General features: G+C 35.7%; 5 protein-coding genes and 1 non-coding gene across 6 annotated transcripts; 2 read left to right on the forward strand and 4 right to left on the reverse strand.

Annotated features, from left to right (window-relative positions):
- Positions 1 to 5,610: 5,610 nt before the first annotated feature.
- LOC133332375 (uncharacterized) lies at positions 5,611 to 12,477 on the forward strand. Its single transcript, XM_061540775.1, has 3 exons — positions 5,611 to 7,844; positions 11,797 to 12,015; positions 12,118 to 12,477. The coding sequence occupies exons 1-3, from the start codon at positions 5,619 to 5,621 to the stop codon at positions 12,475 to 12,477; spliced, it is 2,805 nt and encodes a 934-aa protein (XP_061396759.1). The 5' UTR covers positions 5,611 to 5,618.
- Positions 12,478 to 14,974: 2,497 nt separating this feature from the next.
- On the reverse strand, positions 14,975 to 18,910 carry LOC133332376 (elongation factor 1-alpha 1). Its single transcript, XM_061540776.1, has 2 exons — positions 18,752 to 18,910; positions 14,975 to 16,496 (listed from the first exon to the last, which is right to left on the reverse strand). The coding sequence occupies exon 2, from the start codon at positions 16,472 to 16,474 to the stop codon at positions 15,083 to 15,085; it is 1,392 nt and encodes a 463-aa protein (XP_061396760.1). The 5' UTR covers positions 16,475 to 16,496; positions 18,752 to 18,910; the 3' UTR covers positions 14,975 to 15,082.
- Positions 17,105 to 17,179, reverse strand: LOC133332377 (small nucleolar RNA snR61/Z1/Z11). Its single transcript, XR_009754422.1, has one exon. It is a non-coding gene; the product is annotated as a small nucleolar RNA snR61/Z1/Z11 (small nucleolar RNA).
- A 5,043-nt stretch (positions 18,911 to 23,953) lies between the features above and the next one.
- On the reverse strand, positions 23,954 to 24,543 carry LOC133332373 (cytochrome c oxidase subunit 6A, mitochondrial). Its single transcript, XM_061540774.1, has 2 exons — positions 24,402 to 24,543; positions 23,954 to 24,222 (listed from the first exon to the last, which is right to left on the reverse strand). The coding sequence occupies exons 1-2, from the start codon at positions 24,493 to 24,495 to the stop codon at positions 23,990 to 23,992; spliced, it is 327 nt and encodes a 108-aa protein (XP_061396758.1). The 5' UTR covers positions 24,496 to 24,543; the 3' UTR covers positions 23,954 to 23,989.
- Positions 24,544 to 26,970: 2,427 nt separating this feature from the next.
- LOC133332371 (translation initiation factor eIF-2B subunit delta) lies at positions 26,971 to 29,967 on the forward strand. The gene is made up of 5 exons (XM_061540772.1): positions 26,971 to 27,528; positions 27,639 to 28,061; positions 28,129 to 28,308; positions 28,380 to 28,507; positions 29,408 to 29,967. The coding sequence occupies exons 1-5, from the start codon at positions 26,971 to 26,973 to the stop codon at positions 29,964 to 29,966; spliced, it is 1,848 nt and encodes a 615-aa protein (XP_061396756.1). The 3' UTR covers position 29,967.
- Positions 29,968 to 52,251: 22,284 nt separating this feature from the next.
- Positions 52,252 to 58,261, reverse strand: LOC133332372 (myotubularin-related protein 8-like; the record flags this gene model as incomplete). The annotated part of the gene is made up of 8 exons (XM_061540773.1): positions 52,252 to 52,512; positions 52,620 to 52,745; positions 52,801 to 52,933; positions 52,999 to 53,111; positions 54,499 to 54,625; positions 54,704 to 55,080; positions 55,157 to 55,292; positions 58,032 to 58,261. Coding segments are annotated over 8 exons (1,380 nt in total), but the record flags the coding sequence as incomplete, so codon positions are not given.
- Between the last annotated feature and the right edge of the window lie 7,681 nt (positions 58,262 to 65,942).

Consider the following 65,942-nt stretch of genomic DNA (forward strand, 5'->3'; position numbering starts at 1 on the left):
AAGTTTAGTTTGTTGGTACGTTTTCTTTTTAATTATTTTTGTTTGGTTTGATGTTGACGTTGTTGTTGTTTTTTATTATTATTAATGGAACAGCAAACACCTTTCTCCAATTAGGGTTTCACTTGTTTTTTCTCTTTTGCTGCTGTTATATTTTATTCTTGTTTTGTTTAATATATGCTTTTATTACACTTGCATTTTGCTGCTTCTTCTTCTTCACACAAGAATTGTCATCAACAATGATGCTCGCACCGCAAAAAAAGACAACCGTCGTCAAAGGGCAATGAAGTTGATTATAAACTAAACTGACGACTAAACGTAGAGCGGCGGGGGGACGTCTTAAGAAGAGTGAACTCCTCACCACACAAAATTAAAAACAAAATGTCAGAATTATTGCCCACACACAGACGAACGAACGCACGAATAATTGCTTCTTCAGCCGCTCACTACTACTCAACTACGACTCCGCCGAACACAAGAAAAATAACGACTAATGACTTGGCTTGCCACTACTGCTGTCAGAATTCCATTTGTGCTTGGCCAGCTCTTTTATACATTTTTCCACAATTTGTATTTCTTGGTGTGTTGTGTGCGCTCTTTACTACTTCCTCCCCTCCAGCAGCACTCCGCACAAAAACAAACTCTAGTCCCTTGACGACTCCCTCTCATCCGTCCGTTCAGTCTTCTCTCTCATAGTAACTTCTTATCAACACAACGAACGACGAAAGACCTGTCACAATCGAAATGCTTTCTTTCTTTTTTTGTTTTTGTTTTTGTTGGGGGGTCTCCTCTAGTTTTCTCTCTCCCACTTGCTGATGTCGCTCTCTTGTCGTTCATATGTATGTATGTTGTTGGGGATGATGATGTGCTCCTCTCCTCATTTGTTGTGCAAAACAAATTCAGCTTCTTCTTCTTCTTCTTTTTCATCCGTAGTGTTGTATTTGACAAACGAAGTGGGGATTTAGGCGGTTATTTTTGAATGTTTACTTGTAGAAAATATTTATATCGTATTTGTTGTTGAGATGATAGGCTAGTTTATATCTTCAATATTGTTATTAAAATTTATTGTTATTTTGATAAAAAAAAATGTCTGTCGGTGTCATTGCGCGTTCTCTCATTATTACTTTTTGCAACGAAAAAAATATATCATTTTTTTTTTGGTTTCATAATCGTGGCGTTTTTCGTTTTGTTAATCTCTTTTTACATTTTCACGTTTTTACATTGCTTTGCTATTTGTCATAACCAATAAAAATTAAGACAGTAAAACATGGCTAAATTGAATCAAATGCTAATATACCATGGCCTAATAAGTATGAACCTAATATTATCGCCCATTTTGGAAGAAAATAGCCCAAACTGTCAAAATGTTTTTGTTTACGTTTTCACACGATTACAAAGTTACCTAAAACCCGACGGGGCGTACAAAAATATTCAACTTCCCCACTATGGCAAAATGTTGTGTACGGCCGTATTACCCAAATACGTCGAATCCATATCTTCAAGCAAATAATACAAACAGCAAAACAAAATTGAACATTTATTAAATTAATCCACATATTTTTAGTTTCCGTTCGAAATTTCAAATTTCCAAAATGTTTTGTTTTTGTTTTGAACAAAAGAAAAAAATTAAAAATACGTTCTGTCAAAGTTGAAATTGTTCAACTTGAAATTTTGTACGTTCGACGTATTTCGGTAACATTCATATAAATACATGTGTTCTACTTTTGTGGTGAAAAACGTCGAACGAGCTAGTTGAATTTTAGGTAATGCCATGTTCTGACGGGCAATCGAACAACGTAGTTCGCTCTCAGAACTACGTACATGAATTAACACGTTCATACGACACTATTCTTAATTCATGTTATCAGAGTTATTTATTTCAAACTTTTTGTTTCTAGTCTTACGCCAAAATTCTAAAATATTTACATGAATCACATATGGATCTAAATAGAAAAAAATATTTTCTTTCTCCTGACTATAGTATGAACCCATATCTATATACTTTTAATTCATGTTTTCCATTTTTTCTGAAAATATTGTTGTTTTCATACATTTTTATATTTTCTAAATTCAAATGTCACATATAAAAATTTGGAGAATTTTTTGTTTGAGTGTCCCCAAATTTGTTTCTTGTTTTGTACGCTAATTAGAACCATGGGGAAAGAAATTCACATTGCATTATGTAGATAACAAAATTTACATCCTGCTGCATATATAAAAACTAGACAATTTTTTACTTTTCATTCATCATTTTCAATATTACTAAAAATGTTTGAAAATTTTATAAATATTTTCAAGCTGTCAAAATTAATTTATTTTCGATAAATGCTCTCAGTTGTTAGGGATGGGACAAATTTCTTGGTGATTCAGAGAGTGATTCGAATTGAACAACGTACAAAAGTCGGTGTTCGCTCACACAATTTTGTATGGGGAACTAAGTAATTACTTCATAATTAAGGGTCGAACAACGAATGAGAGAGCGAACAACGCTCGTCTGTACATGGCATAAGGCTGTAAGACAAATTTGAAAGCATTTTGACAGCTCGGGTGAAATCATTTGGCCTTATCGGACGACCTTATTATTTAGCCATCCACGTAAATACTCCGATTATATTCGTGAAAACATTATGAGTCATCGTGTGATTTTTATTAGATATGCACATGGAAGCTGTGCTTGGTCCACCCTAAAAAAATATTAAAACAAAAAATAAGGAAGAACAAAAAAAAAAAATAAGAGGGGATCAAATTCGGCTGAGCCGATATGTTTGTAATCCTCCACTATAGAAAGAAATCAACTTTGGAAACGTGTGAAACATAGTGGAAGGATCAAAATTGGCTATAAAAGCTTCAAAACACCAACAAAATGATAATTGAAAATTTTACAGACTATTATATTAATTTACAGAAAATTGCCACTTTCGGTTATGAGCCTCTGAGAACTTGAAATATCAAATTTAAGGTTATTTCGCATTTAAGGTTATTAAAGCATATTGAAAATTTCAAAAGAAAGATAATAACTGAAAATAACCCGTTTTTTCGCTCTTCCCTTTAAAGTTATTTTCAACCAGAACTCGCGCCGATTTTTTTTCGAATTTTCACTTTTCCCTTATTTTGAATCAAGCTCGAAAGCGAATAAATATGCTTTGGACATCAATTCACTGTGATTTTTTTCGCTCTTCCCTTTAAAGTTATTCTGAAGCAGAAGTCACAGCGATTTTTTTTTTTTTTTTTTTTGCTTTTTAACTTTCCCCTTTCAAGTTCGAAAGTGAATAATTTTGCATTGCGGAAAAATTAGTTATTCTGGATTACAGTGAGTGGTAGAATGTGATGACATTTTGTGCGAATTTTTTCGCCAATAAAATTAAAGTCAGCTGTTGACTATACAAATATTAGAATTAAATATTGCCACGAAATGTATAAAGGCAATAAGAAATATTTAAACCAAGTTTCGGATTTTATATTAAATGATTCATCATAACACAATTCACCTGTTCTAAATACATAACAGCTTCTCTTAACTCCTCCACCATGTTAGATGATAATACTTTTCATATAGTTAATATTGTTTACTTGGTGTAGTTTTACGCGTTACTTAAATAAACAAATGCGAATCGCAATGTTAAAACAAAAATAACGATTATTTGAGCACGTAGTGTCTAAATAAACATGTCAAAACTGTGATGTGTATATCTCTATTGTGTTGTGAGCACTCGCGACAAGGTTAAGGATGGTGAACTGGTGTGAACTAGCATAACTTTTGGGGCAAGATCTAAGACGCGCGTCGGTGGGGGTTACTTCTTTTCATTTGACTTGTTGGGAAATGAAAAAAATATGTTCCATTGACGTCGGGAGAAATTTGAAGATTTTTTTATTTCTTAAAATGATCAGCTTAATCATGAATACCAAATTCGTATGGAATTTTTCTTTTTTCATTTTCCTTCTATCATGAACAAAAAATTTGCACGGAAAATCAATCCTCAAAGAAAAATTTAAGTATCACCTGTTTCTATATGAAGGAGTTGCCAGATCAAAACAAAATTTAACATGTGTTCATAACTGAGATGGAAGTTTCCAAAACACTTAACTTTTTCCCTGCTTATTCTGCGCTTTCTGTGCTATGCTAAGAACTTTTCGAACTGCCCTCGTACCTTTAATATTTCTTCGTTCCTTCTACACCGTGTGGTTGTGACAAGAAAAAAATCCCCTTCACTTCAATAAATGACCAGTATGTATGTTATATATTTACATATACCGTTAAATACATTACTGAAACACATAAATTTATTTTTATTTTTTTTATAATTCACACGTCATTTTTATTTATATTGATCAGTAATGTGGATAATTTTTCCTTTTCTTGAAAACTGAATTAATAAATCTTAATTAACATTGGACACTTTCACCTGTTGTAATTCCACGTTTTTACGGGAGAGAGGTGAAGTGTAGTAATTTTCATCTCTTAAATCTTAACTAAAATTACAGAATTGAAAAAATTATGTGGAATTGGAATCACAGCCACATGTTCCGAAGTGACAGTAATTTGGCATTTTGTGTTCTTGGTGTTTAAAAAACGTCATAGCAGAAAATATTTGTTTTTGTATTTTGGAATTTAGGTTTCTCAAAATGTAAAAAAAAAACTGGCAAAACTTTCTCAATGTAGGCCCATCACGAGAAACTCGACACATCACTTTGTTCGACAAATGAGGCCAGGAACTTCAAAATATCTAAAACAAAAGGGGAAAAAACATAAGGTGAATATGTTCCTATAATTTTCACCTTTCATTTTAGATGTTTTAAAGGTCCTAGCCTCACTTTTTCAAGAATTTGAAATGTTAAACAATATTCTGGACATCAATTCACAGTGAATTTTTCGCTTTTCTTTTTAAAGTTATTCTGTATCAGAATTCGAAGGGAATTTTCACTTTCCCTTATTCTGAATGAAGTTCGAAAGCGAAAACCATCCGTTTTGGGGAAAAATTAGTTATTCTGGATTACAGGGAGAATGTGATGAAATTTTTTGCGAATTTTTTCCCTAATAAAATATATGTATTAAATATTTGTATGAAAAATATTCTCCACATAAGTCATTCTATGACGATTTTTAATATTACAAATGGTTTTATGCTTATTTTTAACTCAGAAACAAGAAATAAATAGCTATTGATGTCAATTCCTCGTGAATTTACTCGCTTTTCCGCTTCGAATTATTCTGAACAACATTTCACAGTGAATTTTTCGGAAACAAGTTCGAAAGCGAAAAAATCCGCTTTGAGAAAAAATTAGTTATTCTGGATTACAGGGAATGGGGAATGTGATGACATTTTGTGCGGAATTTTTCGCTAATAAATTCAAAGAGCTGACTACAAAAATTTGAGTATTAAATATTTTTATGAAAAATATCTCCACAATAGTTATTGTATGACGATTTTAAATATTATAAATGATTGTATGCCAATTTTTTACTCCAATAATAACAAATAAAATGTCATTGGAAATCCTCAGCCTTATTCTGAGCAACATTTCACAGTGACATTTTTCGCATTCTCGCTTTCACCTTATTCTGATTAACTTTTAATTAATTTTTCTCTTTTTTATTTTTGCATTTTCAGCGCTACAAATGTATGCAACCTGATTCGGAAAGTACCATTAGCCGTAAAGTTGGTGGTAGTGCCCAAAGAGATTTAACTCCAACACAAAAGACTGCTACTGCTGGTGCTAATAAAAAGAATTCCACAATGATTGGTGGTACACCGACCGGTCGTTCCAGTGCTAAACAGAAGACTGATATAAGCCAATATTTTAAGAAATTAGATAATAGTGTAATGACCACTCCCATTACGAATATACTAACAAAGACGACGACACCTGGTGCCAGGACAGAATCACCAGCTACATTACTACTGAATCGCATTAATTCCAATAATTATACACCCTTGATGATGCAAGAGAAGAAAACAGGAAGAACTCAAACTCAAAAAATAACATCGATTACAGCTAGAAACGATATTGAATGCTACGATGAAGAAAGTCGAGATTCAACAACAAATGTCGTCGGCGGTGATATTTCCAAAACCCAAAAAGTTAAAAAAGCTTTGGATTTCTTTCAACATTCTCAAGAAGAAGAGGAGGACAATAGAAATGTTGCAACCACAACCAAAACAAGGCGTCGCAGTAGTATTTTTGCAGCAGCCACTATTATGGATAATGGTAATAATAAAGCACCCCCAATCTCAGAGGATAACGCATCGATGGCTACACCTTCTAAAATCACACGACGTCGTAGTATTTTAGCTGTTGAGGCCACTGAAACAACCACTTTAACGATGCAAACACCAAATAATAAGAATACACGTCGTCGCAGTTCCATACATACACCGAAAAATATGACCATGGAAACACCAAGTAAAAATATACAAATACAACCCATAACGGAAGAAGATGAAAGTAATCATCAGGGAGGAGAGATGTGTGGAAATCAAACAAACTCCTCATCTGCGGCCATAAAGGCCCGACGCACTCTACATGTTGCAAAAACAATGGAAATATCCGAAGCCACCAACACGACGACCTCCTCCAGTAATGCCATAAAAGAAAATCAACCCAAGTCTAGCCTCAGGCGTACCATTAACAGCTATGCCAACAAGAAGAATGCTTCGCCAACAAATGATTGTAGTGGCGGCAATTTGGATTTGAGTAATGTTGCAACCCGGCGACCCACATGCTACAGTGTTAAATCAATGGAAACAAGTAGTATTATAGCAAAAGACGGGGATACTAAACTAGAAAAAACAATTGAAATGACAAATCAATTTTTCAATGTCCTTATGAAAAAGAACGAACAACCTAACGAGCCTCCAAAGACAGTCGCCGCCACCACAAATCGTCGTCGTACCTTGTATACCCCGAAAAAGGTTAGCGATAGTACATTTTCAAAAACGAATGGTGGTAGCCAATCATCTGCTGAGGAGGGTTTGTGTATTACGCCCACAGCCAGCAATATGCATGGCAAAGTGGTGGCCTGTTCAACACTCTTGGAGGAGGAGGAGAGTAGGGAAAAACCTAAGCTTATGGAAACGCCACCAGCAAATGCCACAACTGGCAAGTTACTTGAAGAAACTGTGGAATGTGCAACGCCTTTGATTTTTAGTTCCACTCGTCAACCGGGCAACAAGAGGCGTACACTCTTCGATGTTTCAATGGATATTATAACACAGCGTTTGCAGTGTATCAATCAATCGGCTAGACGTTCGTTAGCCCCAACCACAACAACACTCATCGGCGGCGATGATGACAATGCCGATGTTAAATCGTGTAACACACCACCCTTACCTGAAACCCTTGTTGGAAATCGTCAAGCCTCATTCGATTTGGAAAACTCCAATAGTTCCGATCAACACAATGTTACAATTAGTCGTGGCGAATCAATTGAAAACAATGATAGCAATGGTTCGACACCTGCACTCCAGAAAAAACGTAAATTGTTCGCACCAAATGAGCTGTTGACCCCACCGCCCATAAATATACCCGCTGCTGCCGTTTCCGAACAAAAGAAACGTCGCCGAACATTACTGCCACTCTCACAAACCATACTATCAACATCCTCCACCATGTCGACAAACGATCTCCTCTCGGCTACTAACGAGTCCTCGCCTCAAGTGCTTAAACGGCGTAGCACATTGGATTTTGAACAAATTAAAAAATATCAAAATAAAATGTCACGGAAAACTCAACAAGGAGTAGAGGCCAATACTGGTGGTGGTGTTGGTGGTAAGCATCTAAAGGCCAAAAAGCCAACCGGCCTAGTCTACACGAATATGCATAGCGAACAAATCGATGTTATACGTGAGGTTGGTACACAACGTTAATGCATGATTTACTCCTCCCCCACTTGTACTTCTTCTCTTTCTAATATTTTCTTTTTTTGTTTGAAAGTTATTAAAAAGCAAAACTGTGTTTTGGCCTATCTCTCTGTAGCATTCAATCAGCAACCCTTACTCTAGCCAACTACCTCTATCTTTTTTATATTACACAAAAATCTCCTAATATTATATTCTTATCACAATTTCATTGAAATCTACACTGTATAAATATGCAACAACAACTATTTCTGTTATTGTATTTACTAGTTACATTATTATCATTTTCTTTGTTTTTATTATTATTCTTTTAATAGTTTTTATTTGATATTAAGTATAATTTTGTTTTCATTGAATTTCAATATAATTTGCAATAATATATAAAAAAGCATATTTAAAAAAATAACTAAACTAAACTTGTCTTTAGATCTCAAATTTTTTTTTCTCTCAACTGATTTTTTAATGAGGTTCCATGAGGAAGTTTTTTGAGTTTTTGTTTAATAATAATACTAATCGTTTTGTTTTCAATGAAGTTCAATATTATTTTGCAATAATATATATAAAAATTTATTTAAAAATAGCTAATATCTCGAATAGTGTTTTTCTCCGAAAAAAAAAGTTTAGCAAAAGTTGAAAATCTACAAAACTTGTTCAGATGTTATTCAAAACATTTCAATTGAAATTCGAGAATTTCAATTCAATTTGCAATTCATGGCATTTCATTTGCAATTTTAAACTTTTCATATGAAATTCAAAAAATTCCATTTGAAATTTAAAGAATTTCATTTGTGATTCGTTTTTTTTTATTTTAATTTCGTAGAGTTTCATTTCACTTGTAATTCATAAAAATTGTAATTCATAAATTCTGAACAACATTTCACAGTGAATTTTTTTCGCATTCTCGCTTTTGCCTTATTCTGAATGAGGTTCGGGAGCGAAAAAATCCGCTTTGTGGGAAAAATAGTTATTCAGGATTACAGGGAGTGCGAGAATTTTTTCGCTAATTTTGAATTTGAATTTATTAGCGAAAAATTTCGCACAAAATTTCATCTCATTCCCCTACTCCCTGTAATGCAGCATACATAATTTTTCCCCAAAGCGGATTTTTTCGCTTTCGAACTTCATTCAGAATAACGCGAAAGCGAGAATGCTAAAAAAAAAATCACAGGAAAATGTTGTTCAGAATTAGTCGAAGGTGAAGAGCGGGTAAATTCACGTGGAATTGGCATCCAGAATAAGGCTGATTGTGTTTGATTTTTATTAGCTTCTAATTCAATCCCAGTTTCACAATGTTTGACAACATGATTGAGACTGTAAAATTGGTATTTTGATTCTACATCCAGATTGTTTTTAAAATTCCTTGCACCCATTTAAACAATTAAAACTATGAAAGTAAATATGTTATTATTTATACAAAAACTGTCATTATGTTCATTAATCTGTGAAAGATTTTTTTATTTATTTATATATGTATTCCAATAAATGAAACCATTACAAAATTTTCAAAATTCTTTTGTTGATAAAATTTATTTGTTTTCTTTATTTTTTGTATATAGTTGAATATCTAAAATTATTTATTTAATTTAATTTACAAATTTTGATTTCAAATACTATAGCAAATAAAAAAAATATATTTTGTTTTGCAATTAATTTAATAAGAATTCAGTTTGTTATACATTTTGTAGGTAAAAGGTGATGCACGACATTATCTACAGCGCCTAAAAGTAGACTTTGAATTTCTGACAATACGTAATTAGAAGCAAACTTAAATTACTTGCTTCCAAAGTGAACACAACTATGGAAATATTATTTATAATTCTGTTATATTAAAAATTAAGGCGTATGCATGAATTAAAGGGACTCCCACCCCATTTCAATTTATTTACGATTTTCAATCGGCTTTCAAATGGATGTGCATTACATTGAAGACTTGTAACTTTACAATATAGGGACTTGGCTTATGGCTTAAAGGATGATAAAATAAATTGACATAATTTTGTTGCTGTTGTTTTGTAATTCTTTTTTTTTCTTCTTTTGTTATTTCCGATCACTGGAACATCCGATTCCAAAATTGCAACAAGGCACTGTTACGAGAAAACACGTTTAAAGTTTGAGAAGCACTCCCCAACAAAAATAATTGATTTATAATAATAAATAATAAAAGCTTGGAATTGATTATTTAGTATAGTAAATAAATTAATAATCGTAAATTCTATATGGAGCAAATAAAATGTCCATCAAGCATTTTATATATCACTAATTTCACTAAATTAAGGTTCGATTTGAGAAAATGGGTCCACAACGTCTGCGAAAATGAATGAAAACATAATCAGCCTTATTCTGGACATCAATTCACCGTGAATTTTTTCGCTCCTCCCTTAAATGTCATTCTGAACCAGAACTCGCATCGAATTTTTCCCAATTTCGATTTTACCTTGTTCTGAATCAAGTTTGAAAGCGAAAAAATCTGCTTTGAGGAAATATTAGTTATTCTGGATTACAGGGAGTGGGAAATGTGATTACATTTTGTGCGAAATTTTTCGCTAATAAATTTAAAGTGAGCCCGACTACAAAAATATAAGTATTAAATATTTGTATGGAAAATATCTACACAATATTTATTCTATGACAATTTTGAATATTATAAATGGTTGTATGCATATTTTTAACTTAAAAACAGCAAATAAAATTACATTGGAAATCCAATTGATAACGATGCATGCTCGAACCAAATATTCCCACAGAAGGTATATAGTTAATAAGGAATAATTAAATTTAAGCCGAATTTGATGCAATTTGGAGGCATTAAAAGTCATTTTGTGAGAGGATCGGCCTCCCCAGAAAAAATTTTAAAAATTATGGCAAAACCACATTGCCAAATTTTTCTGATGAACCGCTTACCAGCGAAAAACTCACTGCATGATTTGAAGGACGAAATAAGGGAGGAGGGCGGAAAATATCATAAAATAATTTGTCACTTTAAGAATTTGGAAAGATAATTAAATAAAAATCGCAAAATCGCAGATTTCTTCCTATTATTCGTTGTGTCTTTGACATCGTTCAATGCAATTTTTGACATCTTAAAAAATGTTCTTTTATTTGTAATCTATTGTAGTTGTTGCTCCAAATTGCATCAAAACAATAAACAGCTGTTTCAAATGCCATATTGTATGTTGCCATATTTTCAAACTTTAATTTACTTTCTTTTCTAAAGGAGCTATGGGTCTATCTCGTTTCCTTTTGCCTGTTACAAACATAATATGGAAACAAGATAGACTCATAGTTCCTTTAGAGAATATGCATAGAATCAATACAAAAATGTGTATAAGTCATCTATTTTTTAATCGTTTTTTTGTTTTTTTTTTTCATTTTTGAAAGCTTATTTAATTTTCTTCCCCGTATAATATAATAAAACTTATACGGCTTGATATCATAATTTCATCGTACAGTCCGAAGAAAAAAAATTTTTATGAGTAGTTTTTCACATTTCAACTGCTGTAACTCAGCCAATCCTCAACCGATTTACCAAATATATATCTTGTTTGAAATTTGAATTTTCGTGTTCCAGGGACTCCAACTAAACAGAATTGGTACATTAAAACCCCTGAATAAATTTTGTTGTTGTTTTGTAGCATAGTGAAATGTTTGTAAAGGAAAAAAGGCGTTTGGCAATATATTTGCAATAATAAACATAAAATTGCATGACCAATAATTTATTAGACAAATAATACCAAATTAGTTTTTGTCTGCTTAGTTTTTTATTTATTATTATTATTTATATTTTGTTTGTAAATGTTCCACATTTATCATACAGGTTAGGCTGTCAAATTATTACTTATATATGTACTTACTTACCTTTTCCCTCCATAACTAGTTTATCGTTATTTGAACACAATTTATCATTTGCCAATTTTCTATATATATATTTTTTTTACTTTAATAGGTTGTCAATAAATTATCGGCATTCGACATTGAACAAACTGTTACCGATAATACCACACATTTGGTATCCTTGGAGCCAAGAAGAACAATGAATTTATTGCGTGCCATTTCAAGAGGATTATGGGTGGTCGATTATAATTGGATATTAGATTCGCAAAAGGCTGGAGAATGGTTGCCGGAAGAGCCATATGAATTGCGAAGTTTTTCACGAGCTGTAGAGGTGTGTAGGGTTAATTAAAAATCCTTTTTATATTTCAGAATATTGAAATAGTTTTAGTTATTACAAAATTTAAATTAATTTGAAAAAATCCTTCTTTTACAGATCTGTCGCTCGGAGCGTCAAGCATTTGGTGAACATTATAAATGCGAACTATTTCGTGATCTTGGAGCTTTTTACATTTCATTGCGCTGTTATCCGGTCACCAAGAACGATTTGTGCGAATTGATAACATTATGTGGCGGTCGTTTGGCACTTAGTCGCAATAAGGCAAAATACATTATTGGTGACACCAATCAATCGCTGGAGGATAAGATTTACGTCACACCCTATTGGATATTGGATAGTATATCTCAAATGCAAATAATGAAAATACAAAAATATTTATGTGTAAAACCGGGTGAAGAAATGCCCCTACCAACATCGCCGGTTGTAGTTAAGGCCACAGCACAAGTAGAAAACTAACTTTCTATTTGCTTGTTGCAATACACACAACGTTTTCAGTTGTATTTTAAAATGTTATAATACATTTAATTATGATGTATTTACATCGCGATATACAAATGTTACAACACATACATAATTAAATATATTTGTTACGATTAATATAGTTTAATGTAGTTGGCCAAACAAGTTATCTTCAAACTTTTTATAATTAAAATATAATTTGTTTTCTTTTTGGTAAAGAATTTTTGTATACAATATACACATGCATATCGTATATTATAAAATATACAATATATATATTTTTTTAAAATAAAGCATTATTTTAAGTTATATTTTTCTTCGATAAAAAAAAATAATAGTCTTTTGCAAAAGTCATTGTAACTTGTAAATGCAATAATAAAATATATTTTTTAAATTAAATTTTTTAACTGTTAATTCATTTATTTTAATTTAATTAAAAACGATCCTTATTCTGGATATTCGTTAGGGAGAGATCTCGCTTGTGCAAATTTTGTTTTTTTTTTCATAATTTTGAAAAAAAATTTCTTGATAGACAGAGAGAATGTTCCTCACCCAAAATGTTTGTATTTCGCCTCCAAAATGCACCAAACTCGACTTAAATATTCCTTTTATTGCCTTCATACATTCCTTGGCAATATTTGATTTAGCATGCATCGTTATAAATAGAATTTCCAATGGCATTTTATTTGTTGTTTTCCAGTTAAAAAATTGCATACAATCATTTATAATATTGTAAATCGCCATAGAATTAGTATTGTGTAAATTTTTTTCATAAAAATATATATTACTTATGTTTTTGTAGTCAGCTCCCTTTGAATTTTTTAGCGAAAAATTTCGCACAAAATTTCATCTCATTCACGTGGAATTGACATCCAGAATAAGGCTGTATATTTTTGGTTTTTTTAATAAATAAATGACCTATTAATTTCTGCAATTTACGGATATTTAACACACCAATATGGGCGTCAGATCATGAAACCCTTGAGGTCCAGGATCACAATTTGTTGTACTACGGATAAATTTCAAATGTAACCGTTTTAGATGTATGGTAAATATCAAGTTTCTTTGGAACATCATCATTACGACCGCAAAATACAAACCATTCAACAGGTGATGGACTTCCACCTGTTACCAATCCATAACATTTCTTACACACACGTATTTGTTGTATAGCACATATATATTTTATTTTAATTTTTTTGCATCTTTTATTCGACAGTCAGAAATAAGCAAATACATTTCTCGAGCTATTCTTTTGTAAATTCAATAAAAACAGTTTGTAAAATAATGTATCTCTGCTGTTCGGTTATGGCCAGTCATCGTGTTTTGCTGTGGATGATGATTACATATTTATAAAAACAAGATGATTACCATGTAATATTCATTCAGAAGGATTGTAGTTATTTGTTTTGTACTTCAGTTTTGTGGAACGATAGATATCTTCTCTAGTCATCTCGTGGGAGTCATTTGTACTTTCGTTGACAATGTAAAATATGTTAAGTTAATTTGTCTGCTTGCTATGGAAAAACTAAAGGAAGTCGATTGGTTGGCTCCATTCACTGCTGCTGGCTACATTTTGTATAGGGAAGGAGGATGGTGGTGGTGGCGATATTTAAATGCATATCTGGTGGTGTTGAAGCAACTAATTTGTGATTCCAACTAATGCAAAACTAAAGAAACCAAATAAAACCAAACAAAAATCAAACCAAACGAAAAAAAATCCAATGAAAAATACAACAAAGGAATTAAAACCATAATCAAATTGTTAAATTCCTTGCCTACTACTCTCTCCCTCTCACATCTCGCATCATCACTATTAAATCAATTCATTTGCAAAGTTCTTTTTTTTTGGAAAAGTATAAATAGTTGGTTATGTATTTATGCAATTACATTTCTATAGGCTAAAAACACATTTATATTGTGTTATAAAAGATCTTAAGGTGTGTGTTCATTTTATGACAATTTCATAAATTCTTTAGTAGTCACAGATGTTTTTTTTAAAGTTTTTAGTTTTCTTTTATTTACGAGTAGTAGAGATGGAATGAATTCCAACATAAGATAATTATAAAAAAAGAAAAATTATTACAAATAATAATTAAATTATATAGTAATTAAATACATATAAAAAAGACTTAAATGCTTAGAGCTGTTGCGCGCGCTTAGTAAAAGAATGAATGACAGTTTCTTTGTGGGCCACACACCTGGACCAATCACCACACCTACGCCATCATAGGTGACAAAAACGCACTGCGTTCGGGAACCCTGTTCTGGCATTGGGAATGATGAATGGTGGGCGGCGACTACATATTTGTTTGTTCTCACTTCTTTGTTAGAGGAGGAGTATATTATTTAGCAGGGGCGACAACAGCATTCGTTTCCTGCGAAACTCTTTGCGATGGAAGCAATTAAATTTTTCTTTGACCATTAAAATTAACTTATGCTGGAACATCTTTACGTTGTTGGTAGTTAATGCGGTACCTCTAGTTGTTGTGTGGTTGTTGTTGCTGCTACATGTTGCTGGTGGAGTTTGTAGAATAAGTTGGTTGGAAAAGATGCAATTTGCTGCAGTGTTTTGTTGTTGTTGATGTTCAGAGTAAAGCAGCTACTTCTTGCCCTTGGTGGCCTTTTCGGCGGCCTTGGTGACCTTGCCACCGGAGGCATCCTTGAAGTTGACGGCCTTGATGACACCGACGGCGACGGTTTGTCTCATGTCACGAACGGCGAAACGACCCAATGGGGGGAATTCTTGGAAGGATTCAACGCACAAGGGCTTGGATGGGACCAAGTTGACGATGGCAGCATCACCAGACTTGATGAATTTGGGGTTTTCTTCGGTGGTCTTACCGGAACGACGATCGACCTTCTCCTTGATTTCAGCGAACTTGCAGGCAATGTGAGCGGTGTGACAATCCAAAACTGGAGTGTAACCGTTGCAGATTTGACCAGGGTGGTTCAATACAATAACTTGAGCGGTGAAATCAGCAGCACCCTTGGGGGGAGCGGCCTTGGAATCACCAGCGACATAACCACGACGCAATTCCTTGACGGAGACGTTCTTAACGTTGAAACCAACGTTGTCACCGGGCACGGCTTCAGCCAAAGCTTCGTGATGCATTTCAACGGACTTGACTTCAGTGGTGATGTTGGCAGGGGCGAAGACAACAACGGTACCGGGCTTCAAGACACCAGTTTCGACACGACCGACGGGTACTGTGCCGATACCACCGATTTTGTAAACATCCTGCAAGGGCAAACGCAAAGGCTTGTCTGTGGGACGGGTGGGTGGCAAGATGGCGTCCAAGGCTTCGATGAGGGTCTTGCCTTCAGCGTTACCTTCCTTACGTTCGACCTTCCAGCCCTTGAACCAGTTCATGTTGGTGGAAGCTTCCAACATGTTATCACCGTGCCAGCCGGAGATGGGGACGAAAGCGACGGCAGCGGGATTGTAACCGATCTTCTTGATGTAAGAGGAGACTTCCTTCTTGATTTCTTCGTAACGAGCTTCGCTGTATGGTGGTTCAGAGGAATCCATCTTGTTGACACCAACGATCAATTGCTTGACACCCAAGGTGAAGGCCAACAAGGCGTGTTCACGGGTTTGACCGTTCTTGGAGATACCAGCTTCGAATTCACCAGTACCGGCAGCAACAATCAAGACAGCGCAATCAGCTTGAGAGGTACCAGTGATCATGTTCTTGATGAAATCTCTGTGACCAGGGGCATCAATAATGGTGACATAGTACTTGGATGTTTCGAATTTCCACAAGGCAATATCGATGGTGATACCACGCTCACGTTCGGCCTTCAATTTATCCAAAACCCAGGCGTACTTGAAGGAACCCTTACCCATTTCTTGGGCTTCCTTTTCGAATTTTTCAATGGTACGCTTGTCGATACCACCGCACTTGTAGATCAAGTGACCGGTGGTGGTAGATTTACCAGAATCGACGTGGCCAATGACGACAATGTTAATATGAGTCTTTTCCTTACCCATGGCTGTTTGATTGGCTTACGAGCTGGTGATGTGTTGTAAAGGGAGGAGTGTTGTGTGTGTTCATGATGGGGAATTTGGTTGGTTGGTTGATTCGGGATAAAACAAACAACGACAAGCAGGAGGTAATTGATTGGTTGATACATAAAAAAAAGGAAACGAAAAAATGGAAAGAAAAACATTTTTGTTAGCATATGTTGTTGTAGGAAAATAGGGTAATTCTGGCTTATTTAAGAAATACATTTTTGGGAATTCATTTATTTAATTGGGATTTTAATAAAATTAATTTAAAAGATTTTTATTTAATTTAATGCTAAATGGATGTTCTTTAACAAATAAAGTGTTGGGGTAGTATTGCAGGAGAGCAAACGAAGAACATAACCTCAAACAACAAAATGTGATAGAGAAAAAAACGTGTTTGCAAAAACCACGTTTTTCCGTTTTCCAACACTAGAGGGAAACGCAAATTACTTTTAAAGGTTATTTTATAGCACGGATACGATAAGAAAATGGAAACAAAAACCGGAAAAAGTGTAATGGGGTAAAAAAAAAAATACATGCAAAATGATATAAAGTAATTAAATAAATGAATATTTCCAAAAATATGGCAATTTTTCTGAGATTTAATTTTTTGCTTCAGTGGGTTTGGTATTTGGGTTTCCTCACAAAACTCAGTAGCAGAACTAGACAATTTAGTCATCATGCAAAAAAAATCTCAAGAAAATTGCAATTGAAGACAATTAAAAAAATTAAGCAATTCATATACAAGTGAAGCTTGAGGAAAAATATCAGCAGACTACAACGGACGATGACACGTTGTAATAAAAAAGTGGGTGGCTGGCTGGGGGAGAGCTGTGGTGAATGGCATCATGTATGCCGGCGGCTGGTGGGGAAAGGCACCGCACACACACACTATCCCCCCATGGCATGAGTAAGCGGCAAACAATGATGGAAAAAAATTTCCAGAAGTTGTGAAACTCAATCATCGTGTGTCTATATAAAATACTTATACATTTCTATCTACACCACCACACACACATTCACACGCATGCATGGGCATACTTGAATGGCTGGGGCTGGCTACTTGCTTTGCTTGTGGTGTGTATCTATACGACGAAAGAGAGAGAAATGGCGACGACCGCAAAAAACGAGGTCGTAAAACACACATTTCAAATATAAAAGAATTCTGTTGTAAATGCCGGTGGTGTGCTTTTCCATAATTGTCCACAGAAACCATCATGATGATGATGATGATGGCAGAATGTTGAACAAAAAAGAGGCCATATAAAAATGGCGAACATATTGCTTTTCTAATGCCCAGTTGTTTGAAAGTCATCCATCCAGCCAAGCCACACCAACAACAACAATGCCTCTCAGCCGATCGTGAAATTCTTTCAAGCACCTAGAAACACGATGCTTCTGCTGGATTATAAAAACGACGCCATTTTGAAAAGAAAAAAGAAAACGTGTTTTGGCATGGTTGGTGGTGACTGCTGGCTTGCCATAGGAATGTGTGGATGAAGATTAAAAAGTCATCATGGCTGGAAATTGCAATGTTGGATCGCTTGTTGCCATGTCACATTCAAAGAACTGGGAGAAATTTGAACTTTTCACCATCATTGCTTTCTTTTTTGTTTCAAGAAGTTTCTCAGCCGGCAAAAATTATCACTTGAACTAAGTATGACGCCATATTGGATACATAACCTCAACTTGATTGTTCATGATGATACCAATATGTTAGAACACATTTTATCACAATATCTTTTGTTAAATCTGCTGATATCTATATTTATACGATTTATAAGATTTTTTAACAAATATAAATGCAGGGAGCCATATGTTCACAAAAAAATTATAGATATATCACAAAGTGGGCGTGGTTTTCTCAAATTTCAGTGTAAATTAATTAACATTTGTTTTATTGCGAATATTTTTCGTTTTTTTTTTTTGCAAAATAATAAAAATGAAACATGAATTTGTTTGCCACGTGCTTTAGAGTAAAATCATCTGTATGACCGTTCTTTCACACATTGCTTTTAACCACATTTTTTCTTACGCACACATTTGTAACACGTCTCTTTTTCTTTTGTTAACATATTTCACCTGCATTTCTTATTTTTTCCAGAAAAGGTGGGAAATTGTTTATATTTTTTTCAATATTTGTTTACTTCACTTTTGCCATTAGGTTTTTATCAAATTTAGATTTGCTTAATTTTTTAAGAACTTTTATCTTTGTTACACTATTAAGACACATTTTTTTTTTTGTTGATGATGACTTACTTTCCAAATAAATTGAACCGAGAAATCACAAAGTCTATGCTTATCCGGCAAAAGACCTGAACAAAGTGAACGAGAATGATGTTGCAATGAAAGGACAAGCCTCGGCAAGAAGCACGCCACGTCAGTAATGTAAAAACGTACGATGAACTGCAGCCAACTTCACTGGCATGCCCACGTTTTTTGGCATATTTATGGGTTGGCAGCAATGCACAAATACAGCTCTATCACAACAAATAACGTTGGACGATTTATTGTACGATTTTCTTACTATATAATTATATTTATTAGTTTTTCTTTGTAAAAATTATGATTTTTAATGTATTTTCATTAACATAAGATAAATTTCAATACAAGTTGCTCTATTTATGAATCTAGAAGTATAGAATTTTTACTAATTTTTTAATAAAATAAGCGTAGATGCCTCAAAGAGACACGTTCAATTTGCCATCAAACCCGTATCAAAACCACATGTTACATGTGCTTTTTTATTAAAACTATTTTTCCATAAAATTAATTCCCAATATTATATCCAGAAATATGACGTACAGAACTGGAACAGACTCTTTCCGTAATGCAAGAATCTACATGTATTTACTACGATAGTAAAATATTATATATTATTAGTTAGCAGGAAAAGAATTTGAGTAGTCATGATGTAATGCAGATTTAAACTTGTTTAAAATATCTAACATATTATATTTATAAGAATTTGTTTTAGAGTAGCTATGATTTAAGATGAATTATTTGTTATAATATATAAATCTGCCATTAAATTGTAATTTTGCTTCAATTACAAAGTAAATACAGACGAATTGAAATGAATAGAACAATAAAAACTATTTATAAGCTTTACAAATTTTTGGAAACTATAGTAAAAAAATATTTGCTTTCCATGTTCTGGATCAAATTGATATCTCAGAAAACGTAATGCCTTGGCTAATTAGAAAATTCGTCCCATACAACAAAAAAGTTTAAAACTAATTGAGGAAAATAAGAATAATACAACTCTGTACAGGTATTATTTGATGTCACATTTCCCTACAACCATGGTACAATAACATCAATGGTGGGCAAAATTTCTCTTAAAAAATGTTTAATTGAAAATAAAAACAAGAATTATTCTGCGGAATTTATTTAATTTAATATTTTTAAAACATAAATAACATCTCAGGAAGTTCAAAAAATAAATTCATTAAAAAAATTGTGGAAAAATTTTCACAAAGGTTTATTTTTGTTTTAACATCAAAAATGTTAAGAGAACGCATCAACGCTGGTGTGCAAGTCTGCCCAAATATGAATAACATCCAAAAAACTCTGAGCGAAGTGACATTATCCGTCAAATATAAAATAAATATACGCTACAAGTTGTATTTATTTGGCATATTTTAACATATGAATAAAATATAATGATTATTGATTCCTAAAATTTTTGGTTATATATTGAAAAAAAAATGGCAAATATACACAATGATGTGTTGCGAACATTTATCTAACCATATTGATAATTCAATCAAAGACTCGACAAAATGCATTTTGACAAAATAGTTTTTGAAAACATATTTAGCATAACCGTGGCATGTTAACAATAAAAACGACAATAAACCAAAATGTGTGTCTAAAAATCAAAAATCTGGACTCAAAATATATGTTTTCATTTTAGCGCTTAAAACGTTTAACATTGTTCACTCTATTGTTATGATATCATAACAACAGAGGAAAAGCCTTTTATTGGAATTTGTCGACGTATCAATTGTCGTATATTTATACTTGTATATCTTTGATTTACATTAGAACTTTTTACCGGGTTAACCTACTTTATGAGGATTTATTTGACATATATGCAAAGGAAATGACAATTGAAACCCACTGGGTTAACGAAATCCGGTTAAATGTAAACGTACTACTGTTCAAAAATTGGTAAAACTTTTTAAATTTATAGAGAGAATATTTAAAACAACTTCGATCAATAAGAGATAACTGTTCATGAACATAATTAAAAATACTTTGACAAATATGCAATGGAATTAACAATTAAAATTCACTAAATCCCGTACAATGTAAATGTACTATTATTTTAATAAAACTAATGCCACATTTTGTTGTGTTATGGAGATACAGTCATGGAACATGGACAGCTTAAGTTGAATAACAGAAAATACAATTATCTTGGTAATGGCTTCTTCTGTCACATTAAAAAAGTGATTGTGTTTATTTGTATTTTTCAACACATAACAAAAAACGCAAAACAGAAAATGAAATCGTTCTATTCACGTGACATATATTTTGAATTTTTTCTAACAACGCGAAAAATGAATGGAATGACAGGTTTTTTTTCAAAATCAATTTGGCAATATGATTTAGATATTGATTCATCCTATCATACATTTCTTCTTACCAATGTTGTAAAATGAATTTTTCATGATAATATTTTCCTTCGAAATATACGCATGATATATACATATATATCATGTGTTCAGAGGCAAAAATGCTAAATCATTTATATTTATAAATATTTTGAAGTTCCCTGCCACTAAAACTTATAAATATAAGTTGTAACAACCATGGTTAAATCCATGGCGTAATTACACAGGGTAGTCTCATGCAGACATATGACTCCAATTTTTTCATAATTTCACTTTTGACAACATTCAGCTTTCAAAATTTAAATAACTACAAAATGTTAAATATTTTGAAGTTCCCTGCCTCTAGAATCTATAAACATAAGTTGTAACATCTATAGTTATATTTTAAGAACAATATAAATCAAAAAAAAATAGATATTTGTTTACAGAAAGTATACATTTTTAATTTTTTAAAAAATATGTCATTCGACATGCATAAAAATTTATGGAATTTATTTTTCAAACAATTTGATATTGATAGATGAGTTCCAAATTAAAAAGGGCTGCCATTAATAATTTCTCAAATGAGACTACCTTCTGTAATTATGCCATGGGTAAATCTTGAAACAATGTTTTGTTGAAAATATGCCAATCGACATATACAACATTTAATGGAATTTATTTTTTTTAATTCATATATGAAGGGGTTGCCATAATCAATTTATCAAATGAGACTACCATCCATAATTATGACATGATATTCTTCAAAACATCACCCACAGAGTCGCACATTTTTTATACGACTTTGACATAACAAGCCACAATATGAAAAAAATGTAATGTATAAGTTGCTAATGTATAATAATTATACCATGGTTTCATTCATAACAAAGTAATTCCATTGTACAATAACACAAAGAAGGACAACTTGACTTGAATAAATAAATATAAAATAAATGCACGCAACAACTTATTGTGTTTATTTGTCATTTTTCAACACATAAGTCCGCTTTTCCACAGGCAGATTTTTATTTGGCAATTTTTTTGTTTTCTCTTTTGAAATTTTCGCTTGCTTTTCCATTAGCAAATTTTTCTTTGCCAAATTTGCGAATCAAAATACAAAAGCAAGAAAAAAAACGTCAAAAGTGTTTGCATTTTAAAGATTTTTTTAATATTTTATTTATTTTTTATATATTTTATTATATAAATTGCAAAAATTAAATTTCACTTGCACAAATTAAAGCAACAGGTTTGTAAACAAAAGCCGGCTGTGTGTCAGTAAAGCGAATAGGTTCAAAAGGAAATGTCAACAAAATTGTTTTCTACACAGAATTTGCGTGTAAAATTCTGAGAAAAATTATTGAAAGTTAGTATTTGCCAAATAAAAATTTTTGATTTCTAAAAACGAGAAAAATTTATGAAAGTTCCCAAAATCCAGTAGGATACATAAATGTTTATGTATTTCATTCGTAACAAAATAATTACTTCTAAAGCACCGCGGTAAAAATCTTTTTCAATTTAATAAATTTTGAATTTATTTCAATTTAATTTGAATTTATTGGACGCCACTTTGAAAGTCATTTTGAGAAAAAAAGTTAATCAGATGGTAGCTATGATCTACCTTGTAATAATCATATTTGGAAATTAATTTTACAGAAAAAAAAAATCTGTCATAAGGAAAAAATAAAGGTTTATGTCAAGGTTTATTTATGTAAGGTGTAAGTGAAAATCATAGTTTACATTTAACCAAAACGTATCAGACAAAATAAGAGATGCATTTTAAATTTTGATTTTTTGATTAACCAAGTGGGTTTCAATTGTCAATTCCTTTCCATATATGTCAAATAAATCTCGTAAAAAGCTCTTATGAATATGCAGTTTTACCCCTTTTATACTACAGTTGAACCAATGCAAAATTTACATAAAATCGGAAAGAAATATATATCCTCATATTTAGCACTTGTCATTCTATGCTCAATTTGTTATCCTATATCTAAATCGGAGCAGATTTCTACAAAACTTTTTTTTAATTTTAAAGACAGTTGGTTTTTATTGGGCTAAGAAATAAAATTTTAGGCTCAATAGGGTTCGTCCTTTGGCCAAATAAATGATGTGTCAAATTTCATTTCATTCAGATCATTGATTACAATAATGCAGAAACAGAAGGACAGACATTATTAAAATTACTCAGAAAGTAATGCTATGCATTTTCCCAATAGTCGTTCTCGTTTCTTTTTGGATGCCAAAACTATTTGCACAGACATGATAGTGTAGAGTAGGGCGTAGAAATTTAAAGTAATTGTTTACAGAATTTAATTTCTAACAGATGTTATGTCTAACATATATTGCAATTTAATGTTAATTTGTTTTGGATTGCAAAAATTTGTTTGCCAAATTAGCATTGTTTTTAATTAGGCAATAACTGTAATCTAGATACCAAGCGATTTGTTCTCAGTTTAACATTTGTACATTTCAGTGCGTTAGTCGGTCTTGACCCATATCAATGTCCAAACTTATTTACAATGAAATAATAATTGTTTAAATTTTACTTGGACTTGACACATAGTTTACCTACCTTTACCAATTCATAACACATCAAATTTTCTGCTAGTTATAAGTACACGTAGATAAAGCATTAAAATGGATTCCTATAAATCAGCTTCCATTTTTCAAATAAATTTGCTAAGAATTCTATCAATTTGTCATTTCATCAAACTTCGATTCAAGTTAAATAACAATATCAAACGTTTTTGGATTTTCATTAAATTTCAATGTATTATGTTATATTCATATTATTTTTCACAATCCAAAAACTTCAAAACAATTATACTACAATACATCTTCCATCTTCTGCACCCTTTTATCCAAAATGGTTATACCACTCTATCGAATGTTCTTAAGCTTCATAACCATCGGGCAAGGCGTTGGCGTGTGGGTTGTGGAACAAGGATTTGTTGCCTTCACCCCAGGGGAAACGCTTGTCGCGCTTGGCCAAGTATTCGTATTTAACGAATTCTGGACGGGCATGGTGAGCGTGTTCTTGATGACCCAAGTAGGCGTTCAACATGCACAAACCGACAGCAGGGAATGCCACGAAGAAAGTCATACGCTTCCATAATTTGTAACCACCTGAAAATAGCGAAAGAATATTATTATCAATGAAATGTATTTGTAATAGTTTTCATAATCCTGGAGATTTTTACGAATTTTTCATTTACATTACATAACCTCCTTAACCTTATATTGAAAGTGAATGAAAAATCCAAATTTCTCTATTTTTATTGGATTTTGTTCTTTTCCATATTTACCAGAGTGTTCACCGGCGGTGGCAGCATGACCAGAGGATCTTTGGGCAGTTGTCGCAATTTGGCGACGAATAATTTGGGACAGGATGGCAGACATTTTTCCTTGGATAAAAATGTAAAACACACAGTGTTGAAGTTTTTCTTTCTATCTGACGGGCAGAATATTTTTTTGACAATGTCAAAATAGTGGAACGCGTTGCCAACCATTGTTCAACATTGTGGGGCATATCGGCCTAATAAAAACATTCGCGTATAGCGTAGGGCGTAAACTTATAATGTTTTTGAGTACAAATAACAATATAAAATAAGAAATTAAAATATAAAATGTACAATTTTAAAAACTCTATGAATCCATCAATTCAACTAAGTATAATAATTAAAGTAAAACTTTTAAAGTTTATTTAGGAAAAACAAAAGTTGTTTTGATTATTAGAAAATTCTTGTAGGTTTTGGAGCTCGTTTAGACTTATAAACTACTCATTAATCCTGTAATGTCACGTTAATCCTGTAATGTTTTGAAAAATACAAAAAAAAATCCAAAAACCATTTGTTTAAAGATGAAATATAAACATTGTTAAGATGTTAAAAATATGTCAAATTAAGAGAAAAAATATTTGCACCTTTTTTATTTATTTTGACATTATAGTCTAAAAGGTAGGGGTGTATTTTTTCCCGTTATTGACAAAAGATACCATACAGCATGGTACAATAATATAAAGTAGGGCAGCTTGATGTGAACAACAAAAAATCAACTATGCACGTGTGGCTTCTTCTGCCAAAAATAAAATAAATATACGCAACAAGTGTTTGTGTTTATTTGACATTTTTTCAACACAAAACTAAAAACGCGAAAAATGAATGAAAGGTTATGATTTCTTCCCAAAATCCAGTAGGGAATACCATAAAATGTTTGTTTCATCCATAACAAAGTAATTACTTCCAGACGAACGTGTTAAAAACATCATTTTCATTTCAATTAAACTTGAATATATTTCAATTTATTTTGAATTTATTTGACATAGTATTCAAAACAATACACATATATACACAAAATATGTATTTTGATTTGATAGAACATGCCACCTTGAGAAAAAATATACCATGTCATACAGTGTATATTTGTACCAAGATGTAATCTATTTTCCTCTCCAAAAGCTGGTCGCCTTACAATAGATATGTAGCATGGCACAATTATTCAAGGTAGGCCATGGCAACCTATAAATTATTATTTTATCATACTATGGCTTGTTATGCCAAGAAAACCTGCCATTCCATTCATTATCCGCAATTTTGGTAAAATGTTAAAAATATTTCAAATGTACAGAACTTGTTGCATATGTTTTCATTTATTCTGACATTATTGCCCATAAGGTTGAGGTGTATTTTCTCCTTTCTGACAAAAGCTTTTCATTCATGTTTTTAATATTTTATTTTAAGGATTCGAAAATATTTCATTTTCAAAATAAATATAATTTGTTTGAATGTTTACATTTTCCTGTCAAATAACGTTGACAATAGTATTACTTACAAAAACAAATTTCCATGTTGTTGTTGTATTGTTTGTTATGCAACAACACTTGCTGTTATCTTCTATTATTATACCATGTACTGGACCATGTAAAGGAGGAAACACATACGAGGATTCAGGCCTGGCCTGTTAATTTACTTACTTACTTAGCTGGCTTGTTACAGAACGGTTGCTTTTAAGCCGAGCTTAAAAAAGATTTCCAAGCGCGTCGGTCTTGTGCGCAAATCTACCAATTTGGAAGACCACGTTCCAAGATGTTGTTTTCTACTTGGTCTTTCCATCTAAAAAAAATTGCTCGTACCGACAATTTTCTGGCAATTCGTTTTGTGTATTTTGTTTGTTGTGTCATTTCAGAAAAAATAATTCAATTCAGAAAATATATGTTTGCAACCGACTTGCCTTGTATAGATGCATGAAGCAATTTCAAAAGAGAACGATAAGAATTGTCGCAAGTAAACTCGCCTAATCTAAATCAGAACTTTGTGTTTCTCCCTTTAAGTATTCTATAGCAACACACATAGATCCCTATACTATGTCATTTAAATGCCTGGTGATCCCTAATTTCGTAGGGTTTGACAGTTCACGTTTCCAAATTGAATTCTGCATAATTGCTTCGTGTGCAATTTCTCCAATATTTTGAAATAAAGCTCAAAAACTATATTAAAGGTAAGATTTACAATTAGAAAAATTATAGAAAAACATTTGAACTACCAACTACGAAATATAATTGTCCTCGGTATGATGAAATATTTATCATACACATGTAAAAAGGGACGGTACTCTATGTCATTAAGATTCCATTCAAATGTATGTGTACATGCAATATAACTATTAAAATTCTATTCTGTTATTGTTTTTAATGCTTACCTAAGGATTTTTATTATGAAGGTAAAATTAGTGCTTACTTAACACCCACCTGTTACCACAAGTTTGTGGTTGCCTCTTCCGTCAGCAGTAATAAATGTTTTTTTTGATCTCTATTTTTAGTCCAGCAACGTCAAGACCTCCAATAAGAAGCGAAAACGCCGCCAGCAAGTAAGAACTATGAATCCAGGGGAGATTACAACGACTGAAATTAATACCGAAATCAAATTAGAGGTAAAAGTGGAAACGGAATCCATTGTTAAGGTGGAAACAATCAAGAATCCGGCACCAAGTTCTGTTGCATGTTCGACACAAAGTCAGCCTCAGCCAGCTGCTATCACAAATAATAGTGAAAAATCTCGGGAAGAGATTAAAGCAGAACGTGAAGCTAAAAAATTAGCCAAACAGGCAAAAAAGGCAAAGAGCAATACAACTGGTGAATCGAGCAACATCGCCGCCACGGTTGCTGCAACTGTTGTCCCTGTGACTAATACTGGAAAAACTAACGAAAATACAAATAATATGGAAGGAGCTGCTGGTGGAGAAAAAACACGCGAACAAATAAAAGCAGAACGTGAAGCTAAAAAATTAGCTAAGCAAGCAGCCAAAGTTGCAAAAACCGGTGGCGCTGGTGCCACTGTTGAAAGTGTAGCTGGGCAAATGGCTCAGGTGAAAATAGCAGACAATACTACACAAAAGATTGCAACTCCATCCGGTCCTATTGCTGAGGGAGAAAAGGTAAATTATGTAGATGTTATTTATTATAAAACTTATTGTCAATCAAATAATTTACTTTGAAATGGGGCAAATAAATTTGTATTGACATTTTCTCCGTTATTTTATTGCAGAAGAAACCTGCCCTAACTAAGGCCGAACGTAGAGCTATACAAGAAGCACAGAGAGCAGCAAAGGCCCAAGCACAATCACAAAAATCTGCACCTGTAGCTGGAAATAAACAAGCAGTGAAAACTGCTGCTGCTGTAAAACCAGCAACCAAAACTCTTCCGGTGCCAGATAAGACGTCACCAACAAAATCTACCGCCAATAGTCCTAAACGAGCCACAAGTACTTCGCCGGTAAAAAGTGTTCGTTTTAACGATGGCAATGTTAAACTCTTCAGTCATCTCGAAAGACCAGCTACAAATGTGAATTTATTTGTAAATAATCCACAAATTCATCCCAGCATTGCTAGGTTGGGAGAGCAGTATGCCAAACGTGTAATTGTCGGATCAAATGCTAGATGCCTGGCATTTCTTAATGCAGTTAAAACGGTAAACTCTTATTCTCTATATAAATAAAATTCTATATTAATCATTGCCTTTTATTTTATTTTTCAAGGTTATACAAGATTTTGAGACACCACCCAAGAAGGAATTCTCTCGCAGTTTGGAAGCTCTTCTCAGCACCTCTGTTGAATATTTACAAAAATGTCGCACATTGGCCGTATCGGTTATTAATGCCCATAAGAATTTAAAACAAGTTTTAATGCAATTACCCAATGATCAACCCGAATCAGAGGTAATTTTTGTATTAAGGAATTTTTGTTTGCTTCCATTTGAAACTAATTTGTAATTTTTTTCTGATTACAGTTGAAAGAAAAACTTTTCATATTTATTGATACATATATTGAAAATCAAATTGGTAAAGCTGCCGAAGCTATTAATTCTATGATGCAAAAGAAAATCAATAATGGTGATGTTATTTTGACATTTGGATGGTAAGTTTTTGTTGTAATGAATTCAAAAAATTCTGCAAATACGATAGCTATGCCGATATAACAATGTCTGTCTATTTGAAATTTGATACAGAGATTTGTGTTGTATGTAGGATGTTCGGTACTGAATTTGCGACATTTGCCTGAAATATCCTACAATAGCCATTACTATGGTCGCACCTCTGCAATGCAATCATTGACGCCATGCATAACTTTTAGTCTACCTTAGAATTCTGGTCGCATAAAATCGACTAAGGTCGACTTTTAATCAGGAGAATTCTTATCACCTGAGACCGAACTATGTAATTTAATAGTTGAATATTTAAAGTAATGTTTTGAGCAGCCTGACTGCTTGAGAGAATATGCATAGAATCACTTTCTGAGTCGATTCCGCCTGTACATGTTAAATTTTAAAATTTATCTGCCTCAAGGACGGACCCTATTGAAATTGGTGAAAATTGGTTCTGATATAGATATAGCTCCCATATAAAATTTCGTTCGATTTAAGGTTAATGGTGCACCAAAGTCCCTACATATATTTCGATTTGCACGAAATTTAGATATAGCTCCCATATATATTTTCGTCCGATTTAATGTAAATGGGGCGCCAAAGTCACTAAATATCTTTCGATTTCCACGAAATTTGGCATAACATACTGAGGAAAATTCATTTGGCAGAAATTTTTCAACATAGATTTTTCCAGATATATGTGTTGGAAATATCCATTTTTTCTTTTTCCTCATGTCGACGTTTATACCTTTTCTTGTTTTCCTTTATCTTAAAATTATATAGAAATATGTTATCTGCTTTCGCATCGAATCTAATTATTCTTTTACATTTTTAACCTGCAACTGAAATTATTTTACTAACAAAAGTGCTCCAATTTGTTTTTTTCATTTCAGCTCTTCATTAATTTCCCTAATTTGTGAAGTGGCACAATCACGTAAGGTTGATTTCCGTGTTATTGTCGTCGATTCCCGACCCTTCTGTGAAGGTCAAGAACTGTTGCGCCGCCTAACAGCCAAAGAAATTCCCTGCACTTATGTTCTAATCAATGCCATCAGTTTTGTTATGCCCGAGGTGACAAAAGTGTTGTTGGGTGCCCATGCATTGTTGGCCAACGGTTATGTTATGGCACGCACGGGTACAGCACAAGTGGCGTTGGTGGCTCGATCCTTTAATGTGCCCGTCCTTGTATGCTGTGAAACACATAAATTTAGTGAACGTTTTCAAACTGATGCCATTGTCTATAATGAATTGGGTAATCCGGATGATATTGTTGTTGATGATAAATGTTGCCTTTCAAATTGGCAGGCTAAACATAAAATGTCTCCGTTAAATTTGAATTATGACATAACTCCACCAGAATTGGTAACAGCTGTGGTCACAGAAGTTTCCGTATTGCCATGTACAAGTGTTCCGGTTATATTGCGTATGAAACCTGATTGGTCTATTGTCTAAGCGGAACTAATGTTCGGCACATGGTTACTAATTTCAGTTTTTATTTTGGAATTAAGTTAAGATTAGCTTTTTTCCATTTTTGGTGGTTATTTAATAATATATTCATATACACAATGAGTTGTTATAAGCTAAGCTCCATTTTGTTACACTTTTTTGTCTCTTTTTTATATATATTAAAACACAACAACAATAAAACAATATTATTAAAATATATTTTAAATATCATCGACACTGCCACGATAACCATGATTAAACCAATAAATTCTGATGGTAAAAAAATAAATTAAATCACATAGAGTTAAAATGCTGACACCCAAGAATGCAGACATAACATTGTATAGGCTTACTGTAAGTAAATAAAACATACATATTTATTAAACAAAATAATAATAAAACAAATATTATTTCAGTAATTTACCAACATTGTCAAGAAATGTGTACATTACACTCCTTTCAAATGTCCCCCAGGGTGGATATTCAATGGACAAAATAATAATGCCAGATTCGTTTGATTCTAAGGGAAATGTTGAAACCTATAAACAATATATCATCAAGAAGAAAAAAATTAGTTATTTTATTTATTTACAAATATCTTCACCTCTGTCAGAATAACCTGGTCGATACAATTAGGATAACATTGACATTTTACGTTTGCTGGTAATGATTTTGAATTTGAGTAAATATTACGAATTCGCTTTGAATGCCTATAAATACAATTTAACCGCATTATATTGCATATAGGTTTGTCAACTTGAAACGATTCAGCTAGATTCCGTTTAAAATAGAAATGTGGTATACAATGACATTTTTCAAGTATATAATTTGTCCGGCATTCCATTAAACATAAATTTTGAGAATACATCTCCGGAAACATTAATAGATGAGATGGAGTTATACTATAGCAACCCCTTTCATGCAAATTGGTTTCGCTGTGAAAAATTTACAAAAATATTATAAAACAAATATTCTGCCATAAATAATCCATAAATCTACAATACCTCAATAGATTTTCCTGCATTGTTATCTCCTTGATTTTTGCTACTAATTTTGTTCCTGTTTGAACACCATCCTCATCAGCGCTTACAATGGCAGCAGGTTTTGTCCATGTTGTTGGTAGTTCGTAAGGTGAATGTACAAATATTCTCACCTTCCCCTTTATGTTATGTATGATTTTCGTTTCTATGGGAAAAGTGTTGCTAAAGTTGAAGGTGTCTGGTAATCCCTTCAAAGATTGGTTGATATGTCGGGGATGTGGATACGGATCATACCAATTTCTATGATTAACAAAGAAAATAATTTTTGGATTTATATACACACATATGCAATGCTTTTTACATTGTATTCATTTCATGGTGCAGCAAATTTCTTAGGGTATAACAAATTCCCACATCTGTCATTATTTTTACAGCAGAGACTCCTCCGTCATATTTCACATTGAAGGCATGGGATAGACTAAGGGTATCGCAATTTTTTTAAGTTGCAGATTAAATGAACTATATTGTATATATTTACTTGAAAACCAATTCCATATAATTCTTAGGTGGTATTCTTTTAAATTGCATCTTAAAGTTTTCGGCTCGTCCACTATTTACATTAGACAATTTTTGAAGAAATTCGAGAATATTTACCTTGTCTTCATTGCTGGTTTCATTGTTGTAGTTACTTTGAAATATAAAAATAATACTGAGAGATATAATTCTTCTTCTTCTATAAGACTTTAAGATAGTATTCCGCACTATAGAATTTTATTAAAGATTTTAGGGTCATCTATAATAATATAAGACATTTAGGTTATTTTATATAATTAACTAAAGGCTTCTATCTGAACAGGATAGGAATGGTCTTATATACGAAGAGCAAAAGACATACAGGGTATTCTCCATATAAGATCTCTTTATGATAGAGAATACATCTAAGGTCTTACATATAAATACAAGACTTCTCTAGTCTTGTAGGATTATAGCAGCAGGGGTACCAACCAACCAGATTGATCACCTACCTGTCAACCATCTCAACCTTCATGAAGGAAAGAATGTTGTATATATCGCCGTCAAAATCCACAGATACTCTATTACCTTCTGGACGCGTGAACAAAGGCAAGAACTTGATATAAGAGTCGATGATAGAAGAATCATGGGTGTTGTGTTCGATAACTTGCTCCATTTCACTAAACATGCAGCGTACATTAAAAGGAATATCCAGACAAAAAATAAGGTTCTGAAAGCGCTGACAGGAACCTCCTGGTGAAACGACAAGGAAACCATCTTTAGCTATGCTGCCACAGTCTGGACCTCCTTTTAAGCGACACTAGATAGCGTAACCTACAAGATGCACAGAATAGTGCCCTCAGGATTGCTACCGGCTGTGTTTTGATATCGAGCGTGGATCACCTTTATAAGGAGACGAGGATACTGTCTGTACGGCAACATAATTGGTCTGTTCCAGTACTTTTTTAATAGTGAAGCTAGTAAAAGGGAAACATTTCAAAATCGCCCTCAGAGTACAAAATAATTTGAAAAGTTCGGGAAGTAAATATGCTAGTAAATATGCCAAAATTATATGGCAATACTTCAAAATCAACATAACAGCCAATCAGAAGTAGGCATTCCTGTTTACCATTTTTACTCGTTCAAATTTGGCTCAAAGTTTTACTAGTTTTGTGGGTTGGGGAACGGTTTGCGAGTAAAAAGTAGATTCTTTTACGTTCTGGAACGGAACTAATGTGTTGCTTGCTAGACAGTTCCTCCTGGCCTACCATCTGCCTAGTCACTCAAACCATCACATTGTGATGCAGGATCCTCCTCCACGACATATCCGGAAGGACACCAGGCACTTCCGCCCGGACATCCAAGACGTAATACCAACTGACGTCAACAGATTGTCAATAGCGGCAGGCCTGAAGCATCTGCATAAAACACGGCTCAAGAAACCGTCAACTGTCATCCACCAGCAATTTCAGATAGCGAGAGACATATCGGACTCGGATAGTCCCTGACATCCAAGATCAATGTGCAAACTGTCAACAGTCCCCGCACAATACGGCACAACTCCGGTCTGGATGGAGCAACATTGTAAATTGTTATCGGGCTCGGACAGTCCATGACATCCAACATCAATGTCCAAACTCCGTACAATACGGCACACATATTCGTCTGTCCAGTGGACTATCTTTATGAGTAGACGAAGATCTTATCCGTCAATCGACACAATTATATGTTGTCGATGCATATCTTATGGCCGAACACCACCGCCCAGGCATGTCAGGAGAGATATTCATGACCTAGAGAGAGGGGTCCAAAGTTAAAAGCATGAATCTCTAGATCAATAAGCCTATCAAGCAGGTCTGAATGGTATTCACACAGACGGAATACTGTGTTAATACCATAACCGGAGACCCCCCTATACATCACAGCAGAGGAAAAGCAGATGCTCCTACAAACACGAGTAGTCTTAGTTCCACTAAGATCTTGATGGTGCAACCGCCTCAATTCGAAACCAAATATATGTCCTGACAGCCGACTCACCTATCGCCGAATTCACTATGGACCCAACCCATTCAAGTTGCAATATTTCTGAATTTGGAGATAGAGGCTACAACAACTAGCCGATAGAAGACCTCTAGATGATTTGTAAAGGAAGTACTAGACAATAGAAGACCTGAACCATCTTTTATATGAATATGATACCTTATGGTCTTCTATATATTAATAGAAGACTTTGAAATATTTATAAATAAAATACCTTTTTAATTCTTGTATACGTCCAAAAGACCTTAGACCTTTTCTATATGCATTGGAAGATCTCAAAAAGGTCTTACGAAGTCTTTTGTAAGAATATTCCAAAGCAGCAGAGGTTTCCAAGTTGACGGGCAATCATAGACTGGGTTAACTATATGGTAAGGAATAGATGGATTAGCTGTAACATACAGGACATAACAATCAGAGAACACCACAGGGAGGGATTTTATCACCGCTCCTGTATGTAACTACCATAAATGGACTCTTAACCGATGAAGAATTTGACCCAGTCTGTTATGCAGGTGACTTCATAATACTTCTTGGGGGACAGAATCCTAACATACTGTTACGAAAATAACTTTAGATTTAAGATTAATTTAGATGAATTCCGTTAATTTAAGAATTTGAATTGTAACGTAAATTTCTACTACGCAGTTTATTTGAATAACTTCACAACAACAACTACTGTATAGATTTTTCTACATCCTTCCATTTCCTCTTTCATTTTCTATTTTTGTTATTGTCGTACAATTCTTGTTAAACGTCATTCCTCTTTCTTTGTTATTCCCTCGCCTGTATATGTGTTGTTGTTATTCCTCTTTCTTTGTTATTCCCTCGCCTGTATATGTGTTGTTGTTATTGTTTACTCAATGTAAGTTTGTATGTGTGTTTGTTGCATTGGTAGATTGTTCGTGATCTAGGTGTTACCAGATCGTCTAGAAACTTCTGTAGCGACAAGCAAGGCTCATATAAATAGGGGAAATGGAAAGGCAGTGAGTCAGTTGTGAATCAGATCGCGAATTGAAACCGTCGTGTAAAGTAAAGTGCAAAGTAAAGTTGTGTGAATAAAATCATTGTAATAATCGTAATCAGAACGAACCCGCGTTTTATTTGGTACGAACTGTATCGGGAAATAAAACAACGTCTACACGGGAATAAGTGAAGTCCAAGAACGTAACAATTGGTGTCGGAAGTGAGATTACGATAATACTACGATGAAGTTTAAGGATCTACGAGTGGAAGACTTGAAGAAGGAGCTCAATAAATTGGAATTGTCCTCTACTGGCAACAAGGCTGAGCTACAAAAACGTCTGTTGGATGAGTTCGAGCGCCGTGGTATGAACATCGATACATATGAGTTTGACAGTAAGGATGAAGTGGATTTATCGGAAATGGGCGAATCCAACGGTGGGGAAGTCTCGTCAGTAGCTGCCAGGGGTGACGATTTCAGAGAAATGCTGGCTAAAATGTTTGAGGAAAATTCCAGAATGTTAGTAGAAAACACGAGACGAATGTTCGAACAGAATTCCAGGAAGTTAGATGAAAATTCGAGAATAATGAACGAGAAACTCGAGAACATTACAGAAGTTATTGGAAGGAGAGTGGAAACCGTGGAGGTCCAAATTAAAGAGTTGGATAAGAAAGTGCAGTCGGTTGACGAGAAGATTCTGTCTGTGGATGAGAAATTTCTGGCCCACGACCATAGGTTTACGAATCTGGAGAAGAAAATGTCGGAACTGGAAATTAAAGGTGGTCCGGTGCGAGTTCCTGATAACACACTAAAAATCAAACCTCCTGTATTCGACGGCTCTACGTCATTCAATGTTTTCAAGTTACAGTTCGAGACAGTGGCTTCTAGAAATTCGTGGAACGACAGCGACAAAGCGGTTGCACTACCTCTGGCATTGAAGGGCAGTGCTGCTGATGTTATACAGAGTATTCCTGTCGCTTCTAGAAACAACTATGGGGATGTTATTGCTGCACTGGAACGTAAGTACGGTGGCGATCATAAACAAAACATATACCTTATGGAACTAAGGGGAAAAGTACAGAGGGCAAACGAGACGTTACAAGACTTTGCAGCTGAGGTGGAACGTTTGGTGCTAATGGCGTATCCAGGAGAGAATCACCCATTGCTGGACCGTATGAAAATCGAAACCTTTGTGAATGGCATACGTGACCCTGAGATTAAATGTGCAATATATGCGTCACCAAAAGCGTCGTTTGCCGAAACTGTGTCGTTTGCCCTTGCCCAAGAGACGGCCAGAATAATTGTTAAGCCCCAGACCCACAAGATTCGCCAACTGGAGACCGAAGGTTGCGAACCCAAATCTCTCGTTAACTCGATCAAGGACGCCATGAGGCAGGTAATAGAAGAAACAAAGTTAGTAGGGATGACTAAGCCCAGGGTTAGATGCTACAACTGCGATAAAGCAGGTCATATTGCGCGCGAATGCAGAGCTAAGCGCAAACGATCCAGGTCATCGTCACCACCTCCAACGAAAGATGTTAGAAGAATTGCTCAACAGTCCACCAATGAGTCACCGTTAAACTAAATCGAGCCAGTCCAGCGGGGCATGAACTGGCTCCCATCGACGACGGCCCCACAATCTCCATAGCAATAGTACAACAGAAAAGTCACAACCTAACAGCAACTGGGTACATCAATGGTGACAAGCGAGTTCTGACGTTAGATACTGGCGCATCAAAGTCCATCATAAGATCAGATCTGGTAAAGGGAAAAATAACGCAACTTAATGGAGTCAGACTGCGCATAGCAACGGGGGAGCCCGCGGCAGTACACGGCAAGATTACCCTGAGACTGACTATTGCCAATAAATCGGTGAATTACGAGTTTATAGTTGCCGATATCGTAGACGAAGTGATAATAGGCGCAGATTTTATGATTGCCTTCGTTATCAATCTGGATATGAAAGAGCGTGTGATGACCTAGTCTAACGTCGAAATTCCGTTAAACGTGGGCTACGATGAAAGTACACCCATTAGACGTCTGACTACGGACCATCCAGAGATAATACCGCCCTGTGCCGAAGCAATAATATGGGTACCAATGAATGGAGATTGTGGAGCCGAGAAGTTGTGGGTGGTGGAACCAGCAGAAAACAGAAACAGTAACATCCTAATAGCGAATGCACTGGTGAAAAGCAACAAGGACGGATTAATTCCTGTTAGAGTTTTGAACCTGTCAAACAAGCAAGAGCAAATTTGCCAATTTTCCGATGTTGGACAATGCACACCAGCTGAAGCTGTAGTTAATTTGGAAACTAGCACCGAAAAGCCAGCAGCCATGGAGAAGAAGCACCTCGACGGCTACATAAAAGAGTGGACACACCAATTATCACCTTCCGAGAGGAACAAGGCTAAGCAGCTATTATGGAAATATGCCTCTACCTTTGCGTTGACAAAAGAGCACCAAGGAAGAACATCAGTGGTGAAGCATGAAATCAATACAGCAGACGCGAGACCCATTAAACAGCCTCCAAGAAGTGTTCCCCTGGCAAAAAGAGACGAGGTTCAGAAGCTGATAAGTGAAATGGAAAAGAGTGGTGTAATAGAACCATCGTCAAGTCCATGGTGCTCCCCAGTGGTCTTGGTCAAGAAGAAAGACGGAAGCACCCGATTTTGTGTGGACTACCGAAAGTTGAATGATGTCACCAAGAAAGACAGCTATCCGCTCCCAAGAATCGACGACACATTGGACACATTAGCCGGGACGTCATGGTTCTCCACCCTCGACCTGCAGAGTGGGTACTGGCAAGTAGAGATCGCCGAGAAAGATAAAGAGAAAACAGCGTTTGGCGTTAATGGGGGTCTCTGGCAGTTCAACGTCTTGCCATTCGGACTCTGCAACGCCCCGGCTACATTTGAAAGGCTGATGGAGCGTGTGTTAAAAGGGCTGCAGTGGAAGTCGTGACTAATATACCTGGATGACATCATAGTCATGGGACGCAACTTCGACGAACACATCAAGAACTTAAAGGATGTTCTACAGCAGCTTTCGTCTTCAGGCCTCAAGCTGAACCCAAAGAAGTGCAGTCTCTTCCAACGAGAGGTGAAGTTCCTGGGGCACCACGTGACGCCGGAGGGCATATCGACGGATAAGGAGAAAATTCAATCCGTCAGAGATTGGCCGCAGCCCCGAAATCTCCATGAGCTGCGAAGCTTTCTGGGTCTCTGCACATACTACCGTCGATTTGTCCAAAATTTTGCCAACATCGCCGCCTGTCTACACCGCTTGACCCAAAAAGGCCAGAGGTTTCAGTGGGGCAACGACCAGGAGGAGGCATTCAGAAAGCTCAAAGACATGCTATGCAGAGCCCCCATTTTGGCATACCCTATACCTGGCGGCAAGTTTGTTCTGGACACAGACGCAAGTGCGTGCAGCATCGGTGGCGTCCTTTCCCAGGAAATTGACGGACAGGAAAAAGTCATCGGGTACTACAGCCGGACATTGTCGAAACCTGAGAGGAATTACTGTGTGACGAGGAGAGAGCTGCTTGCTGTCCTTGAGTGCGTTAAACACTTCCACAAATACCTATATGGCCAGCATTTTCTGCTGAGGACCGACCACGCTGCTCTCCAATGGTTGCTGCAGTTTAAGAATCCGGAAGGTCAACTAGCCCGTTGGATCGAGAGGCTCCAGAGTTATGACTTCAGAATCGAGCACAGAAAAGGCGGAAAACACGGTAATGCTGATGCCCTGTCTCGTCGGCCATGCAAAGTAGAATGCAGGCACTGCTCAAAAGCTGAGAATAAAGAGAATATCGTTGATGTCCGACTATTGCAGTTTGAGTCGGGACAGTGGCTTCTAGAAATTCGTGGAACGACAGCGACAAAGCGGTTGCACTACTTCTGGCATTGAAGGGCAGTGCTGCTGATGTTATACAGAGTATTCCTGTCGCTTCTAGAAACAACTATGGGGATGTTATTGCTGCACTGGAACGTAAGTACGGTGGCGAACATAAACAAAACATAGAGTAACTTCGGGTAATGTGGACCACCATTTTCTTTTTTTGATATTGTGGGCGTAACAATGGTAAAAAATAAAAACAAATTGCTTTCACAACATGGTAGATTTGTTGGCTAATTATATTCCAGGTCAAAAATTATATATATTTGTCCATAAAAATGTTATTGCATTATATTTCAAAAAGCTCTAAACTGCGAATAAAAATAACTTGGCGGGTAATGTGGACCAGTATGTGTGGGTAATGAGGATCAGTAAGTTAAAGGTAGGTTGTGGATTGGTTGTGATAAATTTCAATTTATTGCACTCCTGGGTAACAATAAATGCAAAAATAAATGGGTTTATGTTTTGGAATAGCCCCCATTTGAGGGTACCACCCCATTTGCGGTATTTTGAAGGTCCTTGCTTCATTATCCAACCGAGGCACCTATAATTTCGGATATCGAGTTTTCAGAGGATAGAATACCTCCTCGCATATTAAATGCGCCCTTGTTTCGAACTCGTCCTCATGAAAATGTCCCACTTTTTTATAGTGGTCCACATTACCCGACATTGAATATTTTTATTTAAAAATAATTATCGGCTTCAAAAATGAATAAAAATGTAAAAATAACCGAAAGTAATTACAGATAAACGTGTATTTTTGTTAAAGAAAACAAGAAAACCACATAACCTCTTTATATTCGAGAAAAACAAAATGTTCGACTATTTTACAAAATCGCTCGACTATTGTGCTAAAAAATTTTCAAGTCACACTTTTAAGATCAGAGCTACATTTTCACCTACTAAATTTTCAACATTGCAATTATTTATTAAAAACCAAGTTTGATGTTTGTTTTCACTAATTAGGAAAACATTTATCAAGACGGCATTGGCATATTTCAAGCATTTTCTTAGATATGGGGGGTGGTCCACATTTGACGCATGGTCCACAATACCAGAAGTTACTCTATACCTTATGGAACTAAGGGGAAAAGTACAGAGGGCAAACGAGACGTTACAAGACTTTGCAGCTGAGGTGGAACGTTTGGTGCTAATGGCGTATCCAGGAGAGAATCACCCATTGCTGGACCGTATGAAAATCGAAACCTTTGTGAATGGCATACGTGACCCTGAGATTAAATGTGCAATATATGCGTCACCAAAAGCGTCGTTTGCCGAAACTGTGTCGTTTGCCCTTGCCCAAGAGACGGCCAGAATAATTGTTAAGCCCCAGACCCACAAGATTCGCCAACTGGAGACCGAAGGTTGCGAACCCAAATCTCTCGTTAACTCGATCAAGGACGCCATGAGGCATGTAATAGAAGAAACAAAGTTAGTAGGGATGACTAAGCCCAGGGTTAGATGCTACAACTGCGATAAAGCAGGTCATATTGCGCGCGAATGCAGAGCTAAGCGCAAGCGATCCAGGTCATCGTCACCACCTCCAACGAAAGATGTTAGAAGAATTGCTCAACAGTCCACCAATGAGTCACCGTTAAACTAAATCGAGCCAGTCCAGCGGGGCATGAACTGGCTCCCATCGACGACGGCCCCACAATCTCCATAGCAATAGTACAACAGAAAAGTCACAACCTAACAGCAACTGGGTACATCAATGGTGACAAGCGAGTTCTGACGTTAGATACTGGCGCATCAAAGTCCATCATAAGATCAGATCTGGTAAAGGGAAAAATAACGCAACTTAATGGAGTCAGACTGCGCACAGCAACGGGGGAGCCCGCGGCAGTACACGGCAAGATTACCCTGAGACTGACTATTGCCAATAAATCGGTGAATTACGAGTTTATAGTTGCCGATATCGTAGACGAAGTGATAATAGGCGCAGATTTTATGATTGCCTTCGGTATCAATCTGGATATGGAAGAGCGTGTGATGACCTGGTCTAACGTCGAAATTCCGTTAAACGTGGGCTACGATGAAAGTACACCCATTAGACGTCTGATTACGGACCATCCAGAGATAATACCGCCCTGTGCCGAAGCAATAATATGGGTACCAATGAATGGAGATTGTGGAGCCGAGAAGTTGTGGGTGGTGGAACCAGCAGAAAACAGAAACAGTAACATCCTAATAGCGAATGCACTGGTGAAAAGCAACAAGGACGGATTAATTCCTGTTAGAGTTTTGAACCTGTCAAACAAGCAAGAGCAAATTTGCCAATTTTCCGATGTTGGACAATGCACACCAGCTGAAGCTGTAGTTAATTTGGAAACTAGCACCGAAAAGCCAGCAGCCATGGAGAAGAAGCACCTCGACGGCTACATAAAAGAGTGGACACACCAATTATCACCTTCCGAGAGGAACAAGGCTAAGCAGCTATTATGGAAATATGCCTCTACCTTTGCGTTGACAAAAGAGCACCAAGGAAGAACATCAGTGGTGAAGCATGAAATCAATACAGCAGACGCGAGACCCATTAAACAGCCTCCAAGAAGTGTTCCCCTGGCAAAAAGAGACGAGGTTCAGAAGCTGATAAGTGAAATGGAAAAGAGTGGTGTAATAGAACCATCGTCAAGTCCATGGTGCTCCCCAGTGGTCTTGGTCAAGAAGAAAGACGGAAGAAAGACGGGTGAAGATTGGTCGTCGGAACAACGAGGGGATCCCATTCTGGGCAAAATAATTTCGGCCATAGAAACGGGCAAGCGACCTAGTCGCAAAGAAATTACCTCCGAAAGCCCTCTTTTAAAATCCTATTGGGCCCAGTGGGACAGTCTGCTTATAAAAGATGGTTGCCTATATCGCAAATGGGAAAGTGAGGACGGTAAATCTCACCGGAATTTGATCGTCGTCCCAGACTCCAAAATAAGAGATGTCTTGTCGGAGTTTCACGATGGGCCAAGTGGAGGACATCTTGGCATAGCAAAGACGGCTGAAAAGGTAAAGCAGAGATTCTACTGGGTCGGCTGTCAAAAATCCATTGCCGACTGGATCGCCAATTGTGAAAGGTGCATAAGAGCTAAAGGTCCAACACGGAAGAGTCGAGGCTACATGCAGCAGTATAATTCAGGAGCCCCTTTTGAAAGAATCGCAATGGATGTAGCTGGACCGTTCCCCACAAGCGACTCTGGGAACCGGTATGTCTTAGTGGTCATGGATTACTTCAGTAAATGGCCAGAGGTTTATGCTATCCCAAATCAAGAAGCCAGGACAATTGTGGATGTGTTCAGCAAAAATTGGATTTGTCGCTATGGTGTTCCATCGGAGGTTCATTCCGATCAAGGTAGGAACTTTGAATCAGCGATCTTCAAGGAAATGTGTGACTCCTACGGAATCAAGAAAACCAGAACAACGCCTTTACATCCACAATCAGATGGCATGGTGGAAAGATTCAATCGTACCCTGGAAGAACATCTACGGAAAGTGGTGGACAGTGGCCAACGAGACTGGGATGAGCATATTCCAAAGTTTTTACTGGCTTATAGATCGGCCATTCATGATTCCACATCCCGGACCCCAGCCAAAGTTCTGTTCGGAAATGAATTAAAGCTACCTGGCGATTTGATATTCGGTGCTACCCCAAACGACGATGTGAACCAAGAAGAAGACAGTCAGAACTCTTTTAGTAAAATCCACGATGCAGTTCGCCATCGAATAAAAATGGTTAGCAACCGCATGAAGGCAAGGTACGATCGAGCGGCAAATACCGATGGGTTCCAAGAAGGGCAACTGGTACTATTGTTCAACCCATAACGAAAAAAAGGACTATGCCCCAAATTGCAAACGCACTGGGAAGGACCCTACAAGATTGTCACGAAAATAAATGACGTCGTTTATCGCATCCAGAGGAGCGACAGTCCCAGGTCGAAGATGAAAGTTGTACATTTGGAGCGGCTGGCCTCCTACGGAACGGGAACTGTGCCTATTCGGGACGAACAGGCTTAAGCGGGGGGCAATGTTACGAAAATAACTTTAGATTTAAGATTAATTTAGATGAATTCCGTTAATTTAAGAATTTGAATTGTAACGTAAATTTCTACTACGCAGTTTATTTGAATAACTTCACAACAACAACTACTGTATAGATTTTTCTACATCCTTCCATTTCCTCTTTCATTTTCTATTTTTGTTATTGTCGTACAATTCTTGTTAAACGTCATTCCTCTTTCTTTGTTATTCCCTCGCCTGTATATGTGTTGTTGTTATTCCTCTTTCTTTGTTATTCCCTCGCCTGTATATGTGTTGTTGTTATTGTTTACTCAATGTAAGTTTGTATGTGTGTTTGTTGCATTGGTAGATTGTTCGTGATCTAGGTGTTACCAGATCGTCTAAAAACTTCTGTAGCGACAAGCAAGGCTCATATAAATAGGGGAAATGGAAAGGCAGTGAGTCAGTTGTGAATCAGATCGCGAATTGAAACCGTCGTGTAAAGTAAAGTGCAAAGTAAAGTTGTGTGAATAAAATCATTGTAATAATCGTAATCAGAACGAACCCGCGTTTTATTTGGTACGAACTGTATCGGGAAATAAAACAACGTCTACACGGGAATAAGTGAAGTCCAAGAACGTAACAATACTATGCGGGAAAGCCGAAGCGGCGCTAAACATCGCCTACGATTGGGCTAAACCGAGGGTCTTAAACGTAAATCCGGACAAAACGGAAATATGTCTTTTGACTAGAAAGACAAAAATAGGTCAATATGAAGAGCCAATCTTCCAAAACAATACGATAGCCATATCAAACCAAGTATCTGGGAGTAATTCTAGACAAGAAACTTAAATGAAAAGACCACATACAGCAAAGGGCTGACAAGTATTATAGATGCTGGTCCTTTTTGTAGAAGAGCCGTAGGCTCTAAATGGGGTTTCAAGCCTAAGATGATACACTGGATCTATAAGAGCGGTATTAGATCAATTCTAACATACGCGTCTTTTGTCTGATGGACAGCAAAGGATAAAAAAATGTAACGTAAAAGCGTTGCAGAAAATTCAGAGAACGTGTTGTCTAGGTATATGTGGGGCAATGCGATTAACACCAACCAGGGAGTTGGTAACACGATACGAAACTATAATACCAGATAGAGAACAATGGAATAGTGGAACACTAGTTCAGATGCCGGCTGGTAACTGTTGCTACACAGATGGCTCTCGACTAGGAGGAAAAACTGGACTGGGACATTTTTATCGAAGAACCGGGTACCGAAATTTCTCTTCGTCTTACAGATCACAGCGCGATCCTACAGGAGGAGGTTCAAGTTAAGTTCAGACCAAGGACGAAATACAATAAATATTATTACGGATAGCAAACAAGCTATAAAGGCAAAATCTTCCAAAACTGTACTGGAATGTATAAATACCATTAATGATTTCTCACAACAAAGACCTGTACGAGTCACACTAACGCTAAACAAAAAAAAAAAAAAGAACTAAGCCGACTGACGGGTATTCTAACTGGACACCTTAGCCCGACGGCACATCTATTCAATATTGGATGCGAAGGTAGCAGCATGTGCAGAGCGTATGGAGAAGACAGTGAAACGCTGGAACATTTCCTGTGCCATTGCCCAGCATTTATATGCTTTCGGAAACAATTCTTGGGAAATTACACTTTTTACGGATTAACCGATCTCGGGGCTGTGAATGGAGAAGACTGAAGGAGTTCTCAAAAAACACGGAATTCCTATATTCATAGGGGGATCAAACCCATTTTTTTAATCTAAAATTTAATTTAACTAACGCACAACAGGCCTCAATTGACTTATGCGTATGTCCTTCCCATGTTGGACATGTGGTGGTATTATCCACCCCTCTTTTCAACCTAACCTATATTTTTGAAGTCATCTCCCTTTAAAACGAAAAATTTCCCACAAAATGTTATCACATTCTTCCACTTCTGTTGTAATCCAGAATAACTAATGTTTCCCCAAAGTCGATTTTATCGCTTTCGAATTTGATTCAGAATAAGGGGAAAGTGAAAATGCGAAAAATATTCGCTGCGAGTCTGGTTAAGAATAACTTTACAGGGAAGAGCGAACAAATTCACAGTGAATTGATGTCCAGAATAAGGCTGATATTCTATTTCAATATTTTTTTACTTACCTTAAAAAATTATTCACTTTATTCTTATCCAATATGTCTTGTGGACAAAGGGTCATTGAAGGGTTTATTGTATTTAATTTCATATAATCCACATTGTAAGTTATGGCCGAATTGCGGGACTCATAAATTCGTAATATGTCCAGGCCACATACAAAACCAGATATAAGCATAAATAATATGGCCAATAGCCAATAAATCCTAAATTATTAATAAAAAGAAAATTGTTATATATTTTCCAAAATTATTTCAAATTAATTTTTTTATGTGAAAATCTGAAAAAATAGATTGATCACATCCTATTGTATCCACTTACAATTCACACCAATGTATATTTCTTCTGGCCAAATAAGCCATACCATGCATTGGATTTCGGCTGGCAAAATCCACCAAATAACGTAAAACGATTTGAGTTTTTCCATTGTGCAGAAATTTTATCATTGTTCTATACACACAAATTACTCAACCAACGTTTCCCATCCAGTTGGAAATAAAACTACAAATAGTTCTAGTTTTTACTAAAGCATATGTATATATGGAGATATTTCTTTTTTTTTATTATTTCATAATATATTTGACTTTGTTTTGTTTTTTTTTTATAATTTTTATTCTTTTTTTTTTTTTTTTGGTTTTTATATTATGTAGTATATTATTATTTCTAACAGGTTTTGTCGAGTATATCAATCAAAATTGTAATATGATTGAAATTTGATTATACATTAAAGTTATTATATTTTTCGAGTTTTTTTTTTTGTCAAATAGATAAAATATTATATTGGTAATTTGTTGTTGTAGTTGTTTGTATAAATATATGTGTGTATGTTTGTGATGTAAATACGTAACTGCAATTAGCTGGTGAAATAATAAATTATTAAAAAGTTGAGTGTGAACCAATTAATGGGCGGTTGAGGTGTATTTCGATGATATATTGATTGGTGGTGAAACGATTCAGAGTATGTGGACCCGAACAAAAGCTGTTCTTAGATGCCAGCTTAAAATTAAAAATATGTAAATGTGTTTTTGCTGTTCAAGAGCTGTACTTTTTACGATTTAGAATAAATCGAGACGGAGTGCAACCGACTGATTGAAAAATCAGGACAATTTCTAAAGCACCGGAACCAACAACAGCTGCAATCATTTTTGGGTTTAATTACATTCTACGAACGATTTTTACGAAATAAGTCAAGTGTGTTCGAGCCGTTGTATAGTCTATTGAAGAATGATAGCAAGTTCAAGTGGGGACGAGAACAAGCAACGAGTTTTGTATATTTAAAAGAAAATTTTCAATTAGAAAATCTTTTAGTTTACTACTCCCCAGATTTGCATTGATTTCGAGTGGTGATGCTTCGCCGTACGGGGTCTTAGCTCACGTCATGGCAGGTGGGCGTGAGGCTCCAATTGCTTTTGGGCCCAGAACACTTCAACCAGCTGAAATGAAATATTCCCAGTTAGATAAATTGGCACCTGCATTTTTGGTATCAAGAAATTCAACCACTTTTTGAGCGGAAAAGAATTTACGATCTTAACAGATCACAAACCGCTTTTAGGATTATTAAATCCACAAAAACCCATATCGGATCATATATCACCTAGGATGCTGAGATGGTCATTGATGCAAAGGGTATACCAGTACAGCATAAAGTATAGAGAAGGAAAAAGAAACCAGAATACAGATGCATTGAGCAGACTACCATTGGAAGAGGAAGGTGGATTTATTCCGAATATTCCCGAAATATTATATTGTGGAGAAGGAGAAAACCAGTTCCTAATAACGTCAAAAGAAATAGCTAAGGCCACAAGGAAAGATTCAATCCTCTCAAAAGTGTTATGGTTGTTGTTGTTGTAGCAGTTTATATGAATTGCATGTTTTCTGTTATGTTTCCTCCAGTTCTGTCTCCAGATTCAGAAATGCAGCTACCTCCACTGGCTGTAACCACAGATCTTACGGAGTGAGGTGAGTAGGTTTGGCTGGGCAATTGAACAAGTGCAGTGTGGTATGAGGGCCTGTACCACATGCTGGGCAGACATCCTGCACCTGGTCATCAATCCGTGCCCAATACGAATTGAGCCGACTGCACCATCCAGAACGTAACTGAGCCAAAACTACTCTGGTTTGTCTAGGCAGCTGACGTTCTTCAGCTGCTATGGGTGGGGGGTGAGCTCCGAGGACGGCATTCACTTTGAAACCGTTCAGCGCTGCGGCTACTGCATCTGTATGAATGCCATTCAGACCTGCTCGATAGGCAACTTGATCTAGAGGCTCCCTTTTGTATCGTTGGACCTCTCTCTCTAGATCATGCAGATCCTTCCAGATACGCCTGGGTGGGGAAGTCCTATCCACCATATGATGGTTGGGATGATCGTCCCTGAAACACCCGAGCAGGTACTGCAAAGAAAGCATATTGCTATGCGGGAAGGATCTTCGTCTCCTCTTGAAGATGGTCCACTGGTGTCATGAGGAGGCACCCTGTCGCTGTCCTCAGGGCGGCATTCTGACAGGTCTGAATATTTCTCCATTGCGTATCACTAGAATTCGCAGACCACACTGGAACCGCATAGCTAGCCACAGACCGACCTTTCGCTTTGTAAGAGGTCAACAAGGTTTCCTTATCTGCGCCCCAAGTGCTGCCGGCAAGCGACTTGAGGACCTTGTTCCTACTTTTCAGCTTATCGCAGATAGCTGTGGTTTGCACGGACGATTTGAACATGCTGTCGAATGTGACCCCGAGTATTTTGGGGTAGTTGGTGGTCGGAATTGTATGCCCCTCGACCTGCACATTCAACCGCATTCTCATCTCCGCAGTCCATGTGGTGAATAGTGTGGCTGACGACTTCGAGGCGGATATTTTCATATTCCTCGCTTTGAAGAAGGCTGCCAAATCGATGAGATAGGCTTTCAACCTCACACATATGTCTTCAACAATGGGACCCGACGCCATAATCGTACAATCATCTGCATACGTAACGATTTCAATGCCGCCCGGAGGGCGTGAAATACCGGAAAGGTAGAGGTTAAACAGTTCCGGAGAAATCACTCCACCCTGGGGAACTCCCTGTTTAACTCTACGGGGTTTGGACTTCTTGTTCCGGAACTCCACGTACGACTGGCGTCCACACATATAGTTGATTATCCAACGTTTCAAACTCGGCCGGAGGAAAGTGTTCTCTATGTCCTCAAACAGCGTGGCATGGTTGACAGTATCAAAGGCTTTTGATAGGTCAAGCGCTACCAACACTGTTCTATCGCACGGCCGGTTCTGGTTAAGTCCTCTACTTATATGCGTGGAAATGGCGTGCAACGCTGCTGTTGTACTGTGTTGCTTACGGAATCCATGTTGATGATCCGCAACTGGATAGCTTTCTCTAATGCTGGGGAGGAGTAAAGCCTCAAGAGTCTTCGCTACTGGCGACAAAAGTGAAATCGGCCTGTACGATTCACCTTTGCTGGCATCCTTGCCCGGCTTCAGTAGCGGGACCACCCTGCCCATAGTCCAGGCTTCGGGGACGACGTGGGTGGCTATCGACAAGTTGAGGACGTTGGTCAAGTACTCGACTCCTGGCTCGTCCAGCTGCTTCAGCATACACATGGATATTCCATCTGGGTCCAACGCTTTTGATGACTTTGCGTTACGGATGACACATGCAACATCACCCATTGTAAACTGTGGTGGTACCTCCTCGGCTGGAAGAGATCTTATACGACGAAGTACTCTTCTCTTCGCCTTGTCGCTCTCGGGATGCTCGACGAACTGTCGGTTAAAATGACTTGCGCACCTCTTCGGATCAGTCACAGTTTCGTCGTTAAATGTGACTGAGGTCCTATCATCCTTCTTACCAGGGTTCGAGAGCGACTTAACCGTTGCCCACAGTTTACTTACTCCGGTACCAATGTTGCAACTCTTCAGGTGCTCCAACCATTTATTCCGCTTGTGTTCCGCGACTAATCTGCTGACCTCCAACGTAAGTTCCCTGACCCTGGGATCTGTTGGGTTAGATCGACGGAGCTCATCACGCTCATTTGCCAGAACAACTGCTTCTGCTGGGAAATTGGGTCTCATCTCGGGTATTCGACCAGCAGGTATAAATCTAGCAGCTGCAGCAGTGATGATGCCTCGGAATTTCCTTTCTGCTACCCGTACATCAGAAGGAATGAATCCTTGCCAGTTGGCTTTCCTATGGTTAAGGAAAGTGCGGCGTTCAGAGATGACGAAATCGGGCGGTCTGCTGATGGAGACGATTATGGGGAGATGGTCTGATCCAAGAGAAATGACGGGCTGCCAGCTGATGTCATTTATCAGACCCGGTGACACAATGGTTATATCTGGCGAACTGTGACACTCTCCCCTTATTCTGGTGGGGGCATCCTCATTCACCGTGCAGAACGTGGAGCTATCAATTTGCTCTGCCAGCACTGTTCCCCTCTGGTCATTACCTAGGACGGAATGCCACAACTCGTGGTGGGCATGGAAGTCCCCTAGCACCAGACGGTTATTGCCCTCCAATAGAAAACTAATGTTGGGCGAATAACGCGGTTCACAGCTATTAATCGGCGGTATATACACGTTAAGCACCTCTACCTCGGCAGTACCACATTTAACTGCTACCCCCATACATTCCATGTATGGGTCACTAGAGTCAAGCTCAAGCGAGATAGGCCTGTATTGAACAGAGTGGTGCATAAGGAATGCTAGGCCTCCACCTCCACTTCTGGTGCGATCCTTCCTCAGAACGTTGTAACCATCACAACGCTGTAGGCTACAATTTTCATTGAGCTTGGTTTCCTGCACCGCCGCGAACAAAATATTCTTCCGATTCATGAAATCCACTATCTCATCTATTTTTCCTCGAAGACCGTTGCAATTAAATTGCAGAAACGATCCCACCCCTGATAGGGAACAGCAACGTGCGGTGTTAAGTGCTGCATACTTGGTTGCTGTTCGGGAGACTGCGGTGGAGTTCCGTACTCCGACGAAGAATACGACGACGTAGAAGACTCACTGGAGATTGCGCTGTCGCAGCACGAGGCAACGTAATCCCTATCGCTGTAGTCTCGCAACCGGGCCAACCCGGAACAATTCCTGAAGTGCACCCACTCCCTGCACCCATTACATCTCACCGGCACTGACCTGTGGTGAATGATGTTCTGGCAAACCGAACAGAACCACGGTCCGGGGGTTTGTTCGATCCCGGCACGGACCAAAAGAATCCGGAGCAAGCATTCCGGGATATGTTGCTCCCAAAACAGAAAAACAATACAAACATATATAACTGGGTTGGCAGCCGCTGGCCGAAATAAATCGGGTCAATCCGGTGTCGTAGAACCCGCTGCCGTGGGATTGAAAAGTGTTATGGTACATTCAACAGACAGATGCCGATCTATGAAAAAGTCGGACCAGTTCAAGCCATATTATACCTGGGTAAATGAGTTGAGTGTGAATGCCCAATGTTTACTCTAGGGTATAACAGTTATAATAACTGAAAATTTCCGAACCAAAACCATGACCTGCAACATCTGGACCGTGGTCGAGATTTCATATTGATTATGCCGGTCCATTTATGGGAACCAATTTCCTTATTATTATTGATTCACATAGCAAATGAGGAGAAGTTAAAATAACTAGAGACATCAGCTCTACAAAACAATCAAATTAATGAGAGATGTATTTGCAACACATGGGTTACCGGACACCAGTGTATCCGATAATGTTAGGAATGTTGTGTCCGATGAGTTCGAAACATTTTTGTCGGCCAATGGTATCAGACATATACGAACCGCGCCGTATATTGATGGGAAGGAAGCTGAGAACAATATTTGATAAAAAAATCTAAGTGACAATCTGGGTATAGGAGAATCGGAGTTTCAATACAGGAGATTTAGTATGGATGCTTAATTTTGGAAGAGGTGAGAAATGGGTGCCAGGTACTATCAGAACGACGGGAGCTGAGAATTACGAAGTCGAGTAGGAGACAATCAAGGCATGTAGACTAGTTGAGTTCTTGTGTGGTTAGCCCAGAGGCAACAACAACAAGTAACCAAAACATAACACAAATATTGGAAATGACCACGAAGGAAGGCAGCCCTCCTGTCACGACTAATGACAAAGTGTCTACACTGCAGACTGAACGAACGGAAACATCATGTCGACCGCAGAGAAAAAAATCTTTCAACGAGGTTGAAAGACTATCTAATGGGAGAGGAACTGTAATATAGTGAATTATGGCAAACCCTGCAAAATCGATCGTTTGACATTTGCAGACATTTCATCATCCTCGCTCTTTTCCTTTTCTGACCTGCTTGAGTAGAGAAGTATTCTTATCATCAATTTTGTAACTATTATTTTTAAGGCATAACTTTTATTAAATAAATGCATTCTCAAAAATAAGAGTTGTGTTAGACGTATTACTTATTTTCTTACGAAAGTGCCGGCTATCCGTTTTCATGAAGAAAGCAAAATATTTTGCAGAAAATGTTCAATACAGTCCATGTTTTGCGATAGCTCTCATACAAACGCCCTCCAATTTGCATACCGACGTGGCTGTAAGTTGTCAATGTGGTTTCTCGTACGGTGAAAAAAATATATTTTCGAAGGTCGTTCGATGTAGCTCCATGTTTTAACATAGTCTACATATATATTCCGACATGAAATTTTGCATTCACATCACATGGTGGAAAAGTTCAATACGCAAAAGTTCTGTCCGGTGGAACTTAAAGAGTTTTTACTTGTTTAACCCACTTTTTTCGTCCGATCGACATGTCCAATATTTCATAATTTCAAACTGCATTAAATTGCCGAATACTGTTTTCTTTAATTTTTTTTAAATTGGATACATTTAATAGTGTAAAAAAATGAATGTAAAAAAATGATAAAAAATAATTATGAGAAGTAAACTATATAATTTGTAGTAATTTTCACACTCACTTTAATATTGTAAAGGTTACCGATTCCTTTATGAAATATAAACAAAAATTTCATTTTATTATTTTTTTGTGCTTAGAAAATATCTATTGAAATTAAATAAAACAATAATTCGAATTTGAACTATAAACACTCAACTACTTAAATTAACATTTAATTGAACAAATTTCGTGAAATAAAATTAATAAACAAAAAATTTGAAGATTTTTTTTTTTAAATTAAACAAAATCTATTATATAATTTTATTTTCTTAGATGTGTCTAATATATAAAAAATATAATAATAACAATAATGAGGAAGTTTATATTTTTTTCGTTTAATTTTTCGGTTCTTTCAAATCTAACAATTTAATTAAAATTATGATCATACTGTTTTGTTTAATTTAAAATGCATTTTTTGAAATATATATAATTTAATAATTTCATTATTGTTTTTGTATAATAATAATAACTTGATTATTTTTGTCTTAAATTAAATTTTCCTTTTTTCTCTTGTTACATTTTTTAATTTTTGATTCCGCTATACACAAGCATATCGACGTATACCCGATATATATACACAACAAAACAATTATGCTTATTTTGTATTATATTTATTAATGTTGTTTCTATTTGTGGTATATTTTTTAATACCAGAAATAGAAAGAGAGACTCAGACAGACAGATAAAAAGATTCATACAGTTTATTTTTTTCATAATACAGTCATAAAAAACATACCTTCTTACATACGCTTTCAGGTACCCACCATTTCATTTAACGGGCAAATAATAGCGTCCTTAGTAAGCAATCTTATTGTATTATATATATGTGTAAATATTTACTTTTACTTGTTGTTTTTTTTTTTGCTTTCTTTTTTAGTTATCCCAAACATTTAACACAGCAGACTTACGCTTGGTATACAAGCGATACAGGAATTCCGTTTGACTAAACAATTTGTGTTTCATCATAAATTTATGGGCTAATCTTCTGTACCAGACGAAAACACGTACGACAAACGGGCACCGGTTTACCGCTATCCTGTCCGGGTAGGGGAATATTTTTATCGATACACCGTTCACAGAATATTTCACCACATTTCCAGCAGTGAGTCTGAAACAAAAGGAAAAAGAAGATTTTGTTAATGGAAGGTGGACAAATCTATTGACAATAGAGCGTCGTTGACATTGAAATTATATGATAAAGAAAGTCCAACCTACTTTCTTACTAAATTGATCGAATGGCGTTGAGCATGAACAGGCTGTAACATTGCGCATGGATTTCCAATCAACAGCTACCGAATTGATTTCTTCATGTATGGTACTGGGATCAACTTCATCGGAAAGCTAAAAAAATTGACAATTAGAATTAGAAAAAATGGTACATATATGAACGACCTACCGATAAACTAGCAAAGGATATGCCACCACCACCACTACTGGTATTAGCACCACCATTACTACCACCTGAAGGTTTCAAGGGATGATCATCATCTGCCGATGATAATTCACTCATTTTCTTATCATAATTATATCTGAAAGGAAAGTAAATGTTATCAGTTACAAGATTGAGATTTCGAATTGGTATCAAATATCGTACTTATTATCATTGGTATCCGTTGCTGAAGATTCTTTGGTTGTTGATTTCGAGGATGTAGCATCTTGGATTTTCTTTGCTGATTTGGAAATGTAGTTCTTAAAGCTAGTAATACGCTATAAAATAAGAGAAAACATTTTATAAGCACACTGGTTTATTTTTCACCGATTAGAAGTTTCCCTCAACCAAACTATTTTATTTGTTTGTGTGGGTTTATTAGGGTCCGTCTGTTGATGTTAAATTGTAAACAAAGTACAGGTCGCATTTATCATCCGATTTGGATGAAATTTGGCATAGCTCATTTATTTGGTCCAAGGAAGAACCCCATTAAAATTAGGGAAAATCGGTTCAGATTTAGATATAGTTCCTATATATATTTTCGTTCGATGTTATGTAAATGGTGCACCAATGTCCCTATATATATTTCGATATGCACGAAATTTGGCATAGCGTACGAAATTAAGTCTATAATGATGTATGTTAAGTTTCGTGAAAATCGGTTCTGATATAGATATAGGTCCCATATATATTTTCCTTCGATTTAAGGAAAATGGTGCGCAAAAGTCCCTAAATATCTTTCGATTTGCACGAAGTTTGGCATAGCGTACTAAATTAAGTCTAGAATGATGTGTGCTAAGTTTCGTGAACATCGTTTCAGACTTAAATATAACTCCCATATATATTTTCGCCCGATTTAAGGAAAATGGTGCGCAAAAGTCCCTAAATATCCCTCGATTTACGAGAAATTTGGCATAGCGTACTAAATTAAGTCTAGAATGATGTGTGTTAAGTTTCGTGAAAATCGGTTCAGATTTAGATATAGCCCCATATATATTTTCGTCCGATTTTATGTAAATGGTGCACCAAAGTCCCCATATATCTTTTGATTTGTACGAAATTTGGCATAGCGTACTAAATTAAGTCTAGAATGACGTACGAGAAGTTTCGTGAAAATCGCTTCAGATTCAGATATAGCTCCCATATATATTTTCGTTCGATTTTATGTAAAGTGTCTAAATTTCTTTCGATTTGCACGAAATTTGGCATAGCGTATTGAATTGAGTCTAGATTGACGTGTGTTAAGTTTCGTAAAAATCGGTACAGATTTAGATATAGCTCCCATATATATTTTCGTCCGATTTAAGGAAAATGTTGCGCCAAAGTTCCTAAATATCTTTCGATTTGCACGAAATTCTACAATGATGTGCGTCAAGTTTCGTGGAAACGGTTCAGATTTAGACATAGCTAACATATATATTTTCATCCGCTTTAAAGTAATGGTGCGCCAAAGCCTCTATATATTTTTCGATTTACACGAAATTTGGCTTTAGTTATTTAGTGTATTGAATTAAGTCTAGAATGATCAGTAATAAGTCGGTCCAGTGCGACTTTACTACTTTCCTTACGGGTTTATTAATTCAAAATGTGTTTTTTCAGATCTCGTGGGAATTGAAAGGAAAATGATTTTTATCGAAAAAAATATTTAAAAATCTAACGACATACCTTAGTCAAATGTTGTACATGATCCTCCAACGAGGTGGTGTGATCCTTACTGGCAAGCAATAGATCTCCCAATGGTTCACGGGGATGAACGCCGCTTTCAAAACGGCTATACATGCCCCGCCAAAATCTAATAAAAACACAAATAAACAAAAATATAACATTTTTAAAAAGTGATTAAATCGAATTCCCCCCATTCCCAACTTACTTAATACATTGTGGTGCCAGATTGGGTTTAATTGTCTCATCCACATCGGGTTTATACAGCGGATTTATATATTCATTCAAATGATTTGACATATAGCCCCACAGTGAAAATGTACGCTTGGCCAATTGTAAATCTAAACGATCCTTTTCACAGTTACCAACGAAGGTCCCAAATTGACACGAATGCACATGATCGTGTAGTATTAGCAGAAAACGTTCATTGAATTCGAAAGCATCACTACGCTGTGACATCAGCTGCCATGTACAATCTAAGAATTGTGTGAATATGGGTGAAACTTCACGTGGATCATTTTGTATGTGACCGCAGCGATCACTGAATTTGTGACCAAATGCCAACCAGTCCTTTTCGATGAGTGCCTGAAATTAGGGTATAAAGTTATTTTGTTGTAGTAGTCAATTATATAGGAAATATTGGATTTGCTTCTGAACTCACCTGAAAACCTTTTATTGTACGATAATATGGGTCCAACATCAATGCAGCCAAAGAACAAACTTGTGCGGTACGATCCCAACCATCTGAACAATGAACCACAACAGAGACACCTTTGTCGACGACATTTGAAATAAAGCTGGAAGAAAGGCAAACAAATATTAAAAAATTTAAAAAAAAAAAAACAAGTGAAAAAGCGTTAAGTTCGGCCGGGCCGAACTTTGGATACCCTCCACCATAGTTATACTGACAGATACATGCAATGAAAATATAGGGAACATACCAAAAAGTGGGTATATACCTAAAAGGGGACCAATATTGATTACATAGTGTAGGAAATAGTTAATATTTGGGGATATCATTATATGAGGGCTATGCCTAATTAATGACTGGTATATGCCAATATTGAACCCAATATTTTAATTCTTTATCTCAATTCTTTCCTTCAGGAGGTATCACTATATTGAGGAGATGCCTAAATGTCTGCCAATATATTTCATTATCATCATGTTTGAGTTTTTTATCACAATATCTTTAGAAGGCGGAATGCTTACAACAGATGGCTAAATAGTCTTTGTAGGGTAAAAATTTACTATCCCCCGTAACTACTACCCAACCGCAACACACGGAACAAATCAGATAACTATTTTAATATAAAAAAGGGGGTTATATGGGGACTACCCCAAAAAAGCGGTGAATATTAATAATTTTTGGTGGGGAGATTTGTAACCATATACGACTACAAAATACCAAATTTCAGCGAATTCCGTTGAAAACCGCGCTCAAGTACCCTAAAATACCGAAAATTGGGGGGACCCTTATATGGGGGCTACCCGAAAAAATTGACCAATATTTATAATTTTTAGTACAGAGATTTGATACCCAATTAGAACTCAAAGTACCGAATTTCAACGAATTCGGTTGAAAAATGCGATCTAAGCCCCCAAAATATCGCAAAATTGGGTGTACCCTTATATGGGGTCTACCCGAAAAAATTGACCTATATTTATAATTTTTTGTGAAGAGATTTTCTACCCAATAAGAACTTAAATTACTAAATTACAGCCAATTCGATGGAAAAAATCCGGTCAAAACCCCCCAAAAACTGGAAATGGGGAGGTACCCTTATATGGGGGCTACCAGAAAAAGTGGACCTATATTTATAATTTTTTTGTGGGGACATTTGGTACCCAATAAGAACCCAATGTACCAAATTTCAGCGAATTCGGTTGAAAAACGCGCTCAAGAACCTCAAAATACTGAAAATTGGGAGGTACCCTTATATGGGGGCTGTCCGAAAAAATGGACCTATATTTATAATTTTTAGTGGGGAGATTTGCTACCCAATAAGAACTCGAAGTACTAAATTTCAGCGAATTCGGTTGAAAAACACGCTCAAGAACTTCAAAAACCCGAAAATTGGGAGGTACCCTTATATGGGAGCTATGCCTAAACGTGGACCGATATAGCCCATCTTCGAACTTGATCGCCTGCAGACAAAAGATCTCAATTCGTTTAGAGGCTAGAGTGATTACAACAGACAGACAGACGGACATGCTTAGATCGCTGATCAAGAATATATACACTTTATAGGGTCGGAAATGATTATTTCGATGAGTTACAAACGGAAAAACAAAACTAATATATCCTCCATACTATGATGGAGGGTATAAAAAAACGGAGACCCTATAAAGTATATTCTTGATCCGAATAAAATTCTATGTCGATTTATGCATGTCTGTCCGTCCGCCCGTCTATTAAAATCAGGATAGAGCTCCCAATATTAGAGCTTTTGAATTTTGCACATACATTGCGTTTACTCCCAGGATGTTTGGTATTGAATTTGGAGTATATTGGAACATGTATTTGAATAGACCCCATATAACGGTACCCCTAAATATTCGGTATTTTAGGGATATTTGACGCTTTTCCAACGGTATCGGCTGTAATTTGGTATTTTGGGTTCTCATTGGATAACACATCCTCCTACCAAAAATTATCAATATTTACTATAGCCCCCATATAACGGTACTTCCCACATTTCTGTATTTTAGGGATTATAGGAATGTTTTCGAACCGAATTGGCTGTAATTTGGTATTTTGGGTTTTAATTGGGTAACACATATTCCTATTGGTAAATATTGGACCACTTTTAAGGATAGCCGCCAAATAACGGTACCTCCCAAATTTCGGAATTTTAGGGAGTTTGGGTATGTTTTACAACCGAATTGGCTGTAATTCGGTATTTTGGGTTGTCATTGGGTATCACATATTCCTACTAAAAATGATCAATATTGGCCCACTTTTTGCGATAGCCCCCATATAAAGGCACCTCCCAAATCTCGGTATTTTGGGGAGTTTGGGCGCGTTTTTGGATCGAATTGGCTGTAATTTGGTACATAGAATTTCCATTAGGTAGCAAATATCCCTACCAAAAATTATGATTATCGGTCTCTATTCTAGCATAGTCCCCATACAACGGTACTTGCCATTATTCGGTATTTTAGGGAGTTTGGTCAAGTTTTTAATCGAAATGGCTCTAATTTGGTTATCATTGGGTGTCGAATCTTCCTTACAAATATCCCAGCATTTACAAAGGCCCCGAACTATTACTGGTATTTAAATATCCACCTCATAGTGGCAGGTGTCGAATCTTCCTAACAAATATCCCAGCATTTATAATGGGATATTTAAATTATTACTGGCATTTTAAATATCCACCTCATCTTGAACGATATAAAAAGTTCGGTATATTGAATGAAAAAATCTATTAAAAATCCTGATATCGACTGATATTTCCTTCCTATTTTCATCTTCTTTAATTTATCTACCCACTGTCAAGTGCAACAAATCTTAAATTCACTACCATTCCACTTACCTTGACGTATCCAATATGGAGCGTATATGCTTTAGCCAACCCGATGATTCCAATGCATTAAGGAAACCGCTCATTGTTGGTGCTTTCTGTTCGCAGGCTTCAATCAATTTCTGTAAACTTGTCCTTTGTGTGTGAATATTCTCAATACCGAGAAAGTGGAATTTTATATTTTCATAGAATGCCTCATTTTCATAACCTTTGCCGGCGGCACGATTTGCCAAAGCGTTTATCTGTAAGCAAGGGAAAAAGAAGACATAGAGTCGTAAAAAACACTAGTGGACAGAAATAAAAACAAACAATAAAATATGCAAAGCAATAACTGCAAAAAAAAGTAAAAAATAATGCACAATATTATACTTCAGGGCAGAGATTGGAGGGGATGGAGAGCGAGAGTAGAAGAAGTAGTTTGGTTTGTGGTTGTGGCATTTAAAACAAGAACAGTTGTTTTTGTACAGTTTTAACCCATAACGGGGTTCAAATTGAGATGCTTTCAAATTTTTTACATATAAAAACCGTCGTGTGCACTATATATTTTTTTTGATTTGAAAAATGTTTAATGATGTGGAAGATTCCGTATTTCTTTAGAATTTTTTTTCTATCGATGAAGTTATATTATTTCCCTATATTGTATTGTAAGAGGGTTAAGGTTTTATATTTATTTTTTGTCTTCCTTTACGTAAGACGGGATTATATTATGTTATGGACATTTTCGACATTAATATGAAATGTATATTGAGGTTGGATAAATCTTCTTTTTTATATTTTCTATTTGTACATTAGATTTAAGAGCAAGTGAAATGGCTATGAATGTCTGTCTATAAAAGGATTTTAGATACGAGAATTTGTTTTCTTTTTTTCATTTTAAAATAAAAGATGTCACGTAGCAGGAACACCAAGAATGAATTTTTGAATTGAATTTTTAGAATTTTAAAATCCCAAAAGCATTTATTCGAGTTTTGATGATACTTTAATTTTTGATTTTTAATTATTCAGCACATTCAACGCATGTAGTAAGCCGAAATGAAACTGGTCGATGGACGGTTATTTATGCCACAAGACCGTTCGAAAATGGAGGAATACGCTGATTTGTTTTTTTTTTTATTTAAGCAAATATGAATTTCTTATGTGGAATACATTGCGAATGTCATTGAAGATACCAAATCTCCGATAAGTTATAGTTCAAAGAACCAACCGCTTGAGAGGTTAAGCCTTATAAAACGACATTAACATCAAACACAAAAATATTGATTTATATTTCGTTGCTTTTTCAATATTTACAAAGAAAAATCAGAAGGGAAAGTCGAGCGGGGCCGACTATGTGATACCCTTCACCACTTTGGGTATATTCAACAGATGAATGCTAACAGACGTCGAATTCTGCAACCTATACTAAATTTTTCATTTGTTCAGATATAAGGTTGCTTCTTACAATGGGACAAAATTACCTAAATTTGTGTCAATTTTGTGTAAAATCGGACAAAAATATATATGTAGAAGCTATATCAAAATCTGAACCGATTTTAATGAGAATGGCAGAGGTTAACTTATATTAAATATAGTTTATTGTACAAAATTGTGTGGTAATCGGAGAAACTTTTGGTCTTTAGTGCACAATTTACATAAAATCGGAAGAAAAATACGAGCTATATATAAATCTGAACCGATTTTCAGGAAACTTTACACACATCACTACAGACTCATTTCAGTACACTATGCCAAATTTTTGTGCAAATCGAAATATGTATAGGGACTTTGGTACACCATTTACATTAAATCGGACGAAAATTTATATAAGAGGTATATGTAAATCCAAACCGATTTTCACGAAACTTAACGTGAAAATCGCCAAAATTCGTGCAAATCGAAAGATATATAGGGACTTTGGTGCACCATTTATCTTAAATCGGACGAAGATATATATGGGAGCTATATCTAAATCTAAACCGATTTTTAGGAAACTTAACACACATCATTATAGACCTAATTCATTTCGCTATGCCAAATTTCGGGCAAATCAAAAGATATATAGGGCTTTGGTACACAATTTACCTTAAATCGGACGAAGATATATATGGGAGCTATATCTAAATCTGAACCGATTTTCAGGAAACTTAACACACATCATTCTAGACCCTATTCATTACGCTGTGTCATGTTACGTCCAAATCGAAAGATATTTAGGGACTTTGGTACACCATTTACCTTAAATCGGACGAAAATATATATGGGAGCTATATCTAAATCTGAACCGATTTTTCCCAATTTCAATAGGGTTCGCCCTTGAGCCAATTAAGTGACCTGTGCTAAATTTCATCCAAATCGGATCATAAATGCGACCTGTACTTTGTTAACCAAAATACATGGACGGACGGACATGCATTTCTAATGACGTCTTTTGCTAACAAAAATCTAGTAAAAAGTGTTGATTTTATAAGTTTTCATCAAAATTTCTTCGGAAACTCCCGTCAGTTTTGTAAGCGAGTTTTTTTTTTCTGAAGCGCTTTGCTTCAGATACCTATTATTTTCTTTGAGGATTGATTTTTCTTGCGGAATTTTTATTCATGACACAAAGAAAATGAAAAGAGAAAAATTATTTATGGATTTAGTATTCATGATTGGGCTGATTATTTGGTATGGATAGATGCCAGAAACCCTTTTCAGGAAGATTCAATTTCTGAAATAAAGTATCTTAAAAAGACCTGCAACAATTCTCCTTAAGGGGACCCACCATTCTCGTTTTCAAAAAACTGAATTCTGTTTTTTATACTCTACACAACTTTGTTGTCAGGATATTATAGCTTTGTGCAGCCCCAAGAGTTTGTAACGCCGCGAAATATTAGTCCTAGATAGTCCTTTAAGTATACCGATTGTCATATCTCGACTAGCTGAGTCGATGTAGGCATGTGTGCCCGTCCGCCGGTCCGCCGGTCCGTCTGTCCATTATAATGTGTAATCACGATACAGGCTATATTTATGGACAAATCTTCACGAAATTTTGTATGCATGTAGGACCGGTTCTGACCAATGAATACACCCATTTTTTGTAAAGATCGCTTAATATTTAGGGGATGAAATGGAGCAAATACTTAATTTACATGAAGAAGGGGATAGGGCAAAAAAAAACATGCCTACTTTGAAGAATATCGGTCAATATTTAGCGGGTCAAATGGGCCATAACTTTTGTGTGAAAAATTTGCATTCTATGGCGTATGTATTTCATTCTAAAGGACATAGACCCGACCCGACATGTTGATACCAATTATGTTGTTGTATGTACTTGGATGTGGGAGTTAAATATTTAAATGTATCTATGTGTTATGATATTGTTTTAGTATTATTATTACCCCACTAGAGGGCGGAAATTTCATGCTGATTGCTTTGAAATTTTACATGAAGTTCCAGTTATGATCAATGACGACGCTTATAATTTTCGGCGGTGTTTAGATGATATTTAGAGGGTGCAATGAACCGAAAACTTATATGCAGAACCTCACTTATTTTAAACGGTGAAGTGAATCCGACTAAATACTTAGAACGACTGTTTAAATGATGATATTTCGAGTGATGATATTCCGAGTGTCAAATCAACCAAAACATAATGTTACCAGATTTTTATTTTATGGCGTAAATATTCACCTCGGAAAACAACATTTGGAAAATATGCCAGGGTTAGAAAGTGGAGCTGTTGACCTATAATCGGCCACTGTTTCCACCGATGTGGATTTACATAAAGGATGACATTCATATATATAACAGTGTCAGAATTTACAGGTTTTAGACTCATTTTCCCATGGTAGTGGCTGTAATTTGGCAGTGGAGTGTAAAACACATTTTTGCAGAAAAAAAGGCAACATTGGTCCAAATTTTATTATTAATATTAACCCAAGTTTCCGGGTATCCCCTATGTAACGGTACCCCTCAGTATTAAGTATTCTAGGGATTTTGGACACGTTTTTCCGCCGAATTGGCCCTAATTTGGTTTTTTGGGTTGAGTAACACATATCTGTGTCAAAAATTATTAATATTGACTGACATAATATGGTACCCCCACTATTTTGGGATCTCATAACGGTATAACACATCTCGGGACTAAAAATTATTAATAATGACACCAAGTCGGTATTTTGAATATCGTTTGTTTAGTTAAGAAAAATCATTTTCCGAAATTTCTTTTGCAATTTTTATTATTAAACTAGTTGGTCCCGTGACGCTTTACTGCCCCTACTAAAGTGATTAACATAGAATAGTTCACGTAGAAAACTATTTGTATGTAGTTTAAATTCTACTATTTATTGATTCGACCCCAATGATTGTTCGACTATATATATTTCGAAGTGTAATGTATCAGTACTAATACCGTAGCAGCTGGTTAATGTATACGTTATTTGATTTGATTCAGTAGATTAGAAATACATTTTTAAATAATCATTGACTAACATATGGTATTATAACTTGGCTTGACTTGTCTCAATAGGATTATGCACTAATATATTGTCTACAATATTCACATGTTTTGCATTAATCGTTCAAAGACCAATAAAATATTTTTAACGAACCTAGATTTAGTCTTCTTCTTAACTCATGGTTGTATCATGTTCATAACTGTACATACCTTTGGTATTTTTAGGAAACCAATTTCAAGTCCGAAGACAGAATTTGTGGCTATTGAGTTAGTAGTTTCCTCTATACATCCTCGAAATAATATTTTTAGTAATATCCGTTTGATCAATTAATCTTAATTTCTCATGTAATGGACACATTTTGTTTTCAGGTCAGCTATGATGATAACCCACCACAGATTTCAGATTATTATAACTTCTAATCCATCATCCGCATTTCGCTTCTGGATATCTCCCAATTATTACTCATGCAAATGTTTTTTTTTTTTTTTTTTAAATGACAAAATGTAAAAAATATAATGCCAATAAATTTTCATTTTACCCAAATTTTATTCCAATGTGTATGAACATGACAATGGAGAGATGGAAAGCAGTAGACGTTAGCGGAATTTGTGAACTGGTAACTATTATAATTACTGATAATAACATAATAGGACAAAAAATTATAAGTCGAAAATTTCTGATTTTGACCAAATTTTACTTCCTGTAGGCCTATTTTGTAACTTTTTAACAACATTCGGCATTGTTTATTTTAAAACAATTTCATTTGTTGTTTTGTTGTTTTTACAATAACAAAATAAAATAAAACAATATCGAATGTTGTTAACAGTTACAGAATAGGCCTACTGGTCATTTAAGGGAACCCCCCCCCCCCCCATTCTCGATTTTTTATTTTTAAGATTTTAAATGGGCTGGTAAATGAATACCAATGCATGTTAAGCTTTGTAACTTTGCACATATATATTTGAAGATTTAAAAAGGAAGAAAAATAATTTAAAAAAAAATTTTTTTGTTGTTTTGTTGTTGTTTTTTGTGATCAAAGAAAAGTCCTTATTTTTGATGGCGGGCATGATAACTCCTCACTGGAACATCGGAATCCGAAAATTCCAACGGTGTTAGAAAGAGTACATGTCTGGCTCTCGTATGAACTAGGATTATTGACTTCGCTCTAAAATTAACAAAATGGTGGACCTTTGAAAAAATATTTTTGGAAAATCGCCGTTTTTTTACCAAAAACCAAGTTAAAAAAATAAGGAAGATCTTCACCGATTGGCTTTATCCTAGTTCATACGATAGCTATACACTCACAGAGAAACGTGTAAAAATTTGAAGTCGATTGGGTTATTAGTTTTTGAGTTATCGTGCCCGCCATTCGCAAAAAAATGTTTAGAGAAAAACGCGTTTGAAGTTTGAGAAGCCCTTCAGCCGTCACTTGATGCTGACACAATAAATCGGCTATATCTTCAAGAGTTCTTGAGATTTTTACTTGAAATTTTGCAGGGACATTCTTGAATTAGTGTAGATTGGAATAAAGTCAACAAAAATTTTGACCCCGAGAATGGGGGGGGGTCCCCTTAAGATTGGATGTGTACTTATCTGAGTACCAGATTTTTTCAAGATATGCAGATATGTGCATAGAACATTAATATTAGTTCAGTTGTATGATAACCATTGTAAAGATATACGCATATTACATGTACAGAAATTTTGAGGTATGTTCGCTATTCTAATCAGTTGTAATAGTACCATACACAAATATATTTTCTCCAATATTTATGTAAATGTTTTTTTAATCGTTCCAAGACCACTACAATCCTTCATTTACATTACAGCAAATTTTTATTCTCAACTATCCTCGAAATCCTCAGCTATAATGATAAGCCACCACGGATTTCGGATTTATATAACTTTTATTCACAATCACCATTTCTCTTTTGGATATCTCCCATATTGAATTCATAGTCTTTTTCTTCTTAAAAAATCAAAAAATTTTATTTTTTCACAAATTGACAAAATGTAAAAATTAGAATGTCAAAAATTTTTCATTTTACACAAATTTTATTCCAATATGTACATACATAGATAATGGAAAGATGAAAAACAGCAGACTTTAGCGGAATTACTGAGCTGGTGTTTTTATCATTACTGATAATAACATAAAATGACCAAAAATGATGAGTAGAACATTATCGATTTGTACCAATTTTGTTAATTCCTGGTCATTTAAGATTAGTATGTAATTATCTGCGTATCATACAAATTTGTATGATCCGATTTATTTAAGATATTGAAATATATGTATAGAAAATAAATATTAGTTCAGTGGTATGATTACTGTTGATGCTATAATTCCTCGTCATCGCGGAATTTTCGAAGTTTATCTTGCCTATCTTACTTCCATGGGTTGGTATGACTTACTGCGAAAATTTCAGTAACATCTATTTAGCGGGTTTTGTCTCAACAACCAAAAGAGTTTCCATTTTCTACATTTAGATTAATTAAATGCAGTGAGGAGTACATTTTTCCCTATTGTACCGCGCCAATTTGTATAGGGATGATACGTACTTGCTACCAAGTTACTCAGACAAATTTTGAAGTGGGAATCTGTAACCCTTCTTAAGATATATGCTTAGAAAATGAATATTAGTTCAGATGTATAATTACTTTCGATGCGATAACTCCACATACACGCGAAATTTTGGAAGTTTATATTGTCTATATTATTTCCCTCCGATGGAATGATGTGCGGTAAAAATCTCAGTAAAATATTACATGTTCAGAAAATTTGAGGTATGTTTACTATTGATGCTATAACTCCGCATCCACGCGGAATTTTAAAAGTTTATATAGCCTATGTTACTTTTAGGGCATGCCCCCACATACAGTGTAAATCTCACTAAGATCTGTTCAGCGGTTTTGGCGTCTATCGGTAACATACAAACAAAAAAATTTGTTTTCTATTTTATATATCGTTAGCTAAAATGCAAAAAGGCGTAACTAACAAAATCATAATTGTGTAGGAGAAGCAAAAAACTGTTTTGAATGAAAACTATAAACATGTCATGTGAAATGAAAAAGTATGCCCGGCAGGGTGATATTGCATATGACCAATAATAGACTATAATTTTTTAACAAATTTAGTTATTTAGTTTAATGGCAGTCATAACAATTAAGTAAAAACGTGAATTTTTGGTTAGTTACGCCTTTTTGCATTTATCAAATAAACCCACATGTAGTTACGTCTTTTTGTTTTTTGTTAATAGAAGCTCCTTTTTGACCGCAGACGTGTAAAACTTTGTAAACACATGTTGTTTATTGACATTCACAATATTCATTCAAAAAGTCAATTTTCAATTTTTTGTTTGTTACGCCTTTTTGCATTTTAGCCGACGATATATAGATAGTATTACGCCTATTATTAAAATTGGATATCAAAATTCCCTTTAAAAATACAATAATTTTCCATAGGAATATCCAAAGGCCTCGTATATGATAATGAAAAATATAATAA

Source organism: Musca vetustissima, unplaced genomic scaffold, assembly GCF_032173495.1.
Source record: "Musca vetustissima isolate MV318-11 ecotype Yass unplaced genomic scaffold, APGP_CSIRO_Mvet_v1 utg155893, whole genome shotgun sequence".
Taxonomy (NCBI): Eukaryota; Metazoa; Arthropoda; class Insecta; order Diptera; family Muscidae; genus Musca; species Musca vetustissima.

Bases quoted from the DNA above. Each gene is read 5' to 3' on its own strand.
- LOC133332371 (XM_061540772.1), top strand. From the start codon at position 26,971: ATGAATCCAGGGGAGATTACAACGACTGAAATTAATACCGAAATCAAA. The intron at 27,529-27,638 runs GTAAATTATGTA...ATTTTATTGCAG, and splicing joins CTATTGCTGAGGGAGAAAAG to AAGAAACCTGCCCTAACTAA. The intron at 28,062-28,128 runs GTAAACTCTTAT...TTATTTTTCAAG, and splicing joins TTCTTAATGCAGTTAAAACG to GTTATACAAGATTTTGAGAC.
- LOC133332375 (XM_061540775.1), top strand. From the start codon at position 5,619: ATGCAACCTGATTCGGAAAGTACCATTAGCCGTAAAGTTGGTGGTAGT. The intron at 7,845-11,796 runs GTTGGTACACAA...TTACTTTAATAG, and splicing joins AAATCGATGTTATACGTGAG to GTTGTCAATAAATTATCGGC. The intron at 12,016-12,117 runs GTGTGTAGGGTT...CTTCTTTTACAG, and splicing joins GTTTTTCACGAGCTGTAGAG to ATCTGTCGCTCGGAGCGTCA.
- LOC133332373 (XM_061540774.1), bottom strand. From the start codon at position 24,495: ATGTCTGCCATCCTGTCCCAAATTATTCGTCGCCAAATTGCGACAACT. The intron at 24,223-24,401 runs GTAAATATGGAA...CGCTATTTTCAG, and splicing joins CACCGCCGGTGAACACTCTG to GTGGTTACAAATTATGGAAG.
- LOC133332376 (XM_061540776.1), bottom strand. From the start codon at position 16,474: ATGGGTAAGGAAAAGACTCATATTAACATTGTCGTCATTGGCCACGTC.